Source organism: Sinohyriopsis cumingii, chromosome 7, assembly GCF_028554795.1.
Source record: "Sinohyriopsis cumingii isolate HCF-2022 chromosome 7, ASM2855479v2, whole genome shotgun sequence".
In the NCBI taxonomy this organism is placed as follows: domain Eukaryota; kingdom Metazoa; phylum Mollusca; class Bivalvia; order Unionida; family Unionidae; genus Sinohyriopsis; species Sinohyriopsis cumingii.
The window spans coordinates 4,277,476-4,349,564 of NC_142967.1; the positions used below are offsets into that span (position 1 = coordinate 4,277,476).

General features: G+C 36.8%; 1 protein-coding gene across 2 annotated transcripts; it reads left to right on the plus strand.

Annotated features, from left to right (window-relative positions):
• Positions 1-7,949: 7,949 nt before the first annotated feature.
• Positions 7,950-40,517, plus strand: LOC149794663 (coiled-coil domain-containing protein 172-like). 2 transcript variants are annotated; one of them, XR_016422052.1, is made up of 9 exons: positions 7,950-8,088; positions 14,800-14,885; positions 26,028-26,144; positions 26,987-27,152; positions 27,809-27,910; positions 29,305-30,396; positions 31,166-31,388; positions 36,867-36,947; positions 37,946-40,517. XR_016422052.1 is itself a non-coding variant. In XM_089963956.1 (6 exons), the coding sequence occupies exons 1-6, from the start codon at positions 7,998-8,000 to the stop codon at positions 29,433-29,435; spliced, it is 693 nt and encodes a 230-aa protein (XP_089820082.1). In that variant the 5' UTR covers positions 7,950-7,997; the 3' UTR covers positions 29,436-30,639. The 2 variants fall into 2 exon arrangements, 1 of the variants encoding a protein (XP_089820082.1); XM_089963956.1 differs by lacking the exons at positions 31,166-31,388; positions 36,867-36,947; positions 37,946-40,517 and having other exon boundaries at positions 29,305-30,639.
• Positions 40,518-72,089: the final 31,572 nt, after the last annotated feature.

Sequence of the window (72,089 nt, forward strand, 5' to 3'; positions counted from 1 at the left end):
ATCGTGTTCGAGTTGGCTTCGTCAACAACGGTATCATGGCGTTATTTGAGAGCGCCAGATATCTTATTGACGGGCGAGAAATTGAATCAATAGAACGCGAGGTTGATGTTGCAACGACGATAATTGGGTTGGCGAGATACTCGGATGATTATACAAGATCGGCGGGCCCATCTATGATGTTTTCGAAGGACACCACCAATAACGCTGACCATCTTCAGTACATCAACGTGCTGGTGGAAAGAGATACCGCAACTGACCCACAGGCTGAAGCAAATAACCCAGACCGCAGAGCAGGACCAGGCGCTAATTTCACTATTATAAAAAGCACCAACAATGATTTCAATCTAGGGTTTGCAACACGAGTAGGAATGTTGCAAGGACCACGCCGAAAGTTTTCATGCGCGATTCCACTCCATCACATATTTGGATTCTGCAGAAATGTTAGAAAAGTTGTCTATGGGGCTAAGCATACAATCGCGCTGACGAGAAGGGGTGATGATAACAATGCAATATGGCATGCTGCTGGCGTCGCTGCCGGTAAAGTCATTTTAACTAAAATGGCATTGTGGATGCCGGTGCTGACTCCATCAGTTACCACGGAAGCACGATTGTTAGCATTTATGGAACAGGGAGGGAAATCGTTGTTGAGTTGGCTAGCGGTAACAACTGATGCTAAAGAGGATAACGTCGCCGATACGTTTACATGGCACCTAGCATCAAAACAGGGTGTTTCAGCCCCGCGTCATATATTCATAGCGCTGCAGAATAGGGAACGATTGGGTAGTCAAGAACGCAGCCATATGATATTTGATCGATTAGGAGTCATGGAGGTTTCGCTGAGAATAAACGGACAACAGGAACCATCCGAGGATATACAGCTTAATTACGGTGATAACCATGTCGCACGTGTGTATCATCGATTGCTGTCATATATGGGTCGTGATCAAAACGTCGACACTGGTTTGCAAATATCACAACTTGATTTTAAAAACCTGTATCCGATTTATTACTTTTCGTTGGAACATCTTGATTTAACGAGACAATCCGTCGTTGATATACACTTCCGAGCTCGTATAGCCCCGGGTGGTGTTAATTATAGAGCGGTTGCTGTCATTCTCAGCGATAAATCAATGCTGCTAGAAGGTGTTGGTGGACGAATGAGAATCGTTGATGCGCCAGTGGAAAACATGTAATTGAAAGCACAAAACGCGTTTACAATAAAATGTCGTATAGTGTCGTCAATGTAGAGTTGACTGATGGTCAAGTCAAGAAATTACGATCAAAGTCGGCTAAACAATGCGGGATCACAATAACGCTGAAGCCGTCACAGATGGCGGGTGGTAATCATAAGATATCGTTGACGGCGCGTCAAATAAAACATTTCAATGATGCGATGAAGAATAAAAAGGGTGTTCAAATAGATTTTTCAGCCGCAGCAATTAAAAACATGGAAAAGACCGGTGGGATATTTCCGCTGTTAGCTGCGATTCCGGCATTGATTGCCGCGGCCGCACCAGCAGTGGCTAAGGCGGCGGCGTTAGGAGCCGTTGGTACCGCGGCGGGGATGGCATTGAAGAAGGCAACCGGGAAAGGCTACAAAAAAAAACGACCCGTGGCCGGAAAGGGTCTAAGACTACCGGGAACCCCGTATTCATGGTACTCGGGAAAGGGTCTAAGACTACCGGGAACCGTTTATTAACGCAGGAGTCAATGACTCCTGAGTCAATGACTCCTATGTCTAATTTTGATTTAATAGACGCCGCGAACGCGCTAGCGATAAAAAACTTCAGAGGTGTTTTTATGAGGGATCAATTACCGGCGGCACCAAGGAATATTGAAACAGGCATAATTAACCTCGATGGGTCCTCCGGAGCGGGAACTCATTGGGTTGCATACGCGATTGATCCGCGTGCGATCGTCTATTTTGATTCATACGGGTTAGCCCCGCCGAAAGAGTTCATGCGGTATATCCGGGCGTGTTCAGCCCGGGCGTGTTCGGCCCGGGTTTTTTATTCCACGCTGCCAACACAGCAGTTAAGTGACCCACCGATATGTGGCCGCGAGGTATTGAACGTACTTGCGGCGATTTCATCATCGCGAAAACCACCTCATGTGGTTGTAAACGAATACACTAGTGGGGTCGTAGAAGCTCAACGGATTTTAGAGAATAACATTTACAATAATAATGATTGATATCTGGGGACGACCGGTTTCGGCGCTGAAAAAGCCCACGGAAACGGCCGCCACCGATGACATAAAAAAACTAATTGAGGATGAAATCGCTGATATGTTGAATCTAACAAGTGTTGACCCGGGCGAAATAGTTGTATTTCAAGACCGCCAGGGTAAATTGAAATCCGGTAATGTGTCACTGAATGATGTTTTAACACGACAGCGTGATGCCGGCGAGGGCACTATCGCGTTGTATACCGTCGACGGACGACTCAAACCGGGTGAAAATATATTGGATGTGATGGATAGGGTAATATTAGCCCAGAACGGTTTTATAAGGTTGAATGAATTGGTGATCAAACTCGACACGCAGGTGAAAAAATCTGTCACCGATATACAACTCACTACTGCTAGTTTTTTTGGGACCCCGACGGTAACCGAACCAAATCTTGCAACAATAAAAAATACTATTTCGGAGTTTACAACGCTGTCGGGCCAATTTTACACGTTACGAAAAAATGTTAACAGGATCGATGACAACTTTGATAAATTCCTTGGCAAAAAAAATACCAAACCGGATGAGATTACAATAACTATAAATGATATCACTGCGTATGGACAGAGAATAGAAACAATCAAAACTGATGTTGCAACGAACAAAAGGAGTGTAGACGTGCATGAACGGGAAATAGGAATAATCGGCGCTAATGTTGCAACGATCATAAATAATGTAGACTCGCATGGACGGAAAATAGAAACAATCAAAACTGATGTTACAACGATCATAAATAATATGAGCGCGCATACACAGGAAATAGGAACAATCAAAACTGATATTGAAGCGAACAAAAAGGGTGTAGACGCGCATACACAGGAAATAGGAATAATCAAAACTGATATTGAAGCGAACAAAAAAAATGTAGACGCGTATTGGCGGGGAATAGGATTAATCAAAACTGATGTTGCAGCGAACAAAAAAGGTATAGACGTGCATACATATGAAATAGAAACAATCAAACTTGATGTTGCAGCGAACAAAAAAAGTATGACCGAGAATACACGGGAAATAGAAATAATCAAAACTAATGTTGCAGCGAACAAGAATAATATAGACGCGAGTTGGCGGGGAGTAGGAATAGTTATAACTGATGTTGAAGCGATTAAAGACAGACTACCGAGAATGGCAGAGCAACTCGAAAAAATAAAAACCCCTCATGAGAACATCATTAACACAGTATACACAATTCGGCATGGATCATTCGATTGGACTCCTACACAGAATACAGTAAATATCACCGCAACTGTTAAGGGCATTTATCGACTGACACTGGTTTCAATGATGCAGTTTAATATATTATCGTCGAGTTCATCCGGGTTTAACAATACAATATCAACAATTATAGACAAGGACGCAACTGAACCGTTTACAATTTATGCCGTTGATGGAAATTTAACCAGGGCAAACATTACATGGTATGTGGAATTTGTAGCGAATCTAAGTAATTAAAAACACTAGCTCTTTTAAAATAAAAATGACCACCAAGAAAATTGAATCAGAGGTATCACCTACGTCACATCAATATCGATTCGATACCGCAAAAGAATTTTCCGCGAACTTGAAAACACTTTCCGAACAATACCGTGCAAAAATAAAAAAATACCGCCGAAAAATAACCGCCATCGACACGGTCGTGTACTCGGTGTCGGGTATAGTGGCCGGTACCGGCGTCGTTTTATCCACGGTGACCACGATAGCCCCGATCGCTGTTCCAATCGCCGTCTCCGCGATGACAACAATTGCTGGAGTCGCCAACGCAATCACTAGGAAGATATCATCGTGTTTTCAGAAAAAACTCAACGAGTATACAGTAAAACATCAAATAGTATCCGACGCGTACTCGAAATTATCCGGGTTGATCTCGTTGTCAATTGATAATTTGTTCGTATCCGATGTTGAATTCTCCACGATGGTCCAGTTATATAGCTCCGCGATGTCAAAAATCGAGGATTTTCAACTGGAAGCCGAAACCACCTGGTTGTTAAAATTAGACACTAAAAACAACGAATAATAATAATGTCGCTGAACCCCGAAGGGTCTCAATTACTTCAGCGGATCGCGGAGAATACCACTCCGGTACAAACAAATATGATATCGATAACATCAACGAAACCCGAATTCAGTGTAAACTTTCCATCACCGGTTCCAGTAAAGGAAATAGCGCTGGCAAAATTGCGAGTATATCACAGTTGGCCTAATATCCGAGCGGACGCATTTAACGGACAACAACCTAATAACTCGCTGGTTTTTGCACGGACAAATAAACCCGATGGGACCCCAGACTGGGAGGAGGTTACAATACCAACTGGGTCATACCAAATAGAGCAAATCAATAAAGAATTTCAACGCAGGATAAAATCGATCACAGGAAAGGAATCAAAAATCGCTATTACGGTTCATGAACCGACGTTATCGTCGACGATTGAAATAAGCACACCGGGGTATATGGTTGATATTTATAACAGTTCAATAAGAACCATACTAGGTTGGCCTAAGAACCCACCTCATGAAAAACCCGCGGACAAGCAATCGTATCATGAGATTAATCCCAGTTATCGAGATGTTTTGTTTATTATGAAAAACGCGTCACCCCCCGACTGGTTTACATTTCAAGACAGGAATACCATGTATTGGTATTTTAGGGACGAGAAAACTCCTGGATCGGTCTCGACGGCCGAAATTAATTTAAATGATATCGATAGGTTTTTTATCGAGATTAATCGTATTTACCAATCACAACTAGAACAGCTACGGGAAACAAAAGCACAAAAACACGTTGAGGTGTTAAATCAACTTATATCAGACATGGAATATATCAATGAACGAATCGTCGGGGTAATATCCGCTAGCAGAACTAATGATAAACAAAAATTCCTAACCGAGTATAATATCGCAGAAGCCGATTTACCCGATTTTAAGTTTCCAAGATACAACGCGCCAGAACTAAGAAAGTCTCTTAATGATTTTATCAGTCCATCAACTTATATCCTCAGACACGATAACGGGGATGATGGTAGGCATATTGCTCCATACAACGTAAATATCGCATCGGTGATAGCAATCAATCTAGTGTGTGATGTTATCGAAGGGAGTTACCAGGTAGATACCAATCAATCAAATCAAGCTCAACAGGGATATATCCTTTATTCATTTTCACCAACAGCCCCTCCGGGATTTTTAATCGTTGAGAATCCGATTAATCCGGTCTATATGCGATGCCATGATCGGTTTTTAACGAGAATTAATTTTAAACTCACCGATCAGTCAAATAACCTAATTGATCTGCAGGAGGAGGAGTTAGTGATCACTCTGTTTGTAAGATCATTGTAAATAACCACTTAGCAGCAGAGGGGGCGATGACATCGACGCGGTCGTCGATGTGCTTACCGGACGCTGATGACGCTGGGGATCGGCGCGCAGAAGGTGTTAATTAAACCAAATGACGACGCGACGATCCCCCAACGACGTCGTCGTTTTTTTTTTACCAGCGCTGACTACACCGGATCCGCTGAGTGCAGAAAGTAATAATTAAGCAAAATAACGATTGGACAAAATGTCCGATTCGCCCCCTCTGCTGCTGGGCTTCCTTCATATAGAATACGGACATTGACATCATGAAAGATAAAATCTCCGCTGGAAACCAAAGCAGCTTTACCTACGTTTTATTATACTATATTTAGGATATTTGAAATTATGTGTAATGTATAAATCAACAAATCATGCCCTTCTTAACGCTACCTGCCACAGCACGAGTTGATGCCAAAATAAACATCAGTATAGCTACTTTTACAATTACCATCTGATACTAACCACCAGTAAATGAAAAGACTATTCCTTGAATCCTTATTATGAAATAAGGAATAGTCCTTTCATATACTGGTGGTTAGTACCAGATGGTTTTTGTCAAAAATAGTTATACTGATGTTTATTTTGGAATCAACGTGTGCTGTGACCGGCAGTGGTAAGAAGGTCGTGGTTGTCAAAAATAGTTATACTGATGTTTGATTTGGCACGGATGCAAAAATTGATAGGGTACTTCACAGCTCGGGTGCATAAATCTTTTATGTAAGTGAAACAACATTAAAAGCACGAACAGTATGAAATTTGTTGATTTATACAGCACACAGAATTTCAACTATCCTAACTATAGTATGATAAAACATATGTGAAGCTGTTTTGGTTCCCAGCGGGAATTTTATCATTCATAATGTGAATGTCCGTATTATAGATATATGGAGATACACTGACGTCAACAAATGGGAAGGAAACCCAATATATATTAGTAAGGCATTTACAAAGAGAAATATACAAGTTGGTTCTTAGCAAGTATGCTAAAATTGAAACGGTAGGCTGATGTGAAGGAAGCCCAATACATTTTACTTAGGCACATACAAACACAAATGTAAAGTTAGTTGTTGATACGGGTGCTAGAATTTATACGGTACTTCATAGCACATGTACATATATCTGTGAAGGAACATGAAACAAAAGAACTTCATGATATTCGTTGATTTCTGTACATTTACAGACTAGACTATATTTATTATTGTGTTGTAGAGAAACACGAATCTAGAATCTGGTTTACCGTATGGATTCAGTAATTCGAGCAGTATTACATACCCCATTTTAGTAGGCACTATATGGCAGAGTAAACGCGCTTCGTGAAGTTCATAGATTGATCATGGACACAGAATTTGAAACAACTTAGGAGTGTTTTTGACTATTGCTAGATAATGCCTTTAATTGATTTGGTTCCTGGTGAGCATGTTATGACCGCTGATCGTATTCCACATAGTATAGATATAGGTATTGTTAAAAATAATTTTTTTTTTAAAAAAAAGTCGTGAATTTGTATAGGGCTATAGAGATCTTATACTTTGATATTTCTTTCTGAGATCTGTATGCGAGACTTACAATTTTTTTTTAAACATTCTGAAACCAGTGGGTATAGTTTGAGGTGTAGATGGTGTAAGGAAGCATGCAATACGAAAGGTAATTACGTCCATAGTACTAGGAGTGGTTTGTTCGATGTCAGAGTTTACCCATATTAATCGAGTATTCGAAAAGGTCCCTTAATTTTACCTGAATTTTTGTGCAAGCACGATACACTTCGTAAGGTGCAGTAGCTCGTGCGATTATCGAATTCCCATCGCGGGTGTATCTAAATGAGAGAGAGAGAGAGAGAGAGAGAGAGATTCGCTGTTGCTCTATGTGTGCGTGCGTGGCATGTATGTGTGTGTGTGTGTGTGAGAGAGAGAGAGAGAGAGTAGAAATAAGTTTGTACTTACTAATGGAATATTTAACATGAACAATGAGAGACCAAATTGAGGTTTAATATTTTGCTAACAAATGTTCTCTGTAAACGTACGAAAAGTATGTGATGATTTTGTCATGTTGCATTGAACTATCAAATATGAGAGAGGGGGGGGGGGGATTCATAAGCCTTCGCTTTAGCCGTGAGAAAATAAGAAAAATCGCTTTACGTTACAGTACTCCGTAAACAAACAAATATTGTTATTTCACTTTACTTGAAGAGACAATGGTAACATATTGATTATCTCTTTTGTTGTTGTTTGTTCTTTGTACAGTTGTTAATAAAGAGAAATTACTCTTGTATTGGTTCTCATCGTGGATGTTTGGCAGTGGTTCTAGCTGTGGACTTCCGGTTCTTCTTACGGATGTGCACTGCAAGACACTGTTGCGATTGGTAAACGCTTAACGAGAACTAACTTGTGGCGGTAAATTAGGATTGAGTCATCTGTGAAAAATGAGCCAGACAGAAACTTTGGACGATCTATTTGAACAAATTATTCAAACAGAAAAAAGAGCGCAAGAAAGGAAGAATTTTCTGCAAGAGAGTAAAATAGCAAGCCTATTATCATTTTGCCTGCATTACGTACATTCATGTACAGATTCACACGTAACAAATACGGCGAGCTTGTTACGTGACTGTCATCGCACACATACACACACCGATACAGTCCTCTTATAGCAATGTCCCACACCTTGAATTTTCCTGCTCATCCGACAAAATTAAGATCATATTCTGCGTCATTTCTCTTTGGAATCCATTAATACACCGATAAACAGTTTCAGCAGCTCCGCCATTTTGCTTAACAGATGGATTTTGTATTTCGAGGGTTAAGGTATCCCCATCTCGGGCTGTGCATAGTTAACCATATAATGTATGGGTTGTTGTGAGAAGAGACACACATAATACATTTGGAGGAGAAATCATTAATGGCTACTGCGCGTGCACTGCAGGTATGCTAGGGTCTTGTAACCATATAGTTGGATTGCTGTTCGGTTGGAGCATGCTGTAAAGATGGGTGCAATAAAACCTTCATCCACAAACATAGCATGTGAATGGAACGTTCCACCAACAAAAACAACTGTAAAATCTTTAAAGGTGTCAGATGCAGTATGGAAGAAAAAAAACGATATAATACAGTTGAATCTGTAACAGATAAAAAGGAAAACTTAAAAAAGATTAGAAGCTTTACTCCTCTGTCAAAGAAGTAGTATCTAGATGTTCAAGACTCAGGTCTGGTCAGATCACAGATACATTCATTCCTTAGGAAAGAAGTGCCAGATTGTTGTTTCTCACTACTAATGGAAAAAAGAAGGCACAAAACTGAGAAAACTGAGAAAATTGTGAGTTTCTTATCATTGCTAGACGTTGCTAAAGATATCAGAACTGAAGATAAATTCAGAGAAATGTTGTTTGAGAAAATAAGACTGACTGATGAACAAATAACTGAACTCAACAATGCTACAACTGAACAGTGTCAATATGTTTGGAAACGACAGCGCCAAGGTTGTCTCACAGCAAGTCTATTTCAGAGAATTTGTAATAGGATCCAGACTCTGAAAAGTGACATAAATGCTGATGCAAAATCACTCATACATACGGTGATGGGATATAAACAAGTTTTCCCAACCAAGATCATGAAACACAGCATTTCGGTGGAGCCATTTGCCAAGAAAGTGTACATACAAAGAATGCGTCACAAACATCAGCATTTTGAATGTGACAATTCTGGTTTGTTCATTTTCAAGGATAAACCTTGTATATCTGCAAGTGCAGACCTTGCTGTTTCCTATAGTTGTTGTGGGTCTGGTTTATGTGAGATAAAATGCCCAGAGTCAGTTAAAGACCTGATACCATCACATGAGAATGTACCATACATTCAGGTGGACAACAATGGGCGATATAATTTAAAGTGGTCTCACCCTTATTTTTATCAGGTGCAAGGCCAGATGGGAGTAATGAAAAGAGAGTATTGTGATTTATTTATTTTCACTTTTCATGGTAACATTACCGTTTGGGTAAAATTTGAAGAACAATTTTAGTTAACTATCTTGCAAGATTTTACATGGTTTTGGAACAAATTCATTGTTCAAGAACTTATTTATCCCATCAGTAGCATCTGAAGAAAACAACATGCTGGTAGCATACATGCAAAGTCAGCATGCAACTGCAAGTGTTAGCCCACTTAAAGCAGTAGGTGGGGTTCGAGTGGTCTAAAGCACTCTCTTTTACAGATCACTGCCATCTCACCTCTGTCTGCAGGGGTTCGAGTCAAGGATTCAGCCAATGTGGGTATGTGAGAAAGCTCACCAGTAGCTTCTCGTGGGTCGGTGGTTCTTCCCAGGGTTTTACCAGGTTCTTCCTTTACCAATAATATTGGCTGCTATACATAGCCTATCATGTGCTGAAAAATGGCTTTAAACCCCACAACAACAATAACAACCTAAAGCAGTAGATTTAAAAGTGCTATTAACGGAGTCAGCTAAAGTAACAGTATCCAAAACTGTTAGTAAGCACAGGGCTGGATACTTAGAAAAAAACATTTTCCTATGTGGAGTCTGTACAGAAGAATGTTTAGATGAACCATCCAACTACAAAGAGGAATCTGTGAGATGTGACAAGTGTGGTATCTGGGTACATTTGAGATCTGCCAGAATAAACGCAGATAATCTGCCAAAAGAGAATGATTAGTTGCTCTGTATAAAATGCCAGTAAACAAGTTGTTAACTTGTGATCTTGCAGTTACATGTAGTTCTAAATGAAAACAAACAACTTCATGATATATGAAAGTAATTTTTAATTTGGTTTTAAATACTAGTAAGAAAAACCATTTATAAACAAATTAGTAAAAAAAAATGGCTTCAGAAATGAAATATTGTTATTGACTGAAAAAGGCTTTGGCATAGTGTTTCACACAGGCCATTTTAGGACATTGTTGTGCCATACTGTTATATTTCCATGCCACATCATTTTTAACCCCCATTTTTATTATTATTGGTCAATGACCTTTTTTGTATTTCACTATCACAGATAGTGTTTGTGTATTAATGAAGTCCAAATGCATGTCATTGACATTAAAATATGTATGAAGTAGTTTTATGCCTGTATATGTGTGATATATCTGTGCAACAGATTTGTAATTCAAACCTTGCAAATATGTAATTATGCATTATTAGGCATTGTTTATATTTTTTTCATTGCCTAATCAAATACATGACGACTTCTACAGTTAAAGCTTTGTATGCTATTTAAAAATGCATTAAAGATAAAAACTAGGGTACATTTATTGTGGTGAAATCTTTATCCTAAAAGAACATATTAAACTTAATAAATGAATAATAAAATTGTTATAAGTATTATTATTATTATTATTATAAACTGAAAGTTACTTTGCGATAAAAAAGGATGCCCTTTCAAAATGCTCAAGTTCGTAAGTCGTGTGTAAACTAAGGTGTTAGTACAAGCCATGTTTGATGTCTAAACATAGCCGCAGACTAGAGTTGATCGCTTACGCGAGGTTACCGTGACCAGAGAAAAGATCCGGCATCTTAAATTGGTACAGGAATTAGATTGAGCGACTTCCCACCTAGGTGTTACAGCTTTGTCCTAGATCAGAGGACCCATGAGGGAACGGGGCATGTTCTAAATCCATCCCCACATGGACAAACAGCGAGAAGGACATTGTCTGCTAAGTTTGATTGGATTGAATGAAAGCGACATCCAATCAGAATTGAGAAGGAGAGTATGATAACAATTTTGATCCGAATTATAACTTCTAAAGTTCTAGCAAGCAAAAATTTAGTCTCACCTAGGAAGATTGATGAGCAATATAGGGTTACTCCGAGAGAGCCACTCATATTTTGGCAGTAAAACTTGGGAGATTCAAAGGAAAGACAAAGCTTCGTAAAGGTCAATAAGTTATTTGCTCGATTTTGCCAAATATTATGGCATTGTAATTTTAATTATGTGTAGCATGTATACTTAATTGATAGGATCGTTAAGTACGTAGAATTACCTTTGTAGTGTTGAGTTTACATGCGTATTTGAGAAATGAGTTTGAGCATTATGTTGAGAATTATGTGGCTTGTTAGCTTGTGATCAGAATTAATTTTGTCATTCGCTAATAGGTTACTTAGTAGTAAACTAGTGCATTTATTCATGTGATACATTAGATTTTACACGTGTTTGAATTGTGAATTTGGAAAATGATTGAAGTGTGTAAAATTATTTAATATGGATATATCAGAGCATGGATATTTGAATATTTGTGTGCTTTGTATGAGTTATAAAGTAAATAAATGCGTCTGATTGTTGTGATATTGTTTAGTATAATGGGATTAGGAATATGTACTGATGTGACGCAATTTATTGATGTATGTATGAGAAGTAATTGCTACCGTGCTTTTATTACAATGTTGTTCTACCATACAAGAACCCGTCATGTCACAAATAGCACCAATTTTGAATTATCAGTAGGAAATTTGGTGTTCCTGCAAACCAAAAGGACATTGAAGCTGTATATACGTCATTTTATAGATATATCATTGGTATTACAAATTCCAAATGTTTTAATCTATAATGAGTTAGGTAGAATGCCGATGCAAGAAGTAAGATATGGAAGAATTCTTGAGTACTGGTTAAAATTATTGAAGATGACTAGATACACAAAACAAAGCAAAAACCTACAATGGACATGGGGCGAACACTGTTTTCATATGGAATGAAAAAAGTTTGGATTAATCAAGGTGTGGGAGCTGAGAAACTATTTTCCTTTATGTTCAACATTATTGTAAAGTTATTTTACAACAAGAACAAACTTGAGAGTTACATTCAGTGGATGACATGATCAAAAACTATCTGAGTTGTCAATATTGTATAGATTCTTTGAACTCTTCACACAGTGTTCGCATGATATGCATGTTCCGATATGGAACCCTTCTCATAATGGCAAATATGGGTAGGTTTAAGATGTCCCCTATGTTTAAAGACTGCTCTTTTTGCTTAGATACAGAAGACAAAGTTCCACTTAGCTGTTAAATGTCCATGTGCAGGGTCGTAGAGAGCACCTGGGTCTCTCTTAGTTGTTCAAAAAAAATTTTTCTTTTATAAAATTAAAAAGTGTTGTTCGACCCGGCCAGCTTATGGGCTCGGGCCCTGGAGATATATGCCCAGTTGCTATTACCTGCTTGTAGGCTCTGTCTATGTGTGATAACCTGAAAAAGGTTTATGTACCTTCATACGTCCATTGTAATGCAAATCACATCAAGTTTTAGAACTTTATCTAGAGAATCAATAATAATAGTAATATCCTGTACTTTAAAATATTTATCAAGTTAGTCGAATAAAGGAAATCTCAGTATTCTGTTGCAAGAGAACGTCGATGCATTTAGTCTCCAAAGAAGTCGATGGAGGTTTTAACTGATCACTTGGTCTTTATATTTCTCTTTCAGGAGCGTCTCTTCTCAGATACGTTTATTCTTGAGTCATCTTCAAATATTCATCGTGTTGCATTTGACTAGGATGATCGATTAGACAACCTAATGATGTTCTTTTGTAAGGGTTGTGAGACTCTTTCAGCAAAAGATGAAACTATGTGTTATTTCTGGCCATCATGACCTCATTTTCTTCATCTTCTCCACCTAATGTCTGTGACTGCTGTTTTGGATAGTATACACCATCTTCATCTCCATGGCTTCATGTTCCAGTTTAATAGTATATGATCACTTCTCTCAGACGGTTGATTTCTAAAGCATTATCAAGATCTGCATAGAAAATCACACTGTGTTCATGAGGGGTAGTGTGTTACAGTGAAAACGTCATTCGTGGATGCCTTGGTCTGAAATTAAATCTCTTTTCCTCTTCTTGTTGAACAAATATACGTTATTGTTCCTTACATAGTGATAAGTCTCTCGTACTTATTTCCATTTCTTTTAAAATCAAGATAGACTGGTTATGATAGAGGAGATGAAGGTGATACAGGCACATATTCTTGTGAAAAAGATAAGAAATAGCACATAGACAAACTGGAGTCATTCTCTTGTAGAAAAAGTCTCCCTACAGCAGTAGTGATCATGCTATCACTCAGAGTGTAAGAAGTACCCATTGCAGGCGCATCCCTACACATTGTCTTCATTTCAGCCATGTTATACTGTACTTTTGCACTGGTAAATCATAGGAACGCTTATGGGGTGAAGATTCATATTCTCTGTGCTCCCTTTGAGTTATGGACAATTCCAGTCAGGATCACATCACTGAATGAAAGTATGTCCGAGAGAAGAGAAATGTTCAGCCACTGTGTTCCAGTCCCCTTTTCGGTTTGCAAATCGATCTGTGGAGATTCATTTTAAACATCTGCTTTTCTCTGAGATATTGAGTGCTTCATACCCTGAAAGTGACAAGATATATCACACTTTCAGTGTTGTGTGTTATGGTATGGCTGCAAACCCGTCTTCTTAAATCAAGAAGACTCCAAACAGCTAATTGTCTGTACACAGGTAATAAGGAATTTACAAGCTGCCAAAATCACATTTACCTGCCATTAAGTCTTTTTTTTCTTCAAACCTATGATCTTAACTAGCATTCTGCCAGAAAAATAAAAACATCAGACGTAACAAAGCCCTGTAAATCTATTGAGAAGCTTTTTTTAAAAAGCTATCAATTTGTACCAGCTCAGTAATGTAATACTGAATTAGAACTTGTACAAGATTTTAGAAATTACCAGTTTAATGTAATATTAGATCTGGGATGAAAAATGCAATTAGGTGATTTTAGATGGCACAAAGATCTCAACTATGTATGTCGTCAGCTGTAGTCCTTTGTGCCAGCAACTTAAAATGTAGCAACATTCAACCCTGTTTAACCTTGCTTGTTTTACTTATTATTTCATTGTATCATTATGTAGCTACCTATGGCAAACGCCATGTAAAATCTGTCTAGTAATTATGTTTTGGGGTTTTGTTCTGTTTTGTTTTTGTAGTTGTCTTTTGTGGCTTTGTGCCCATGTAGATTCTGAAAGAGCTTGTGCTGGTTGCACACATTCATGCACTCTTGTATGTTAGATTTGCTGTCATATATTTACCTGACAAAAATGACCTTTTTTTGTCTAGCACTTTAGAAAGGCTATTATTTGCCGTGTGATTTGTCATTGTGTTTGTCTTTCTCTCTCTCCCCTGTTTATATATTCTCTCATTCTCTAATTTTTTATAGCCAGCATAAGATCCAACAGCATTACAGTTCATATGCTTTTCCCATTTTTCAGTACGATACAAACTTCAGTTGGAGCAAAAAGGTTTGACTGAAAAGTACGAAGAAGGGAGGAGCTTGCGAGGACAAACAGATGAACTAGTATGTGTTTCATCTTCTTGTCAGAATTGAATGTGTACTTACATTTTTTGTTTTCTTGTCTTTATTATTTTGTGCCAGAGGGGTGAGGCTTTAGGGTGGTGGGGAGGGTAGTCCAGTAGTGCCAGCAATAGGGTTTATATGGTGTAAGCTAAGTTGTAATATGTTGAGCTCTCCTGCCTTCCTTGCACTCTGCCTAAATGAAAATGGTTCCGATCTGACATCCAATATGACCATCTTGAAAATGTTGACCAAAAACTTACTTAGGATAAATGAAACTATTTTTAATTGCCACCATATGGCCATTCTTGAGCTGAGGTACAGTTAAACATACCTAAATGAATAGAATGCCCCTCAGACATCCAATATGGCCTTAACGATGGCCATCTTGAAAATCTTATCACTACTCATTCCTGGACTGATGATGGTATCGACATAAGATTGTCACTAACAGATTTCTAATGACATACTGGTAGCATTAAATAGTCTGGTTGGATTGGCCGAGCAGTAAATGTTTCACTGAGGATACATCAGTAGAGCAGCAACGATACAAGCAACCATTGCAATTACGGAGGGGTTCGGGTGGAGTATTGTAAGGGGTTTAGGCCCAGTGTGGGCCCGAAATATTATACAAACTACTTTTTAATTGGGGGGGCTCATAATCAAATTTTTCATGGGGGGAGAGCGGGGCTGAACTTCTGTCTACACTGATGACCATTCTTGATCTTCATCTTTCTCCCTATTTGTTGCAGTGTAAAAGAATGCATAATTTTTTTGTATGCACATGGTGATGATTGCAGTGCAGAAACAGATTTGTGCTAGATGAGTACTGGATTAAGTTTTGGCTTTCAATGCTTATGAGCGGCTACCCACTTTCTTCTAGATCTATTTGCATGACTTGACCAATATTTTCATTATAAATTTTTAATGTGGACAATCGGTCCCTTCATGGTGTTTTTTCCTTCAAATTATTATTGTTATTTGGGACATCTATCACCAAGTTATATAAATCTCAGATTTTGTTGAGTATAGACTCTTCAAAGAGTTGAAAACCATGTGTTTTGGGGCTTTTCTGCCCATTTATGTGGATAAGTGGGGTGGGGGTGGAGGGCACTGACTCAACATATGGTAATCATTGAAGGCATTCAGCCTTGCTGTACAGAAAGGTCTTTACTGAAACGGTTTCTCCATGATCTGAAAATCCATTATTTGAACATGTATACATATGGATGGTTATTTTGATACAAGCTGATGAAAGGGTCATACTAGACCCAGGCAATAGCCGTAAAGTGATTAATGCTGATGTGGTTGGTCATAAGTGATCTGATCTGATCTGACAGCGATCTTGACTGCTATGACAGCCATCTTGAAAATCTAGTTTTCGCTACTCATTCTGAGCTAATGCTCATATCGACATTGTATTTTATGCAAAGACTTCTTATTTTGCTTTGTTGGTCTTAGAAAACTCTTATGGTTTGAAATTGCTGCAAAATGAAAATGGTACTAATCTGACTTTAAATATTGGATGCTATAGCTGTTATCTTCAAGATTGTGTTATTGCTCTGTCTGAATGGATTACTTTATGGACATGGTGTTTTCAAATTTCTGGTATCTGATGATACATATTTCACCTTAATTAAACACATGTTGATATACTTCCAACATGACTGCCATGTTGAAAATCTTGCCATTGCTAATTCTTCAGAAGGTATTGACATCAGGTTTTCACTACAAGACTTCCTATGATATGTAGTTTGTTTTAAATAAAATGATTCTAATCAAACCTCCAATGTGGTGGACAGAAAATATCTCTCCTTAACATACATTTGTACTGATATAGGGTTTTTGCAGCAAGACCTCTTATGACATGTAGATGGTCTTCAATAAAAATAGTTTTGGTCAAATCTACAATATGGTCAACATGGTAACCATCTTTAAAATATCGTTATGTTTGCTTCTTCTGAACAGGTGGGCAAATAGACAAGAGTTTTCACTAAAAGACATTTTAGGATGGCTTGCTATTTTTTTGCTTAATTTATGATGATCGACTTCTAAGTTGATGGCTATAGCAGTGATCATAGGGGCCCTGAGTATCCGAGTGGTCTAAAGCGCTTTAGTTGATGGCTATAGCAGTGATCATAGGGGCCCCGAGTAGCCGAGTGGTCTAAAGCGCTTTAGTTGATGGTTATAGCAGTGATCATAGGGGCCCCGAGTAGCCGAGTGGTCTAAAGCGCTTTAGTTGATGGCTATAGCAGTGCAGTGATCATGAAAATCTTGTTTTCATTACTCCTCTATTCGTATCACTAAAATGCTTCTCGTGATGTGCATTTCGTTTGGTTGAAAATAATACCAATGTGGTCTCCCAAAATCTAAAACAAAACTTGCAGCACTACTTCTCAACAAAAGGCCATACAGTTTTGCTAGCCAAGGTTTAAATATGATAACCCTATCTACACCTTTGATGATCAAATAGATATATTGGTGCATTGTCCTAGCGACATCTATTGGATTTTATCAGTTTCCTTCCCTTAGTATATAATGCCAATTGACCAATAGCATGATGCATTGTACATTGTCTGAAAAATGGTTGAGACATTTGACCTAAAAAGGATACTTTGTAAGTTTAACATCGAAAGTATGACTATGTGCCAGAGGGAAGCCATTGCAGGTTTGTTTGAGTGAAAGGTATTTGTGCAAACACAGACCAGCAGTGGAAAATTGCTTATTTATGAGTCCATTCAAGTTGAGTGCTCCCCATTTCTTGATCATGTTAGAACAGTGTTCAGATTTGAGCATTTTAATTTTGGTTGGGTGAGGTGACCTTCTGCTGCATGCAATGAAATTCACAGACATGAAGCAGAGAAATATCTGCTCGATACGCCAAGGTGTAAATAGGGTTATCACATCGGAACCGTGGGTAGTGATGATGATAGCCATACCGACATTACTTTTTTAAAAAATTCTTCTCTCTTGCAATATAGTTGTTTCTTTATTGAAATGATTATTATGCAGCTTACAAAATGGCTGCCCTGATGGCCATCCGGAAAACAATTATATTATTACATCTCCCAAACAGGCGATCATATGGACATATTAGTATAGTGTTTTAGCAATAAATCCTGTCATTAACACACTTAGCAATATGTAGCTTGTTTTGAATGCAAATGGTGGTCATCTAACCTTTAACGTGCAAGTATGGTGACCATCTCAATTTTTTTTATCACTACTCCTCTCACACGAATGGTGGCATAGACATGGTGTTTATTCTAAACACTTCTTGCAAGATTTAATTAGTTTGGAATGAAAATGGCTTATATCTAACTACCAATTTATGCACCTTTTTGTGAAGCAGATTTTGAAAACTGGATCTAACTGGATCTAACTGACATGTGGTCAAGTCCAAGGTCATAGCTTGCTTTTTGCACTTGAATGAGAGTATGAACAAAGTAACTTGTAATAAGAGTATGATCATATTGATGGTGACTTGTAATGAGAGTATGAACACGGTGACTTGTAATGAGAGTATGAACACAATGACTTTTAATGAGAGTATGAACACGATGACTTGTAATAAGAGTATGAACACGGTGACTTGTAATGAGAGTATGAACACGGTGACTTGTAATGAGAGTATGAACACAATGACTTTTAATGAGAGTATGAACACGATGACTTGTAATGAGAGTATGAACACGGTGACTTGTAATGAGAGTATGAACACAATGACTTTTAATGAGAGTATGAACACAATGACTTGTAATGAGAGTATGAAAATGGTGACTTGTAATGAATAACAGAAACATTTAATGAGAGTATCAATACAGTGACTATTGATGAGAGTAAGACTACAGTGACTTGTAATGAGAGTATGAACACAATGACTTGTAATGAGAATATAAACACCGTGACTTGTAATGAATGTCCACAGGGACATGTAATGAGGGTATGAACACAGTAACTTGTAATGAGAGTATGACCACAATGATTTGTAATGAGAGTATGACCACAGTTACTTGTAATGAGTGTGTGAACACAATGACTTGTAATGAGAGTATGAACATGGTGACTTGAAATGAAAGTATGAAAATGGTGACTTGTAATGAATAACAGAAACATTTAATGAGAGTATCAATACAGTGACTATTGATGAGAGTAAGACTACAGTGACTTGTAATGAGAGCATGAACACAATGACTTGCCGGCGTAGAACAGGAAGAAGAATTCCAGTTATCTCCCTTATTTTGCCACAACCATTTAAAAAAAAATTGACCGTTAATTTAGATAACCTAATTCAAATCCCAATTAATTCGTCAACCTTTGTGTCAACTATCCAAGAAATCCCTCTGCGCATTGCATTATTCAATGCCCAGTCAGTAGGACCACCAGAAAAGTGTACAGAAATAGTTAATTTTATCAACGACCAAAATGTTGACATATTTTTCGTGACAGAAACATGGCTAAAAACATCAGGCGATGAGCTCACGTGTGCGGATCTAACACCCACTGGTTACTCCATCAAGTCGTTCCCCTGTAATTCTCGTGGAGGTGGAATTGTTGTCATCACAAAAAACTCCATGATAAAACATCTTAACTACCATATTTACCGTATATGTTGGGACACCGTATTTGTTGGGACACCATAAATTAATTTTAAAAGTAATTTTTTTGTGCACTGTATGTTCTGGGACACATCGTTTTTTTCAAGTCGTAAGTTGTGGGACACCATTTAAATCATTCGAAAATTACATATCGGAAATTATACTCCAACTTAAATTTTATTTTAAAAAATATAAAACTATATACTTGACATAAAACTCTTCGATCCACTGCAGCAGCATCTCATCAACACAACCCTTCTCCTAAACACGTACGATCTATTATTTTGGTACATAAATATATGTTTAGCTTTCTCATACCATGAAAAAATGTTAGAGACAACACATCACCTGAAGCGGAAACTGCAAGGACAAAAGTCAGATGTTTTCAAATCTGCACTAGTCTTGCTAATTCTCACACTTTTGACGCCCATCTTGTAGTCAGTCCATCCAGGAATGCGATCAAAGTACACATGAGTTTTATCCATGTTAATGATCATATTGTCGGCGAAATGATCTATTCATCACATGATTTTATTTTGCTCCAAATCTTCTGGATGATGCTGAGTCATCGACATTCGCGCACGAAGCATTATATTGTAAACTTTAAAAACTGTTCCATTGTTTCATTTTATTTTAAAAAATGTCGTGAATACTGGTGAAAAGAAACCAAGTTAGCTTTCCAAGAAAATAATCTTTGTATTGATATCCTTTAAAAACAATTCGGTTCTGAGTCCAAAGTCGGCTTCCGACGTCGGCTTGCTTTATGATAAAAATAACCTTTGTCTTTGATGTCCTGTCAGTAAGTTCAAAGAAGAAGTTTACTGTTGGCTGCCAGCTCTGTTTATTTACCACCAGGGCTTCTATGTGCTTGGCATTTTTTGTAGTAATTATTACAAAGGTGCACTGATGTCTGCAAATAAATAGTAATGATACTTTTGTAATTCGCGCCGGCGAAAAGATTTTCACTTGCACTCAAGTGAATGTGTTTTTAAGCAATGTTTTTTTTTTGTTTTTTTTTGCGAGATGCTGTCATACAGTAGACCTGGATAAAATTATTCTTGGCTATTTTGAACCTAACACCGTACCATGCGTGAATGGCAGTTGTCTTCAATATATCGGTTGATTATTTCCTTCTCGTTTGCGAATTCATCGACATCTATGCACAAAGCACTATATTGCGTCAAAATTTGTTCCATTGTTTCAAGTTATTTTCAAAATTCCCATGAATATAATTGAAAAGGAACCCAAGTTTGCTTCCATATCTCGGCCGTCTTTGTATATTAAACAAACAAAACAAAAATATTAAAAAATCGGCTCACTTCACAAAATCCAGTCAGCTTCCGATGTCAGCTTGCTTTGCAATAAAATAACCTTTGTACTGATATCCTTTACCACAAAAAAAAAAGTTATCAAAGTCGGCGTCTGAGATCGGCTTGCTTTGTAATAAAAATCACCTTTTGTCTTTGATGTCCTGTCGGTAGGTTCAAAGAAGGAGTTAACTGACTGCTGCCAGTCGTGTTTATTCACCACCAGGGCTTCTATGTTCTATGTGTTTGGCATCTGTGGTTACAATTAGTACAAAGTATCATTGACGTCTGCGGGTAAATAGTAAGGATAATTTTGTAACCCAAGCTGGTGAAAAGATTGTCAATTACACTTAAGTGAATGTGTTTTCAAATGATAATTTTTATTTGCGACATACTGTCATACAGTAGACCTGGATATAATTCAGTCTTGATCATTTTGCATCCAACACTGTATCATGCATGAATGGCATCTTCAAGATATTAGTTGACTATTTCCCTCTTGTCTGCGATTTTGTTGGCTCCAGTTTTCAGTCAGATAACATGTTCAAACTTTGGAGCACAACCACACACAATTGCTTCTCAATGTTCATGTGAACAACGTGGTGTGTGGTATCGGACATAATTGATACACGCTACAGTATGGAATCCTACGCTTACGGATTTCGTGGAAATATTTCATTCTTAAATGCTCATGTTGAAGAAAGGAATAAATGATAACAACACAAGGTTAGTTTCTTTCTTTTTATTATCAATTCAACGTTTTATTTATCTATTTTATTGCAACGTGCAGTGGGGTGGGGGGAAGCACAAATGCAATACAATTTTATTTCGTTTCTTAAGTCTTGGGACATATGACCAAAGTGAAAAAAATGTTTCACCCTAAGTTCTGGGACAGGAAAAAAAATAATTATTTTATTGTGTCCCAACATATGCGGTAAATACGGTATACCACAACATTCAATTTCGACCACACATCGTTTGAACTAGTCCAAACCACACTCACACTGGAGCAAAGATCAGTCCATTTTTTCTGCCTATACCGCCCTCCTCCTAGTAGAAAAAACAAGCTGGCTGACTCTCTCTTTTTGGAGCAGTTTCCGAATCTCCTGGACTTTGGAAATTCAATAGGTGGCAACCTGATTATTCTTGGAGATTTCATCTTTCACTTTGACTGTCCCAGAAACTCAAATACATCAAAACTCATAGATTCCATTAATGTTTTCAACCTCAAACGGTCAGTTAACCAATCCACCCATAAACATGGTCACATTTTAGACTGGATTCTTCATAGACCTGCTGATAACATTCTATGGTCCTCCCTGGTATCCCATGACCTTGCATCAGATCACCTCTGCATTATATGCCATCTTGACATATCAGTCCCTAACCCTCCACTTTTATCTGCTACTAAGAGAAACCTCCGTATGATAAATAGAACCAAACTAATGCACGACATCCAAGCTAACCTAACAACTTGCTTACCTCCTACCGCAGAACAACTTGATAACTGTCTGCGTTCATTACTTGACAAACATGCCCCATCTACCAAGTGCAGAGTATCAATTCAAAAGTGTTCTCCATGGTATAGCAGTGTTAGGGACCAGCTTCGCACTGCTAAAAGAGACCGCCGTAAAGCTGAGAGGCTCTGGCTTTCCACCAGACTCACTATTCATAAGCAAATCTATGAAGTCGCTAAGAAGAATGTCACAAATATAGTCCATGCAGCGAAATCAGCCCACTACACTACTAAGATCATGGAACGTTCCAGCTGCAAAGAGCTCTTCGAGATTACTAACAAGCTAATGTCAAGGAATAAATCAACACCACTTCCAACTACCTTCTCTCCAGTCGACCTTCCGGACATATTTGCAAATTTCTTCCGTGACAAAGTACAAACCATTAGAGATAATCTTGACACCACAATTTCAATTGACTCGTCGTCACCATACAGTTGGGATACAGAATTTGAGCGCCAACCATTAGCAGCATTTGAACCTGTCTCTATGGATTTTGCACGTACAGTCCTGATGAAGAGTGCACCAAAGTCATGTGAACTTGATCCAATTCCAACATCACAGCTGCTTAAGTGCTTAAATCCAGTATTGCCTTCACTAACTGAAGTTATTAATACCTCTCTCTCATCTGGGGAATTCCCATCATTTTTCAAAACTGCCATTGTAAAGCCTCTGCTGAAGAAACCAATACTAGACCATAACGATTTAAAGAACTTCCACCCAGTTTCTAATCTCCCATTCATTTCAAAAATCTTAGAAAAGGTTGTTCTATCCCAGCTTGTATCTCATCTAAATTCAAACAGTCTTTTTAGCAATGTACAATCTGCATATCACCTTGCCACAGTACTGAAACTACTCTTCTAAAAGTAGTTAATGGCATTCTCTCTGCGTTGGATAGCGGAATGATTACAGTCCTCACCCTCCTTGATTTGTCTGCAGCATTTGACACAATAGACCATGATATATAACTTCACCATTTCCAGCATGTATTTGGCATTCATGATACAGCCATACTGTGGTTCAAGTCCTACTTGGTCAACAGGACACAAATTGTATCTGCAAATGGAATACACTCCAGCCCAGTTGATCTATGTTGTGGTGTTCCACAGGGGTGTGTTCTTGGACCTGTTCTCTTCATTATGTACACTCAGTCGCTCTCAAGTGTCATAGATCATCATCCAGTGTCTCACCAATTGTACGCTGATGACACCCAAATATACAAATCTAGCCACCCAACTGAACTTCATGCTACCATCCAAGGTGTAGAGAGGTGCATTTCTGATGTGAAATCATGGATGACTTGTAACAAGCTGCAGATGAATGATGATAAAACTGAGGCCATTCTGATCACAACACAAAGACTTTCTCATTCACATCCTGTACCTCAAACAATAAATATCAGCAATGCCAACATTAAATTCACACAATCAGTACGAAACCTAGGTGTTGCTCTGGACAGTACTCTCACATTGCACCAACATGTCATGAACATATGCAAGGCTGCATATCTTGAGCTGAGACGCATCAGCTCAATTCGCAAATATCTTTCAGTTGATGCCACTAAAACACTTGTGTGTTCATTAGTACTTTCAAGACTGGACTATTGTAACTCAATTATGTCTGGTTCATCTCAATATCTACTCCAGAAACTTCAAAAAGTTCAAAACACAGCTGCTCGGATCATACTTAGAGTACCACAATCAGAGCACACCTCCCCGCTGCTCTGTACCCTACACTGGCTATCCATTCGATCCAGAATCAAACACAATTTGTTCTCTGTGCTACATTTCACTGTCGGACTCTAGTCCAACATACCTATCTGACCTCACCCATGTGTACACACCAGCAAGATACTTACGCTCCTCTTCTGACAATCGTATACTCATTATTCCCACAATGAAAACAGAGTCATATGGGGCAGTGTTCTTTTGCATACCAGGGCCCAGCAACGTGGAATGAATTGCCCACTGAACTTAGACACAAAGACACAGTGATCACATTCAAGAGGGCTCTCAAAACTCACTTATTTCGACTGCAAGAACAAACTTAAAGACCTAATAATGTTTCCTACCTGAAATATTCTCAGCATGTTTTTTATTTTTTAATGTTTTTCTAATTTCATATTGTTTGTTTTTGTAATAATATTATTATGTTTCTTATCTTATAGGTGTTGTCTAATGTTGTAAAGTGCTTAGAGCTTCTAAAGATTAGGCGCTATACAAAGTCCTCATTATTATTATTATTATTATTTAATGAGAATATAAACACCGTGACTTGTAATGAATGTCCACAGGGACATGTAATGAGGGTATGAACACAGTAACTTGTAATGAGAGTATGACCACAGTAACTTGTAATGAGAGTATCAGCACAGGGACTTGTAATGAGAGTATGAACACAATGACTTGTAATGAGAATATGAATACAGTGACTTGTAATAAATGAACACATGGACATGTAATGGGTGTATGAAAGTATCTTGTATTGAGAGTATGACCACAGTGACTTGTAATGAGAGTATAAACACAGTGACATGTAATAAGAGTATGAATACAATGACTTGTAATGAGTGTGACCACTTGTGTTATCCTGTAAATAGTTGTAATGAGAATGCAAACAAAATGACTTGTAATGCGAATATAAACACAATTACTTGTAATGAGAATATGAACACTATGGCTTGTAATGAGAGTATGAACACAGTGACTTGTAATGAGAGTATGGAATCAGCAACTTGTAATGAGAATATGAACACTATGGCTTGTAATGAGAGTATGAACACAGTGACTTGTAATGAGGGTATGGAATCAGCAACTTGTAATGAGAGTATGAACACAGTGACTTGTAATGAGAGTATGAACACAGTGACTTGTAATGAGGGTATGGAATCAGCAACTTGTAATGAAAGTATGAACACAGTGACTTGTAATGAGAGTATGACCATAGTGACCTGTAATTAGAGTATGAACACATGAACTTGTAATGAGAGTATGAACACTGTGACATGTACATAAGTTAATTTTGGCAAGACCTTTAATTTAATTCCATTCCAAAGAACCAGCTGATAGTTGGCACTCTGACATTGATTTTAAGGTCAAAGGTTTTGAGTTCTTGATTTTAAGGTCAAAGGTTTTGCATTTTGTTGTGAGTTTTTGGCATGATGACAAAAACAATTTTGAATGAATTTTCATCAGTCCTTCCTTTACATATATATATTGATTAAAAAGGTAAGTGTTAGGGGGTGTGTGTGTGTGTGTGTGTGTGCTTCTCACCTTTGATCATTTTTGTGTATTTTCTGCAATTTATGTTTTCTTGCATTATTCATTTACAGGATGACACAATCAAGTACAGTTGTTGGTTTACAGTGCCTATCATATCTTCGTTTTTGGGTGAATCAATCAGAAAATATATTCTCTCCCTCATATTGTAATCTAGATTTTTCTTCTCTAAGTTTTTATTTAATTCAATTGTGTGTTTTATATTTGCTAAGTTATTCAATTTTGAAAATCTTTCAATGTGAGGATTATCTTTTCCATTGTACTGGTGAAAGATTATAAAGTCATTAATCGATGTCGCACTTGGTAACACCCATCTTCAAAATACCAGGTCAACATGGAGTTGGGCAATGCCGTGGGCAACCAGAATTTATACCACAAAAAGTTGCCGTCATGCAGTGAGAACAAATTATAAAGATACCTGCATATAAAACAAAATTTTGCATTTCAGGTTCAGAAATTAATTGAAGAAGAAACGAAGCTTAAATGGTTTTCCAATAAGGAGAAAATTTTGGAAGAGCAACATGATGAACTTGCCAAGGAAAAAGAATCACTACAGCAACAACTGGTGAGAAATGTTTAGTGTTTTATGCATGATTTTTCTTGTTTTACATTTGTATGGTTGACCAGTAAGCCCTTTCTAAGCCTATTATTAGTACTTCACGCCATGCGATACAAAACACAAATCAAACACCCAATACAAAGAATTATTCCTATCTCAAATTACTCAACAGGTATATCCAAAATTATCCAGTGCATTCCCATTGATAAGAACCTGAGTAGGAGACATTTTACGAAACTATACAGTCATAAAGTCTAATGAATAATTTACATTATGACGTTCAGATCCTAGAGACTGGCTAATTACTCGGGTTGAGAAATATTTTACCAACGTTGACCCTGCTTTTGAACAAATATACAATAAAATTTAAGAAAGCTATAAACGAATAAGTAAATACAAATTGCACATGTAATAGGTGTATGTATGTATGTATGCATGCATGTATGGATGTATATATGTATGTATGTATGTATGTACGGATGTATATGTATGTATGTATGGATGTATATGTATGTATGTACGGATGTATATATGTATGTATGCATGTATGTATGTATGCATGTATTTATGTATGTATGTACGGATGTATATATGTTTGTGTGTGTATGTATGTATGTTCGATCATCCATTAATCCACCTACCTATGTGATTGCTAACTTGCTCACTGTATATCAATCTTTATGTCAGTCTGTCCTCAGATATGTTAGATTTTAATTGCTGAAAATAATTTACAAGATTTTAATATATAAAAATTGTTTAACTTTTATTAAGATCTTAATAAGCGTCTTTTCTCCTTTAGAACAAACCCATAAAAAATACACATTATATTGATCGAATATATTTCTTAGCACAATGAGGAGGAAAAAGCAATGAGAGAGATGATGAGCGTCTGCAATGACCTGTCCGAATTTATAGCTAACTATGGATTGATTAGCAATGGAAGCCATTTTCGTGAAGAGCTGGCAAGAAAGCACCTGGATGAACTCAAGAAACAAGAGGATACACTTTCAGATGGTACAAATGCAGATATGGTTATTTTACAAATATTCAGTATATATAGGCTTTGATACAAACACACTCCCAAGTTTCTGATTCTTTTGTTTTATTGAGAGGGTGGGTTCAACAAAGCAATATTTCATTTAATTTTTTTTGGCATTGATTGTTTTGTAGTATCTTGGGATTTTCATTTCATTAATCAAATACTCTTTCGGTGATCAGATTTGTGAAATATTAGATACATGTCATCGATTGTGTATTGATAGGTCTTCGTTACAGTACTATAAAGAAAATAACAATGATTATATATATATATATATATATATATATATATATATATATATATATATATATATATATATATATATATATATGCTTGAACATTTATTTGTGTATAGAGCTTCGCCAATTTCTGTTTAATATCTAACTGGTGTCATGTGATCAGTAAGGACACCAATGGAAATAAGTGAATGAGCATTGATATATTTTACCTTATTTCATCTCTTGCCTACAGACTTTTAAACTCATTGAATGTAATGATAATATTGAGTAGAGTTGATAGAGAATCGAGTTTTACTGTTTATTTTGTGCATAAAAATTATGTATTCCATCTGAATACATAATATGAAGTAAATGACATAAAGGGTCTTGAAGAGTTTTTTTTTTTTCCATAGAGGTACAGAAGTATATTACCTGCAAGACACATGTGGATAAACTGAGTGAAGAAAAGTTGGCACTGACCAAGAAATTACATACCCTAACAGCTGAAATCAATGGTAAAACTTGTAATGAAGTTTCATCTCCATACTTTATTGTCCAAGTGCTATTTTTTTCTTCATGTCAACTGTATACTATGCATCGAGCATCATACTAATAATGTTAATAATGTAGGTGAACCAGGTGATGATGTTTTGGAGATGTATGTATTGCAACTGCAGCTGTGTATTTTATGCACATTCAGGTCATATATTTTCACTGGTTCATGAATATGATTGGGAGAATAAACAATTTGAGATAATGCCAAAAATGACATGAAAATTTATTTCCAGCCATTGCTAATTTTCAGTAGTATTTATATATGTTAAAGTGAAGTGAAACAAAAGTTATGTTATTTTGTTGTTGTTGTTGTAGGGTTTAACGCCATTTTTCAGCACAAGAGAGGCTATACATGGTGGCCAGTATAATTGGTAGAGGAAGAACCCTGGAAAACCCCAGGAAGAACCACCGACCCACGAGAAGCTACTGGCAGGCTTTCTCACGTACCAATGTTAACTGAGGCTGAGACTCAAACTCACGCAGACAGAGGTGAGATGGCAGTGATCCGTAATGGTGAGCGCTTTGTCCACTCGGGGCCCCTATTTTGATGTAATTACTTTGCTCTTTTCGCCCCATTAGACATACATAGTTGTTGATCTAATACAGCTTATGTGGAGGGCTTGGGTACTATTTTATACATTTGTATCTGCTCAGTGTAGTTGTTCAAAATACATTTTTGACAATTACTTGATGCTAATCCAAAGAATAAACAGAAGGAAAAAAGAAGAAAAATAGTGAATGTTATTAGAAACCGTACTATTTATAGTAAAAATGTATCAATATATGCTCATTGTTTGAAATTGCACATCACTGTTTTATGTCTTTATTCAGTTCCTGAATGACTCTTATTTATTTCACTGGTGTAGTTGTATTTGGTGACCCACAAGCATGGAAGGTTCCAGTCAAAGAAAAATTTAGATGACTGACTAATATTATGAAGATTCATTATCGCAAACCTACATAAATAGAGAGTTTGTATAATGAATCAGGAGGCGACTCTGAAAATGTGAAGGCAGATTCATAAATTAAGAAGCTTTTACAAAGTCGTTCAATATAATGACACCATACATTTTTTAAACGATTTGTAACCAGCTTTTGTTACTTACAATTTTACATCAGGTACAGCCTAAGAAATAATTTCAAGTACATTATTCCTCTCTGCTGTGTCCAAATTTCAGGCAATTTATATTTCTGTCAAAAACCAAAGTATGGAATGACTTACCTCAAGCTGTATGTATGTATGTACGTATGTTTTTTTATCAATTTTATTTGTTTCAGTTACTACAATCATTATTAGTTTCTTCCTCAAATTGCAATAAAAATTCTATTTTGTCTTGTGCAATATTCTGCACAGAAGGATTATCTGAGTTAGAGCGTGAAAGAGAAGCTACAAGAACTGCAGAAAAGCAGAGGGATACAGTGGCCAATATACAGTCTGATAAACCATTTGCCAGGCAAGTGATCTCTCTCTCTCTCATTGTTTGATTCAACGATGTTCACAAACTTCAAATGACTGATGGGAGTGGAGATGTATGTAATGTATGTATGATGAGATAGAGAGAATGAGAAAACTCGAAGGAATTCATAGACTTGGGGTATGCAGCTACTTACCCTGGCATGTGTGAAAATTCATATTGTTGTTAACTTTTGACTTGATAAAAGTGTTTGTTATATATCTAGACTTAACTTTTTATTCAACTCAGCGATTGTTGTTCACCGGTGACTTTGTGTGTTTTTAAGTGATTCCACATTACCCTTAGCTGGCAGATGTTGCAGAGGGCAACTTAGGAGCTTTTATCTAATGAAGTCTTAGCTGAATGTTTTCTGTGTTATCAGCCATTAAAATCATGAATTAAGTGGCTAACTCATGTGCAGTGAGAACTAATGGCCATCCACTGCATCCTCATATCGACATTATCATGCCACTGGATTCGGACAGGCTTGGAAGAGCGAGTGATGATGGCTCTGTACAACTTTCCCTCACTTAAGTCCAACTCATGCACAAGTTATGACATTATTCCCCCAAACTATCAGATGCCTTCAGGTTCTGTGGTGGTGGACGAGTACCAAAGCAACAGGTGTGGCAACCCTCTAGCTATAGACCTGCACACAACTCAGGACATATGATCGTGTTTCCATGGACAGAAGCAGCAGTGGAAGTTGGTAACCCACTGGAGGACTTTTAAGGATCCTGTTGTGCACCTCTATAACAAGAGGAAAGGGTCTTTAAAAGGTGTCCTGAACATTGCCTACTTCTCATTAATCCTGGTCAGCATTCCACGACTGATGGAGATCTCACCTTAATGGGCGAAAATCTACCTCTAAAAAAAAGGGTTACATAACTCACTATCTATGGACACTAATGGGCAGTATATCAGCAGAGGGACCAGAGAGAAGAACAGTTGGTAGAGAACTGGCCAGATTCAACATCCAGATAGTAGCTGGGGTGAGTATGCACGATTTGCCGAAGAACGAGTGATAGAAATAAAGTAATGCGACATGATGCTGGTGCTGGCTTTGCCATGAAATCATAGCTAATCAGCTAGTTCACAAATCTCCAGTAATAATAATAATAATAAATCAATATTATCAGCGTAAACTTAAATTTTCATTTTTGTTTTGTTTTTTTCTACAACTACTACTTATTATTGAACATTGGAATTTTGGGTATCGTATTTGCAAAATGATTTTGAAATAATAAATATGTTACTGTGCTGAAAAATGCCCTTATTTACTGAAATAGATCAGACATTGGAATCAACCAAATGAATGAATGAATCCATGAATATAGCCTGCCCAGATAGGTAATATTTGTTGGAGTTTTCTTTTTATGACATTTATAAAAAGAAGAAAACACCACTGGATTCAAAATATTTTTCCCTTTGTGTTACAATAGTTAGAAATAAAGGTGTTGTGCTGTCAAGTAAACATAACTTAAACTGCGAGAGTTTCTTTGTTCGTTTCTTTTACCTGGTTTTCTGGTGCAGCTACCTGTTGGATTCAGAGGCAGTAACCACACCCCAACACAAGGTAACTAGTATCAAAAATTAACAGACAACATAAATAAACTTTCAGCTTGTGAACATGGATTGTTTGGTCCGTAACTTTTTGTTTGTAATGACTAAAGATATTGATTCCATGATCTTTCTGCTTCAAAGCAGGCAGCGGTGATTGTTTAGACATAAAGTCTATGCTTATATCATAATTCTTCATAGATTACAGTCGGAGCTTACAGAGGCAAAATCGAAACGTTTAGAGGAAAGATGCAACGAACTTCAGGAAGAGATGCATCAACTGCAGCAGCAGATATGGAAAAGACAGGTCAGTTCTTGGCCGTCCCAAGTTACTGGTCACCAAAACTTGCAACATCAACATGCCAGCAAAATTGATAGTTCTAAAGAAGGCACTGGTAGTGACAAGAAGCAGCCATTAGAAAAGGTAAATAATAGTTGTCCATTTTTTCTTTGCTTGCTCATATTTCAAATTTTCGTATAACATGAGCTCGACAGGTCAACGAGGTGAGAATAGAGTAGTGGAGTGTGGCACTTGGGGCACACAAATGGCATCGTGGGCATAAGGAATGTTCAACATTACGGTTGCCATTTTGAAATGTGGCATTTGGGGGATAAACATGACTATGGCCACAAGGAAATGTAATGTTAAAATGTCCATAGATTTAACATGTTGTTTCCTATTGTACCATTGTTTTTGTTTGTTTTGTTTTCGGCACAGAAATGGCAATTTGAGCACAAGGAAAATTTAACATTGCACTTCCATTATTTCTGTGCTCATAATTTGCTTAAATAATAACACAGTAGGCACAAGGGAAATGCAGTGTTGAATATGTCTACATGTTTAACATGGTAGTTATATATGAGCACAAGGGGAATGGAAGTGTGAAAACACTTGACATGTAGTGAACAACACTCAGACCTACTGATCGATATTTACACCTACTAACCAATACACCATCTAACTTACTAGTACCTACCTCTACTGACTATATCACAAACACTTAATGACCATCACCCACACTTGCTCACCAGCATGCATTGTAAAAGGGGATGTACAATAGAGGATAGAGTGAAGTGTAACACCTATAGTCAACAAAATGACACACCTACATCCAAACAACCCCAAAGTAGACTGAAAGGAGAGATATGGATAGGAGTACTCACACATAAGCAAACATACTGTAACTTCTGAAAAGTGTATGAATGTTCACATACGTGCACAAAAGCATACTGATATACTGTCACACGATAGACAGAAAAGAGGTGATTGGTTCAAGTTTAAACTGTGGAAGTCAAAACACATGCACAATATACATATGTGCACAGATAAGCATATATTATGGCAATGATTGAGTAGTATCTTTGATTTTGAGAGATCTTGGAAAGGGCCATTGTTTTTCTGGGTCATTGATCTTATTGATATCCAGGACAACTGCATGCTCTGGCAAGCTGTGCAACACAGAAACGTCTGATCGTTGTTTTTCAGTCATCAGAGAGTCTAACATTGGGATATTCTGTTCCATCTCCCAATCTTTTGTCTGAGGGATCAGGCTGGGATATTCTGTTCCTTCTCTCAATCTTTTGTCTGAGGGATCAGGGGTTGTTCTGATTGCAGCTCCAGTTCCAGCATCAGTTAATAGTCTTGCAATCCTTCCCTCTGCCTTAGTCGTTGCTGTATTCTCTCTTCCACCTTTCGCTGAGGTGCTCTTGCTCTCACCCCCGCTTCTTTTGCTCCCTTTCTGTCTTCTTTTCTGCCCAAGCCTTCTTAATGATATCTGTTTCCTCATCAATCACTTCTCATATGAACTGGTTCCTCCACTTTCTGTAACTGCATTATATTGTGGGGTTTTAATGCCATTTTTCAGCACATGATTGCCGACTTGTACTAGCTTATTCATTCATGGCTTATTTATTGAGTCTACAATGGATGGCAGTACTGGTGAATGCACTGCTTTATATGCTATAAACACAGAAGTAAAGACAAACGTCCCTTTGATTCAGTATGTGGACATGAAAGTCTTGGGACGAGCAAAATAGGAGACTAAGTGGTTTTAGTTTTTGTCATATTGATGTCTTTTCCCACTTTGGGTCAGATATGCACGTAGAGTATTGCTTCTTCAGTAGTTGTTTTGTACTCGTTAGCATGAGCCATCAAATGCAACATGGATCAGCTTGGATTAAGTAACATACATCCACGTCATTCAACAAAAAACTTGTATTGCAAGCACATTTCAAAGTGCAAATGATCTATCATTTCTAAAATATGCCCTTGATTTTCTTTTGGCAGTTTCTAATTCATAAATTGTGGTTTGCATCATAATCGATGATCAATGCTCTGCTGGTCACATGTAAGGTTTGCAAACCACACAAGCATCTTGGCTTCTTTTCTGTAAATCCGGAGATCCTCTAGGTAAGCTTGGTACGGGCAAGTGTCCACGCTGCTGCTGATTGGTTTGTTAGTCAACTATACAAATCAGCTTCGCTGTATGAAGAATGCATGAATTTGATTATGGTAGTGTCCGTTTTGATGGCTTTGACATTCAGGTGCAAGTAACTCTTATTCAGATTGATTTAATCTTCTGTTTGACATTTAATTTCAAACTCGATGGGAACTAAAGTGGTCAGAGACAGCAAGGGATGAAATTCTACGCACTGAGGGCACGACGAAGAGAGCAAATTCTGTCTTAAAAACATCACAAGAATTTCTATGCATAATTGTTTTTAGTAATCAGAAACATTAAAATCTCTATTGGTCCTTCTCTTCTTATTCTATTTCTGGTGGTGTCTGTGAGGTTGTTGAGAATGAATAAGTGATGTTGACAGGATTTATGTGTATCTTGGCAGCCAAGTAAAATTTTTTTGGCTGGATCAACACATTTGTTCTGCCTTCAGTTGCTTTTGTTTGCAGCTTTGTTGTTCAATGAATGGGTTGTTGAGAAATTATTTTTCTTGCCTCCAGGCAGTAAGTTTTGAATCAAACAACCCTCGGATGACCAAAGATTTCCATGCAGGTACCAATGTGAGAAAAAAATTAACATATACCTTATGTTCTTGTTGTCAAGTTACTCTTCAGTATACAGCCATCACAATTCAGCTGAGTGTCATTTTCGAAAATATATTTTTAAGGTGACTTTTCCTCTAGAGATTATAAAATTTTGTCCAAGATCTACTTTTATACCAATATACACACTGAAAATATGATCTTCAGACAGGAATATGATGAGGACACAAACATTATCCATGAAATTGATACATGCTGGTGTTTCCTTCTTCTTCCAAAGAAGCTTTGTCAGAATCGACTCTGAAAGGATTTACTGTCAGCAACAGAGGGCTTTGCTTTCCACTACATTGTACTCAACAACATTGGAGCACACAAGCATAAAAAACTGAGTTCTTCATTCGTTTCATTGGGGTATCGAAAATACTTGAAGAATCTGTTGTTTCTGATGATATCTTTGGTTGGAGTGATGGCTGTGTTTCCACCTAGAGTAGCAAACAATGTTGAGGAAAAGTTATTGAGAGCATTTTTCCATTGGAAAAATCCATTTGTTAAACAGTGAAAAAGTGGATTGTACTCGATTAGTTCACATTTTGTTGAATCGTTGCTAAATTGATTGCTGCAAATAGTTGAAAAAATCAATGCGATGTCGAGCACAAGATCCTGCAGGAATTCTCATGTCATAGATATTCAGTGAAGATTGTCTGGCACAATTTTTTTGTTTATTCATTTTGTTTTTTAGCTTCCAGGATCACATTGTCCAAGTGTTACTGTTGGGTATTACTACAACGAAAATGGTTTGATCCACAGCAATATTCAAAACTTGTGTGGATTTAATAATATCTACCAAAACATCTTGACCAGATATGATAACATGAGGAGGATGTTGATGTGTAAAATATGTCCACACACATTCTTTAAAGGTTCTTTGAAAATGTTCCACAAAACTTATTTGTATTTAGGAATTTCACTGATGAAAATATTTTTTTCAGTTAATTTTGAAAGGCTTGTTTGAGAAATTCTGTGCCATCTCAGAGGATACTGTCCACTTTCTTTTGAGACATTGTTTAAAGCTCACACTATCTGTGAACTTGTTTTGGATGTCAATGGAATCATCCCAGCTGATTCTGAAAAGCATAAATGACACAAAAAGTATTTGTAACCTCGACTGTTTGAAGCTGATTGTGAGACAGCTGCTAATTCAACTTGTCATTGATGATTGATTCCTGCTACTTTGATTTGACTTCTTGGAACTTTCCGTCGAATGGGTTTTGTGTAACATGTTGAATGATCTTGTAACTGGCACCATTCATCTTTTATTACATAGCTTACTGAGTTTAATTTTGGGTGCACAATTCAAGTTTTGACTTCCTCAGTCAGCTGCATGGTTAGAATTCTGGTGAATGCTGACTAAAAGTACATCCTTGTTGTTGCTTATCAATAAGTCACCAATTGTTCGATGTTGTTAAGTTCGTATGGTATTTTGAATTGTGATGCTCGGCATCCGGCGAGTAATATGAGTAAGGAAGAAAATCATGACAGAAGTCATCAGCTTCTTTTTTTTTCTAGCTGTCTACTTGACTTCTTTCTTTTCTAGTTCTGGTGGAGGCATCCTATTTTAGCGAAAGCCTTCGTTTCTTCTCGCCTCAGAGTAGCTGCCACACTTTGGGGAAATGGTATTTGAAGCTACTCTGACTCATCTGTTCTTATTTCCGTCTACGTGGCTGGGACCATTTTTGTCTTTGAAGCTGTTTTCCTTTCTTCGGTTTTCATGACATTATTGAAATCTCTCAGAGAAGCTTTAGCAATTTTGTCTACAACTTTTCTCTTCAAACAGTCGAAGACCTTGCAATGATTATCCATGATGTAGTGAGTTTTCTGTTTTCTGTTTCTTACAAACCTGTTCGATCCATGGACAATTGTAACTCTGTGAAATTAGGATTAGTGGGTATGTGAGGTGTTCATTATTGATTCTCCTTCATTTTTTTTGGTAACATATAGGCCGATTGCTACTCTTTATAACACTAAATTATACATTGTAATGGATGATTGAACAAAAGTGATTTGTGTTCAATCACACATTTGATCAGAACCACTTGGTCCAGCAATAAGCATGTTACTGGAATGACGAAGATACACTACCTCCCTAATGTGCTATCTCACCTTTCCTTTGTGAACAAAGGATGCAGCCATAACCTTAGAATATTTTTGAAAATTCCGAGACTGTCACCATGAACACAAGACATTTTATACATGTTTAATATTGGTTCATAAATTTTTTCAACTGCTTTGTTTCTTTTCTTAAATTTTAGTCACACGTGTCTTTGTGGTCATTTCGTCATGTTTTGAAGTGCAGAATCCATGACTTTAACAATCATGCATATCCTACCATCATAAATCTGTTGCTGTAGCCAGTTACCTACACACTTCTTGGTAAGTATAAAGTGTCACAGATGAAATGGAATTAGTATTTGTCATTAATTGCAGTACTTTTAACAAAATTTCTCATTAATAGACAGATTTAATCAAGGCTTCTTTAATCACATCAATTTCGTACCTTTAACAATTTTTCTGTCATATCACAATGATATCTGCAGCGTGACAGTTTATAGTGATGTTTAGCACTGGGGCATCATGCTGCAGACATGTAGCATGATGTCCCACCCAGTCACATTATCCTGACACCAGGCCTACCAGTCCTAACACCAACCTCTTAGTGCTGAGCACCAAGCAAGGCAGCTGCTAGTATCATTTATAGAAGTCTTTGGTATTCTTCTGTTAATAAACATGTTTTTTTCTTGTGAACACACACACACCACCTGTATTTATAATTAGGTTTACTTCAAAGGATATGTGTGTGTGGGTGTGTGTATGAATTTTTTATGTTTAATTGTTTAATTTCAGGTATCTGAGCAGGGACATATGGTGAATCGGAAGAAAATTGCAAATTTTGCCATTATTGCACAAGCTGATAACAACAATTCTGTAAGCACAAGCTAATGCATTGGGGGAAGAAAAAAAACATTTTCAGCCCCTTTTGTTGTTGGATTCTTAAAGCACAAAACTCAGACATGGGTATACAAACTTAATTCTGTATAGTGCTTGTGGTTAATCTGTCAGTGACATTCAATATGTGACATAAAGAATCATTATTAAGAATTTTTTTAAAGAATCTGTTGATCTGACTTCCTTTTTCGAGTGAAGCTAGTTAAATGTAACAATTTCATGATGTTTAACCCTAAGATCGAGGTTCGAGGACAGTTATTTCAAATGAATTATAGATATTCTATTAAATATAGAAATAAAAGGTAATTACAAGATAATGCTCATTCACTACAGAGGAAACCACGTTATGAGTTAGTCCGTGCTTCAAGCATATGTAACCAATATCCTGCGGTCCAAATTTGGCACATGACCCGGTTTTATCCCCTAATTTTATCATAGGGTTTGGCTTTAGAAAACACTTATACGGCCCACTCACTGTATGAAGTGCACGTCTGCCATACACAGTCATGTTGAAAACTATTTCCTGTTACTAGAGGGGGTAACAATGAGAATTTGTAATAACCACAGTACTAGAGGGGGTAACAATGAGAATTTATAATAACCACAGTACTAGAGGGGATAACAATGAGAATTTGTAATAACTACGATTGATTGAGGCATAACATGAGGTATTTAGAAACTTTTGTCAATTTAATCTCTGTCATTAAATTAAAATTCTAAGCCTCCACTCCATAATCCATCCCCACGAATATCATGCATTACGACAAATATGGTATTAGGGTCTAGTGGAAACCCTTTCTCCAGTTAAAATAGTATACTTTTAGTGAAAACCACCTGCTTCTCATAGTTGAAATCCAGTTACAACAGTTCTGGATCCACTCTTGATATTCATGTATGCATCTCCCCTACCTTTATTTGACTTGTTTATGTAATATTTTTTATTCAGTTGATGATATTACTGTCAAATATTCTTTCAGGAAACAGTAGAGGATAGATTGCTCAGAAACATCTTCTATGAGAGTTTGGACGAGGATGATGACAAATTCGATATTAGTCTTTAATGCCACATTCAGGAGAAAGTAGACTTGCCATTATATTTACAAATCAATGCTGTCTTTGAACAACTGTTCTTAGGTCACAAGAGTACAGGACTTGGCCCTAACCGAGTCCCAGATTTTGAAGATTCTGTCGAAAATCTTAAAATCTTAAATTGATGAGTATTTCTCAGTTTCACATATTTAGTCTCATTTTGTAGGAAATTGATGTTTGTTGGAAATATGAGCACACACACACGCACACACACATTTTCCCTATTTTAATAATGGCTTTGTACTATTTCATTTTCATTTCTCTTGTACATGGGAGAAACCATTTAAATTAGCTGTAAGCTTTAGGCAGTGATATATTTTCCTAATAGCACACGTACAAAATAAGTTACAGTAGATGAGAATAGCACGGAGGTATACCAATTTTCTCTCCATCGTATTTGTTGCAAATGCACATCTTTTCCTTATAGTTGTTCCTCTTTCAGAAGTGCTTAATGACTGGATTGGAACAATAATTGATTCCAAAGAAAAACATTTGTAAAGGATTCAAATTGGTGATATGTGCATGCCAAAAGTGTCATAGTCTATGAAGGTCTCTTTGATCACTCCAGAATATTTTGCTGGGTGAAAAAGCGAGCGATTTGATTGGAATCGGTGTCTTTCATCTGCAGTAAGTCAGATTGTGGAACAATAGATATTGTTCAGCCAGTTGCATTTGCCAAGGATCGAGGTGGATTAAACAAGAAATACATTACAAATCTGATTGAGAGCATTTAGTACTTCAATACACCATTCATGAGTGTGAATGTTTGTAATTAGGCGATCTACTCAATTTTGATTTCATGCATTCATATTTTTGTTTTTTGTGTTTTGATTTCAAGAATTCTATTTTAGATATCTTAGAGATGATTCTGTTTGCAAACAATTTCTCAATTCCTCAATATATTTTCTTTAAAATCTACAATAAAGGTGAATGTGTTTTTAAAAAAATCAACTGTTCATCAAGTGTAGATACTATATTTAGAAGGGACTAAACAATTGCAGACAATGTTTACCAAGGAATGTAAATATAAAGATAATTAGAGAATTGGACTGAGCCATTTTTTGTTATTTGTTTTCTCTTTCATTTCTTCTGGCATTGCTTAACTTGTAATTAGTAATAGCCTATTGGAGTTTACATGGAGACCTCATATATAATCTCTTGCAGCTCCTGAAATAAACTCCCAAGATTCGCATTGAGTGGTAGAAATATCATCTAATTAGTCTCCAGGCTGAAGCTCTTCAAACGCAGTTTTTCTGTTTCTGATCTTGCCATGTGCCAAAGTATCAACTTTTAAATTTCATCATGAGCAGTCATGTTGCAAACAGTCTAGCAACTGTGGTGTAGCTGTTGTACAAGTTGTACTGTTGGTGGGGATTTTAGGGCTAAAGTTAATTATATATTTCTTTATTGTAATTTTTGCAACATATATTTTTTGCTAAGTTGTCAGATCCTAGTGATCTGGCACTTGAAGCTAGTTCTTAAAGTTAGTTCATAAAAATTATCCACAAATATTGTATTGGAAGCATGATATTGCACATTTTTTTTACTGATGATTGTTATGAGTCTATAACCTTAAAATAAGTAACAGAAAAGAGCGAAAACCAACCAGTTTTGTAAACTTCCACAAATAATATATTTCCCTCAAATGTAAAGTGAAAATTTAAAAAGAACTTATAGCATTGAGAATTAAATCCCAAATAGTTATAAACGTTCAATCACAATTCCAAATGTATAAAGATCCAAATGAAATCCGGTGGTGTTTCAAATAAATTCTGATATTGAATGTGTCATTGTGCCGATAGTCTCAAATATGACAATGGCCTGTAAGGTGGCCTTGTGTTAACATATTTTTTTATGCATCACAATAAAATATAATCCAAATCTCCTTGACTGAATTTCTATAATTACAAATTAATGATTTAGTCCAAGAAATATTAGTCAGCACTTTGTAATTCCTTTGATTAGTTTAAATAACTAAATCAGCCCAAAATAAGAGCTCAATACGGCAATAAGACTGATACCACTTTGAATGTTAAGACAGGAATTAGTAATTTTTCAAGTGAAAACATTGATAAAAAAAAATTGAAGACACAGTAATAATACTATGGTATAGATCAGTCTTCTTTTTAAAACATTTAACTTTGTCAACACCTTTAGTAACTTCCAAGTGAAAAACTAATATCATACATTCAAATAGAAGTAATCATGTTTACTTCCACTAATAATGATCTTATTATTTGATAATAGAGGAATATTACCTGTACATTAAGTGGTTTCCAAAATAGTACCGTAGACTTGTAACTTGATTTTGGACTAGGGTCATTTTCAAAATACAGATATACTTAGCGTATAATCATTGAGAAAAGCCAACAAACAATACCAATTAAATATACATAACACCTCCCCTCATAAAGAAAAAAAAGATTTATACAATAAGGCTTTCTTGTGCATATTAGTTAAATATACATACAATTGAAATTACATAGATGCGTTATGAATGACACAAAATATACATGAAGCAATATAATATTTCTATATGTGTAATTGTATCTGCAATAAAATTATATTCTCCCTTCATCACCTGCTGTTAATATTGTATTCCTGCAACACCAAACTTCACCTTAATACTTTCTGATTTTTGTTTTTTGTTTTACTAATAAAAATAAGGGGGTTATTATCACTGAATACAATAATCGGAGAAGGAGATAATATATAAAAAGTATTGCAAAGCCAAACATTCCTCTTTAATTGTGGATTAATTTCTTTGGTGCTTATTTAAGTTTTTAGAAAAATAGCACACTGCATGATCTACAGCATTTTTGTCTTCTCGAATCAGTACTCCACGAACCTCAACATTACTTGCATCAACATACCTTTTAAATGATTGACTAAAATTTGGAGCGGAAAGTACTGGTGTACTCTTAAGTATGGTTTTTAACATATAAAAAGCCTCAGGACATTTTTCAGACCAATAAAACTTGGTTCTCTTACTCAGCAAATAAGTCAGTGGTTCAGCAATTATGGAGAAATTTGAGCTAAATTTCCGATAATATCTGACGTACCCAAAATTCGCATCCGCTGCTTTTATAGACAGGCACAGGGAATTCAGAGATAGTGTTGACCTCAACTTCTATAGGTTTAATTTGACCGAAATATGATATGTAACTTAAGCACAGCAAAATTCACTTTTGCATAAATTAATTGTCAAATTTGCATCACTGAGTCTATCAAAGAACTTATGAATGGTTTCCAAGTGATCATGCAAGAGGTCAAACTTTGTGACTTATTTTGCATTTCCAATTATGTCAGTGCAGTCATCTATTCTTGGCAACGGAAATGGATCTGTTTTGGTCGCTCAGTTTACTTTTCTATAGTCGGTACACATGGGAAAATATTGGGTTCAGCACAGGAATACATGGTGAGCTCCAATCACTTTTACTTGGTTCTATGTAATCATTTTCCAGCAAATACTGAATTTGTTTTTTCAAACACTCCAGTTTGAGAGCATTTATCATATATGGAAGCTGTTTCACTGGTATAGACTACAATTTATACATCATGATAGGTTTTTTTTTTTATGTTGGAACAGCTGGAAATAAGTGCTCATATTTAAATAATAGCTGTTTTATTTTATTCTTTTTATGTCACTGCAAATGTGAAGGTTTCTGGTCCCGATTATTCAATATTTCTCAATTCTTAAAATTGGTTAAACCAGTCTCCAGTACAATTGCATTCCATCATTTTAATCCTTGCAATGTGGGACATGTATAAGTAAATTGACTAAATGGTTTACAGAATTATATCTATCAACATACTCATTTAACATTTTAACATGCAGGAGTATTAATGATGTAATTTAAGTCACTTAGTTTCTTTCTAACTTTATAAGGACCATAATACGTAGCCTGAAGAGGACTTTGAGGTATGGACAAGGGATCCAGAACTTTATCTCAGGCCTAAACAAAAACATACACAAAGAGAGAACACAGATCATCAATAATTCTGAGCAGTATCTTGCATTTTTAGTTCAAAAAGGCCGTTGGTGTTGTTAACCAAAAACATATGGTTAATGCATACCAGACCTCTTCACCTTTATTTTCTAAGGCATCTTCGCACTGCTGGTTGATGCACAAGTAGTATATTTAGAAACCCCTGCCTTTCCGAGTTCATTCTTCTTTGACTTCCACATAGCTGGTCTGTGATCATGGCAATTGCGCATCATGACATCACATACATGGGCTACTCAATACCAAACAGCATGCTTGAAATGAACCTTGGAATCCACTTGACATTTAGTTTGGAGGATGAATTTCAGGAGACAAAATACATCAGTGTATTTTCCTTGTATCCTTTGGTGTGTAAATATGATCTACCAGTCACCCGGAAATGTTTACAGAACACATCAACATGAAATACATTAGTCAAAACAATTATTATTTTTTTCAAATATAAAGTGTTATGCCTGACGAACCTGCACCATCATGTGTGACCTCATTATTGTCAAGGAAAACTGATGTTCCCTCCATGTCGTACATGTACTGAAATGTGTAATTAATAACAACCTTGTCATCACAATGACAGAAAATTGATGCGAGTCCAGTTGTTTCATGCTCTCAATCCTGGATACCCCACTGTTAAAAGTGTTTGAAATTTGGCACTTTCCTACCACATAATATATTCAGACTACATGAACCAATTGCTATAACTGAAGCAAGAAGCTTGCGGCTTTCCTTCTTGACGTTAGACTGCAGGATACAAAGACAAATTCAAAGAACAGTATAGACGAAGAAGGCATCACTTTCGAACTTGTGGAGAAGAACAAAGGAAGACAATGACGATCATTTACCAATGTCATGTTGAACTGTGTGTAGTGAAACAATATATTCTCAGACTACATCAATGAACTCCTAAAACTGAACCAAGAAGCTAGTGGCTTTCCTTCTTGGTGTAAGACTGCAGAATACAAATATAAATTCAAAGAACGGTACAGAGCTCAAGCGTCACTTTAGAACTTGTGGAAAACAACAAAGATGATGACGATCGTTTAATAAAGTCATGTTGAACTGTTTAGGGAAAATTCGTACAATGTCCTATGGTGCCCAAGACGGAATACTTACAGCTCCATGTTGCTACTTTCAACTTGTGGAGGAAAAAGGAAAACTTGTGAAGATTTGACCTTGGTGAATTAGGAAGAAGTGGCAGAGTTTGCACACACACACACACACACACAAGACAGTCTTAAACGATAAAATCTACTTGGAATAAGCCAGTTTGAACCTGGATGGACTGGTCTAAACTGGCTTGAATTGAATGGAACCAAAATGAACCGGCTTGAACCAATTAAAACCTGTCCAATACAGACTTAAGCAATACAATCTACTATGAATAAACCGGTTTCAACACGTTTTGAACCAGGATAAACTGGTTTGAAGTGGGTAGGACCAGTTCTAGCCAGATTGAACTGGTTTGAAGCGCTTAAAACTGGTCAAAACCTGTCCAGTACAGTCTAAAACGAAAATATCTACTTGGAATAAACCGGTTAGAAACCAGGATAGACTGGTATGAAATGGTTTGAAACAGATTGAACTGCTTAAAACCGGTCAAAGCCTGTCCAGAACAGACTTAAACCATAAAATCTATTTTGAGGAATGGGACCACTTTGAACCAGATTCAACCAGTTTGAACTACTTAAAAGCGGTCAAAACCTGTCCGATGCAGCCTTAAACCATAAAATCGGCTTATAATAAGTGAGCTCGAACCGTTACGGATCACTGCCATCTCACCTCTGCCTGCGTGAGTTCGAGTCTCGGGCTCGGCTAGTGTTGGTACGTGAGAAAGCCTGCCTGTAGCTTCTCGTGGGTCGATGGTTCTTCCTGGGGTTTTCTAGGGTTCTTCCTCCACCAATTATACTGGCCGCCATGTATAGCCTATCTTGTGCTGAAAATTGGCGTTAAACCCTACAACAACAACAAAAACGAACCGGTTTTGAACCAGAATAATTTGGTTTGATCTGGATTGAAACGGAAGGAACCGGTTTGAAAATGAACTAGTTTGAACCTCGTAAAACGGGTCAAAACTTTCCAACGCAGCCTTAAACCATAAAATCAGCTTGCATTTACCGGTTTGAACTGGTTTTGAACCAGGATAAACTGGTCTGAAGTGGTTTGAAACGAATGTAACCAGTTTGAACCGATTAAAACCTGTCAAAATATGTCCAGTACAGTCTAAAGCAATAAAATCTGCTTGGACCAAACTGGTTTGAACCAGTTTTGATCCATGATAGACTGGTCTGAGCTGGTTTGCAACAGATGAAACCGGATTGAACCGCTTATATCCGGTCTAAACCTGTCTAATACAGACAATCCATAAAATATACTTGGAATGAACTGGTTTTGAACTAGGATAAACTGTTTTGAAATGGATGGGACCAGTTTTAGCCAGAAAGAACTAGTTTGATATGCTTAAAACCTACATGGAATAAACCAGTTTGAACCGGATTTGACCCTGGATAAACTGGTTTGAGCTGCCTTAAAACGGATGGAATCGGTTCGTACTGCTTAAATCCGGTCAAAACTTGTCAATTATAGACCTAAACCATAAACTCTACTTGGAATACACTGGTTTGGACTAGGATCAACTGTTTTGAAATGAATGGAACCGGCTCGAAGCGGATTGAACAGGTATGAACCGCGTAAAACCCATAAAGACTTGAATATTGTCTTAAACCATAAAAACTACTTAGAATCAACTTATTTTGAACCAGAATAAATTAGTTTGAAACAGATGGAACATGTTTAAGCTGGATTGAAAGGCTTAAAACCGATCAAAACGTTTCCAAAACAGCCTTAAACCAAAAAATAAACTTGGAAGAACAGTTTGAATCGGTTCTGAACCAGGATGAACTGGTTTGAAACGGATTAAACTGGTTTGAACCGGTTGAAACCGGTCAGAACATGTCCAATACAGCCTTAAACCATAAAATCTACTTTGAATAAACCTATTTTGAACCAGGATAAACTGGTTTGAAACGGATGTAACCGGCTTGAACCGCTTTAAACCGGTCAAAACCTGTCCAATAGTCTTAAACCATAAAGTATACTTGGAATATATCAGTTTTGAACAAAAATGGAATGGCTTGAGCAGGTTTGGAACTGGTATGAACAGGATCGAAACACTTAAAACCAGTGAAAACCCATCCAATACAAACTTAAACAATAAAATCTACTTAAAATAACCCAATTTGAAACGGTTTGAGCCATGATAAATGATTTGAAGCGGATGTAACCTGTTTGAACCGCTTAAAACCAGTCAAACCTGTCCAATGGAACCTTCAGCCATAAAACCTACTTGGAATGAATCGGTTTTGAACAATGACAGACTGGTTTGAAACGAATTAAGGCAGTTTGAAGTGCTTGAAACCTGTCCAATACAACCTTAAACCATAAAATCTACTTGGAATAAACTGATTTGAATCGGTTTGAACCTAATTAATCCAGTTCGATCCGATTTAAAGCAAAGTCTGCTCAATACAGCCAACCGGTTTGAACCGCTCAAAAAACAGTGAACTGGTTGGAAGTGGACTGTACCGGTTCGAACCATATTGATCCGATTTGAACCACTTAAAACCGGTCAAAACCTATCCAATACAGCTTGAAACCATAAAATCTCCTTGGAATAAACCTGTTTGAACCGGTTATCAGCGAGAACAAACTGATTTAAAACGGTTTGAATCGCCTTAAACCGATACAAACATGACGGAAAGAAAGCCGTAAACCATAAAATATACTTGCAATAAACCGGTTTGAAGCAGGATAAACTAGATAGAAATAGATGGAACTTGTTTGAACCAGATTGATCCGCTTTAAGCTTTCAGAACCTGTCCAATACAGCCTTAAACCACAAAATCTACCTGAAATAAACCGGTTTTCAACAATACAGATTTGAACGGGTTTTAAATGTATGGAACTGGTTTGTACTGGATTGAACCGCGTAGAACCGGTCAAAACGTGTCTAATACAGCCTTAACCTATAAAATCTACTTGTATAAAACGGGTTTGAACAGCTTTTCAGCCATGATGAACTGGTTTTCAACCAGGATAAAATTGTTTCAACTAGTATGAAACGATAGAACTGTTCTGAACCGGATCGAACCGTTTTGACCCGCACAAAACGGCTCAGGACCTGACCGATGCAGATGTAAACCATACTTGGAATACTCCAGTTTGAATGGGTTTTAAACCAGAATAAACTGCTTTGAAACGGAACGAACCGCTTTAAACCGGTCAAAATCTGTCAAATTCTGCCTTAAACTATTAAACGGTTTTGTACCCGGATGAATTGGTCTGTCACGAAAGGAACCCGTTTGAACCGCTTAGAACCGGTCAAAACGTGTCCAATACAGCTTTAAGCTACACAATCTACTGAGAATGAACCGGTTTGAACCACATAAACTGGATCGAACATGTTTGAAACGGAAAGACTCCGTTTGAACCGCGTAAAACCGGTCAAAACCTGTCCAAATCAGATTTAAACCATAAAATCTACTTGGAATAAACCCGCTTGAACCAGGAAAAACTGGATCACACTGGTTTGAAATGGATGGACCGGACTGAATCGGTTTGAACCGCATTAAAGCGGTCAAATCATGTCCAATCCAGCCTAAAGCATAAAATCCACTTGGAATAAACCAGTTTTGAACCAGAACAAACTGATTTGAAACGGATGGAACCTCTTGGACCCAGAATGAAGGTGTTTTAAACTCTTTAAACCAGTCAAAACCTTTCAATACAGACATGAACCATAAAATCTACTTGCAATAAACTGGTTTAAACCAGTTTTCAGCCAAGACAAATTGGTTTGAACTGGATGGAACCAGTATGAACCGCTTAAAACATAAAAGCCTGTACAATACAGCCTAAAACTACAAAATCTACTTGGATTAAACCGGTTTGAATCGATTTCGAACCAAGATAAACTGGTTTGAACTGTTTATAAATGGATGGAACCAATTTTAGCCAGATCAAATCGGTTTGAACTGCTGAAAACCTGTCCAATACAGATGAAAACCATAGAATCTAATTTAAATAAATTGGTTTTGAACCAGGTTAATCTGGTTAGAACTGGTTTGAAACAGATGAAACTAGTCTGAACCTGATTAATCCAGTATGATCCATTTAAAACAAGTGAAAACCTGCCGAATAAAGCTTTAAAAGAAAACTACTTGGAATCTACCAGTTTAAACCGATTTTAAACCAAGATAAACTTGCTTGAACTGGGTCGAAACGGTTGGAAAAGAGTTAAAACCGGTCAAACTGGTTTGAACCGCTTAAAACTTGTCAAAACCTCTCGAATACATCCTTAAAACATAAAATCGTCTTGAAATAAACCGATTTGAACGGATTTAAAACCAGGTTGATTGTTTGAAACGGATGGAACCGGTTTGAACTGCCTAAAGCCTGAACCAGTTTTGAACAAGGATGAACTGGAATGCACGAGTTTGAAATGGATTTAACCAGTTTGATCTGGTTAAAACTGGTCGAATCCTACCCAATACAGTCTTAACCATAAAATCTACTTGGAATAAACCAGAGCGAACCGAATTTGAACCCGGATAAACTGGTTTGAAACGGACGGAACCGGAACCAGCATAATTCGTATTAAACTGCTTTAAACCTGTGAATACTTGTCAGATACAGACTTCAAACATAAAAACTACTAGGAACAAACCGGTGAAAACTTTACCAATAAAGCCTTAAACTATAAAATATACTTTGATTAAATCGGTTTCGAACCGCTTTCAACAGGTGAAAACCTGTTAAATACAGAGTTAGACCATACAATATACCTGGAATAAACAGGTTTGAACCGTATTCAACCAGTATAAAGTGGTTTGAACTGGTTTGAAAAGGAATGAACCGCTTAAATCTGGTCAAAACCAGTCCAATACAGCCTTAAACCAAAAAATCTGCTTGGATTAAACTGGTTTGGAACGGTTTTGAACAAGGATAATCTGGTTTGAAGGATGGAACCAGTTTGAACTGCTTAAACTGGTGAGAACCTGTCTAATACAGAATTAAACCATATAATCTACTTGGAATAAACCGATGTGAAATGGTTTTGAACCAGGTTAAACTGTTTTGAAACTGATGTAACCAGCATAAACCGGTCAAACCCTGTCCAATACAGTCTTAAACCATAACGTCTACTTGGAATATACGGTTTGAACTTATTTTGATTGAGAATGAAATGATTGGACTGGTTTGAAACGGATGGAACTGGTTTGAGCCGGATTGAACTAGTCTGAAACGTTTAAAACCGATGAAAACCTGTCTAATACAAACTTAAACTATAAAATCTACTTGTAATAAACCGGTTTTGAACCAGGATAAATTTGTTTGAAACAGACTGAACAAGAATGAACCTCTTACGACCAGTCAAAACCTTTCTAATACAGCCTTAAGCATTAAAATCTACTGGAATGAACCAGTTATGAACCAGATAAGCTGGCTTGAACACGTTTGAATCGAAGAAACCAGTGTTTGAACCGCTTAAAACCGGTCAAAACATGTCCAATATATCTTTAAACAATAAAATCTACTTGGAATAAACCGATTTGAAACGGTTTTGAAGGACATCTGGTTTGAAATGGATGGATCTGTTTTGAACCGGTTTGAACAGCTTAAAGCAGATGAAAACCTTTCCAATACGGACTTAAACCATAAAATCTATTTTCAAAAACCGGTTTGAACCGGATTTCACCTAGGATAACCTGGTTTGAACCGGATTTCACCTACGATAACCTGGTTTGAATTGGTCTGAAGCGGAACTGTTTTTAACCGCTTAACACTGGTCAAAACTGTCCAATGGAACCTTCAGCCATAAAATGTACTTAGAATTAACTGATTTAAACCGGTTTCGAACAATGATAGACTGCTGTGAATTAGTTTGAAACGAATGAAGCCGGTTTGAAGAGCTTAAAACCCGTACAATATAGCCATAACCCAGAAAATCTAATTGGAATAAAACGGTTTGAATCGGCTCGAACTAGGTCAAACTGGATTGAATTGGTTTGAAATTAAAGTTGTTCTTGTCAGAGTAATGGGATTAAGACAAACGCAAGAGCAGTATATATCAATTTCCTTCGGCATTGCAAAAGTGTGGAAAATAGTCTTTAGCCATTTCCATCATTCCAAACGTTTTAGGCACTCTACGCATATCCAAGTAACTCATGGAATCTTTATAATATTTTTTTCCCACTTTCATGTATATAATTGTGCCTCTGTTATTGGCGATTGTGGAAATTCGCACATTTGTTCAAAAACACATATTTAAAATGAACCTTCCGTCGTATCCTGAGAAACTTTTGGCAATGACTAGCATATTGTTGACACACACCATAATGTTTACCTCTCTTCGTTCAAGATGTCTTCGGAGGGTATGAAGCCTAAACAACTAAGTCAGAACGAGCACGGGAGTTAATTTCAGGTATCGAATCATTTATGGCTCGTTGTGTTACAAGGCGTCGTCTGTATACGCCATCACTCCGCAAAGAATATGTTCTTGATATATATATATATATATATATATATATATATATATATATATATATATATATATATATATATAAATCCTTAGATACTAATAATATTATCTAAATGATTTTCATAATTATAGACTTGAACGTATTTCTCTCTTTGACATAACGCAATCTTCGATACAAACGATTGGAAGGCACATCTTCAAGTTCCTGTATTACAGGAACTCCATGTACGGTTTCTTTCGAAATGGCTACATCTTCTAAAATGATTCCTACTTTTCTACTTCTCTTTACTGTTTTTCACTGTTCAATTTCATAATACTTGCTCATTGTCATTTCCATGCAGGTATATACATTTATTTGCATAAGCTCGTGAGATTATGCTGGCGCGAATAAGCAAATTTATCTTTGGTTGTTGTAATCTGGACGATACTTTGGTTGGAATTTGATCCACCGATAAAACATTTTTTTGCTCTTTCCACACACTAAAGGAGAATGGAAGCTCCGATAGTCATAACAAGCTCATCTTGGGATTGTTGGACGTGCTGTATTGCAGAAGGTTTGATTTCCCAGATGTAATAAATTCCAAACAGACAGTTTCAAACTTCTCACTGTCGATTCATGTCTTCTAACTTAGACTGGAATATGTCGATAATGAAGATATCTGCTTTCTCTGCTGGGAATTTTTATATTTTACTGCGCAAGATTTAGCAGTCATCCTAACATTTCTGGAAGTCACTTTGTGGGTAGCTTGAATATGAAAATGATCTTCAAGGGTTATTAACGAATTTCTTTCTTCGCCGATCTTTACTGACTTGGTCTGGTGAGGATGAGGCAGTGGGTGTTGGAAAACGATCCTTAATTTATTTTTTAAATATGCTAGAGTAAACCTTGTAAACACTTTATTCACATAAGGTGACACCTAACATTCATTGAATTTTGCTGTTGTTGTTGTGGGGTTTAACGCCATTTTTCAGCACGATAGGCTATACATGGCGGCCAGTATTAATGGTGGAGGAAGAACCCGGAAAACCCCGGAAAGAACCACCGACCCACGAGAAGCTACTGGCAAGCTTTCTCACATGCCCACATTGGCTGAATCTTAGACTCGAACCGCCGCAGACAGAGGTGAGATGGCGGTGATCCGTAACGAAGAGCGCTTTAGACCACTCGGCCACTCGGGGCCCCTCATTGAATTTTGCAATAATTATTAAATTGGACAATCAACATATAACGTCTCTTTATGCCAACGTGAGGCTAAAATAGATTACAATTTTGGAAAAGAAAACCTCATTGGTAATTTGCATCTTGACACTGAGATTACAAGATTTAATTAACCTACGTATATACAAAACGATTCATCGACATTATTATTTTTAGGTTTTTTTTAATCATTAATTACAATTTTGAAAGATTTCATATACGCTGAGATATTAAAATTTTTAATTATATTAATTCCAGCCTAATAAACAACAGTACATCGGCATTATAGTGATTATTTAGTTTCCACTAAAGTTTTCTCTAAATGTTCTTTTCCATGCAAGTCAATTTTCTAAAATGTACATACATTTTCAAGACTATTGAAGGATAAATTATATCTTAGTATATCCATTATACAAGTAGACACAATGTTGAGCACTAAAATTCAGTTTAAATTCTTTAAATTCTATCAGCTTAAAAAAATCCTGACATTTATTCATGTCAAATCATCATGATGTAATTTGATGTCAAGTCATCTCTCTCTCTTTCTCTCTCTCTCTCTCTCAATCGTTTATATATTTCATCCTAAAAAAAAATAGACTGTCTCAGTAACGAGAGTACGATGGTAGTCATCAAACAACTCCAATTATGGACAAAGAGAAATAACCCTAGCACTAGCGGAACTGTCACGAAAGAGTCTTGCAAGAGCTTTGACCCCTAGGGAAATATATTTATATGCGAAGCTATCTCGAAGCGAAATACAGTCTATGATTTGTGGTTTCCTTTTGATAAAACTGGCTATGAATATTGATTCATTGTTTGATGGGCAGAATTAAATAACACGTTTAATAGAAAAAATATATAATCTTCAAATTTTAAAAGTATATGGTATAAGAATGACCGTTAGCAGCAGAGAGGGTGAACAGACCACTTAAGGGAGTGGTCACCCTTGTGTTTGACCAAAAAAAAATAGTGACCACTCACAGAGGTCAATACCACGTCTACGATTATTGTTTGTCCCAAACAGAATTGTAGACGAACCCTCTCTGCTGCTATCAATCTTGGGAATCATCATCTGAATCATGGGAATCTTCATCTGAATCATGGGAATCTTTTGTTTTGTTCTTCAAGTAATATTCAAGTTCTGATGGTGGTTTTTCTACTTTTGGATTTATGTTCTTTCTTTTTCTGTAATAGTTCATCAAACTTCTGTATCGATCTCCACCGCAATTTTTGCAAATCTGATATAATCCTCTAACGCCGTTGTTACATCCAACACAACTTCGCTGACCAGCATGAAGATTTTTCTTTATAAGATAATTATGTTTCTTGCAATATTCTCCACGGCATTTTTTATTACATTTGTTAGTGGTTCCTTGACGCAGCCACGCACAGTTGTTCATTATATTAATGATATCTGTTTAATTTAATTTAATTTTATCATCACCCCCCTGTTACCCAAATATTTTATCAAGACCCACACGATATCTTGTTCTTGGATCATGTAAATTTATTGTTATAAATCCATGTGGAGTAGCTTGCGCTCGTGAGAAGAAATTTTTGAATTTAATTATATCCATGTCACCGCTGCACCAAGTTTGATGAATATTTCGCAACGTGTGTGTGTCTACGCCATTAAACACAACTAAAATGTTGCAGTTGTCTCTGATCACCTTCGGAATTTGTGTATATCGTTGAGTAACATAGATCACGTCTGTATTTTTATGTCTCTCTCGGGAAAAAATCCTAGCTGGATTTGATTGTTTATCTAGCATCACATCGTCGTATACAACTAAATTATTAATAAATCCGTCTATGGAATCTACGGATGGTGCTTCATTAATATCGGTTATAAACTCTACAACATCATTATCTTCATCCAGTAATCGCGCGTTTTCATTGAAATCTTTAAGTACATCATAACATCGTTGATCATCAGCGGATGGTGCTACTAAATACAATTTATCCCATTTCAACCATCTCATTATCAGATTAAGTAATAATTGCGTCTTACCCGATCCAGATGGTTCTATGATAATCATTCTGATGGAGTTCGGTAGCGCAGGATGATGCTTAACTGGCTCTCGTTTTCTTGTTGCTGAGAAATCAATTATATCCATATATGTTATAACATGAATCTATATTGTTTACGCTGTAAAGTTAAAACTCCAACCACTGACTTAGCTACGGTTATAACAAAAAATAAAAAAATAGCGTACGGTGGAAAATGTTCTGTATGCGGTAGAAAGAAATTTTCGTTTTTACCTAATAAGCGCGGTGGTGATAATGCTAATTTGATGTCAAAGTTTCCAGGTGCTCCATGGGCTAAATACAGTGGAGAAAAACATCTACCGGGATATAATTATTGCGGTCCTGGTACTCGACTCGATATCAGGCTCGATAATCAGGATCAACCAAAACCAGGCGAGGAACCAATAAACGCTATTGATCGAGCTTGTCATGCTCATGATGTAGCTTATAAAAGTCAAAATCTACAACATAGGCATATTGCAGATGTGAAATTAATTCATGCATTAAATTCTGTAAAAAAATAAAAATATTAGAGAATCATTAGCTAATTGGTTAGTAAGATCCTCGATGAAAGGTAAATTAGCGCTTGGGGCTGGTAATTAATAATGGAATTAATTTATTATTCACCAAGAGGATACTGGAGAGGCAAAGCAGCAATTGGTAAACTCGCTGATGCAGCAGCGGTTAAACATTCTACTGCTAAAGCGTGGTTATCCAAACAAGCAATATGGCAAATTTATCTACCACGTCCTAAACGAATTCAGTACGCGTATTTCGATGTCAGTGTTCCTAATGAAGTTCATCAAGCTGATATTCTGTTTCTACCGCATGATACTGTGCGTAGAAAAACGTACAAATACGCGCTAACCGTAGTTGATGTTGCAAGTAGATATAAAGAAGCAGAGCCGCTATCAGCGAAAACATCATCTGAAGTAGCTGATGCGTTTGAACGAATTTATCAACGAGGACTCGGACCACAAGGTGGTCTGCAATGGCCACAGCTACTACAGGTTGATCCTGGTAAGGAATTTCTTGGTCCAGTATCATCGCTGATGAAACGACATAATACCAAAATACGACGAGGTCATACTGCAATTCATCGTGATCAAGCAATTGTTGAGCGATTTAATCGAACACTTGCTGAGCGGTTATTTGGATATCAATACGCGAGGGAATTTATTTCAGGATAAAAGATCTCGCGAATGGGTTGCAAGATTACCAAGCGTGATAGCTGCATTAAATAATGAGATCACACGAACAACCAACATGAAACCCATTAATGCAATTACAAAAAAAAATATACCAACACAACGAAAAGATGTTGGAAAACAAAAAATATTAGGTGATGTTACAGTCAGATATTTATATGAGCCTGGTGAACTTGAAGGTGGTAAAGCGAGAGCGACTGATCCTATTTGGAGTGTTACCACACACAAAATATCTACCGTGACAAGATCCACTGGGAGAAACGCAGGCGTTTCCAGACCTGCAATCTACAGATTAGATTCAGCTGCTCCTCAGCGTGGATTTACACGTGAACAACTACAAATAATTTCCGCGGATACACAACTACCACCGCGATCACTTCAGTGATTTCGATCACTTAACTAGCACCCAAGGGTGCCAGCACCCAAGGCGCTAGCGCCTCTACGTCGATTACACTCAAGACAGGTTAACATGGTATTTTCTCGTGTATGACCGCGACTATTATCTTTTCTATCTACGGTGAATTGTCTTGAATCATTACTCGAATATCGCCATAACATTATACAATTACAACTTGCGCAATGATTATTCTGCTGCTGTTTTAACTCAATAATAAATTCAACATCAAGATCAAAGTCGTGTTTATTTTTTTTATCAGATTGTTTGTATCCGATTAATTTTTTTCTTATTATATCATCATCGATGATGTTAAATTTATCAACGATTTCAGGAATTATAATTCTACGTAATTGAGATATATTTCTGACCCTCGATACCGCTAAATAAACTAAATTTGACCACTCGATGCGATCGTCTACAATCCAGACTCGTGTATCAGAAATAGTTAATCCCTGAGACGAGTGGATTGTTATAGCGTATCCCAACACCCATGGAGATTTGTCAGCGTGTATTGCATCTTCGACCACACCGATATCAACGGCGACAATATCATTTAATACGAGATTTTGCTTCTCAGTCTGTCCTGGAATATCAACATTAATATTCTGTTTTCGTGTACCTGATGGTCTATAACACAACGGTACGGGTAATTCTGAGTGTTTTTCTTTATGTAGTTGAAATAACTGCTGTTGTAAAGCGTCTCTGATTATTTTTCTACTTGCTACGATCAAATCGGTGGGTCTCCATAATTTCAAAAAATCACTCATTGATGTCTCTGAGATCACTCCACGTATTATTTCACACTGAATTTTGTTTGATTGTAATCTGATTAATTTTTTAAACTCCCTCAAATTTGCATCAAGAGCTCTATGATCATCATCTATTTCTTCGTAATAATCAACGAAATTTTTTAACCAATCATGTGGAGATGGTCCAACAAAAGGCTGCGGTTGACCATGATCGCCACACATTATTATAGCGGTATTTTTCGTCAACAACCAATCAAGAAACGTTTTTAATGTATCCAATGACACCGTACATATCTCGTCCCAAATAATGATTTTAGGTATATATTTTTCTCCCATCCGTTCAGGAGTCCATGTATCTCCGCGCCACCGAAAGAAACTATGATACGTACACGATTGTACTTGCCGCTGTTTCATCTCACGTGCAAGTCTGTGTGTGGGTGTCAGCACGATTATATCTGAATTTCTAAAAACATTAATCGTTCGAGTTGTTTTGCCGCATCCACCAGGTCCATTGAGATATATTGTCTTATATCTGGTTATTGGATCACTCAACGATGGTGCTTTCGACATTTCTGATATTTTATTACCCTTACGATAAAAATCTCTCATTGGAACATCTGCTGATTCTGCATAATTGTGTAATAGTTCCTTTTTTATTCTCCACGAACCCCATCGTTCATCATTACTTGTAAATTTCATAACAGATTCTAAATATTTACTTGAAATATAAAACGAATCTGTTGCGACTCTGACTGCGGTCTCAGGAAATCTATTAATCATCGATAATAAATTTATAGAAACATAAGCCAACATGGAAGATCTTAGATGAGTATATTGCGGGGATACGTCATTTATGTAACTAACGATCGTACCTAATTTTGTTCCGTCGGATAAATAAACACTTTCTCGATTTACAAATATATTTTTCGTTGTTGTATCAGCGATTATAAAATCGTACTCGGCATCATCTAAAATTAATCGTGCGTGATGTCTTTTATAATCATATGCACCACCTTGAGTAAATTTACCTATAATTTTTCTACCGAGATCTTTTGCGGTTTTGAGTTTATTAGGAATATCATCTTCGGAAACATCAGGACATTTTTCCTTAAACTCGCTAATAACTTCAGAATCTGACATGGGCAACCAAACTTTGGTCTGTGCATGATATGATATAATTGCCTCACTGACCACCAACGATGTCAGTATCATACAATCTAGCATATATCGTAACAAAACTATAGGTGCCCAACGTTTTTCACAAAAATGTCTACCAAACCAAACATAACAAATCTTGTGAAGATTTTCGTTAAACTCGAATGATTCAATACAGGCGAATCCAGTCAGATCAAAATCAGGTAATGGTCCATTAATTGCCACTCGCGTCATCTCGTTTGTTGGGTGACCAAATCTTTCAAAGTACACAGAACAATCTCCGTATCCCAGAAAACTTCCTGGATAAGATGCAACCATATCAACCGAAATAACATCATTGTAATTGTATTTGGTATTCCATAATCCGCCATGTCCATATTCGACGCAACTTGCGCGTATGTCCTCGAGTAAATCAAATCGTGTTGGTTTCCATGAATTTCTTTCTCTAGCGAAATGAGCCGCAACAGATGGAACGGTAAAACAATTAGTTAGTAATTTGTCAGTATTTTCCGCGTGCTTGCACTCTAAAAACGTCGCGAGATTTTTCATCTCGTCATGGAGGGATTCTGTTCGATATATTTCACCGTTTGGTTTGACAAACTGATCAAATTCACCTTCTTCATTACTTTTAAATAACCATACCGATACAGAATCGGTTTTACTTCTTTCTTTAATAAAATCAAACATACCTCCCCCCATATCTGTGGGGTAAAATCTAACAGTTCGATCACGTGGAAATATTGTTACTGCGTTAGTCCATGCGTGCGCGTTATGATCAATAATATTTATTGGAGCTCCTTTCGATTTATATTTCGATTGGTACAGTACTTCTCCCGTTATTGTCGCTACGGTTATTGGAAATTTTAATATTTTTCCTAACTCAGCAACATCTTTTATTGTAGCACCGGTATCCTTAACTGAATCAGCCCACGAGTTTATTTTTTCACGCCTTAAATCAGTTAATCCATTTCCACGCATCGCGTTTGTAAAGTGTTCTATTACTCGTTCGGCTACACAATTTAACCTTGAAAATTTCATCGGCGCTAGTTTATCAACGTTGGGTTTTTTATTTATCTCATAGATTCCATAAATAACCGCTGTTACAGGATATGCTCGCTCATAATACGGTTTGTCAATACCCGTCAGTAGACCCGGTCTGGAATTTTTACTTAATATGACAGTTTTATTATTGCCAAGGACAGGATCATATTTGTCACGGATAATCCAACTACCTGTTTCTGTTAATACAATAAATTTTACTCTGAAGAAATATTTTTGATTGCCCTCGTATTCAGCGATGTAGTTAATGATAGTTGCCGCTCGCTTGTCGTTCATTGTGGCGTCCGTGACTTTGTCAGCATTCTTGACTCCGTCAAGGCGTATGATCTTGAACGTTGACCATGTATGAGATGCACCATCCGTGTAAAATTCTTTCTTGGCGTCGTGAATTTTCGAGATCAAACTTTTTTTCGGATCAACCAAATCTCGCACTGGCAAGTCAGAAGATAATCTGTCAAGGTTGAATTTATATTTAACAGGCCTAGTTTGGGATAATCTCTCAAACTCGTTCATATAATTAAAACAAATATTTAAAATAAAAAATATTATATATACAATGTCTCAATGCAGATGGTTGATGATCGGCTCAGTAAATCGATGTAACAAATCCTGCAGAAAGGAATTTTGTTGGATGCACTTACAAAACATACGACGAGGAAGTCTAGGACCAATACCATGTCTGCGGTGTGGTATTGGAGTGCGAGGAAAAACAGAATTATGTGGAAAGTGCGGCGGAAAACGGTTCAGAGAACTTAAAAGATATTATGACAAAAAAAATAATAGCGGTGAAAACGCTATAAAATCCGTGGAGGATTATATATCAAGATTTCAGACAAACAATGATTTAAACAAATAATATTATTATAATGGAGCAAAATAAATTTGTCCCACATCCTGTCATAACAAACTATGAATCAAATATTAATGGTATCATCAGACACTGCAAGTTGAAGAGACAAGTTGGTTATATTAATAATTTTGGTTATCTTAGATTTACAGTTGGGAAGAAACATTATCTGTGTCATAGATTTACGTATGAATGTCATAATGGGATGATCAATGGCGGTCTTGTTATTGATCATATTGATGGAAATCCTCAAAACAATAATTTATCCAACCTTCGTGTTGTCACACAAAGCGTGAACTCTGCATGTGGTAATACAGGAAGATGTAAAACAATCGGAAAGAGGGCGGTAATTTCCACAAACATAGAAACTGGTGAAGAAATAATATTGCGTTCAATATCTTCTGCTGCGAAATATTTTGATATTCACCCGCATTCAGTACAAAAAGTAGCAGAAAATATATATAAAACCGCTTTCTCGAAAAAATATAAGCAGAAAATCATCTTTCAGTATCAATAATTATCATCACCACATTGAATTAATTTTTTTAATTTATGTCACAGTATGTCCTCCATACACTACTGAATTTTTGATTATATAAGGGGGAGATTACTTTGTAATATATAGTTTTCTTCGTAGATTTTTGATTTTTTATGATCGTAATTAGTCAGTTTAACTAATTACATCGTAATTAATTACTCGTAGAAGTATTATTTATGGTTTTTAAATATTTCCCATCATACAACATTACGAGAAATCATGATAATGTTATTGATCCGCAAGGAAGCTGTAATACAGGTACAGAACAGAAACCGTTGTCATGGTAATCGATCTGCAGGTGTGTTCATGCCACTGTTATTATTGATTCGCAGTCTGCTTAGGAAAAACGCTGTTTTATATTCAGAAACTGTTGTTATAAATACAGAAACTGTTATTATTCAGAAACCGCTGTTTTATATTCAGAAACTGTTGTTATAAATACAGAAACTGTTATTATTCAGAAACTGTTATTATTCAGAAACCGCTGTTTTATATTCAGAAACTGTTATTATTCAGAAACCGCTGTTTTAGTGTAAATATTGGTTCCTTAGCTATATAGCTTAACTATATATTAACTTCCGAAACATATGTTCGTAACAAGGTTTGATAGCTCAATCAGTATGGTATTGGACTGTGATGCTCGCGGTCCAGGATCGAATCCCCATGGCTGACAATTTGTCGGTGGTGCGCGCATAACTGCGATTTTTATAATAATGGGGGAACCGCAAAACCCCCCGCTCAGCAAAATTCAACCACAATATTGACTTGTGGTTGATACATATTTTCGTATCACCCACTGGATTAATTATTGTGGGTGGGATTTTTGCTGAGCGTATATGTTTGTACTGTCCTTAGTTAAGTTATATGTTTGTGTCGTCCAATGCATAATCTGAGCTCGCTAATACACTCGATAGGGGCTCTTCATTCATAATCTGAGCTCGCTAATACACTCGATAGGGGCTCTTCATTCATTGTATATATCCATTTCATTGTATATATGTTATGTGTATATCCTCTAAACTTGGTAGATTGCGGTGGCAAGCTACGAGTTTAATGAGGATTGTGCCGTCCTTAGTTAGTTATATGTTATGTGTATATCCTCTAAACTTGGTAGATTGCGGTGGCAAGCTACGAGTTTAATGAGGATTGTGCCGTGCTCCCTCTTGGGCCTTCTAGACCGTTGTTTGGCGGGTTAGGGGCTCTCGTAGAGGGAATATGCTGTCCTTGAAACATCCCGACGAACTCGCTAAACACTCGATAGGGGTTCTAGGGATATTTTTTTTTTATTTTAAAGATTTATATATTATATAATGAACCATGAAAATATCAATGATGTAATTGTTGCTATTAAAAAATTGAAAAAAGATGGAATTAATATATCTGATGAACTTAATCCTGAAAAAATAGTTTCTGACTTTGAGATTTTACAAGAACGTAAAACCCAGGGGACACACACACTATCATCTGAATACAAGCTCATGAAACGGATTCAGGCGGCAATGTTTCGGTCGCTAGCTACCGTAGAAGATGATCATGTGAAGGAGTTCGTTCCTCTCTCTGCCGCCGTAGAAAAAATTAAATCGTTATTATCCCACGAGTATGAGGCAAAGAAAACGATTAGTACTCGCATAAGACTATTAAGAAAAATTATGTCAGAGAGTAACCCCGTCCAAAGTAGTAATTTTGAAGATGACTGAGATCTTTGATCAGAAATATTATTTCTGAATTTGATGGGTTAGTTGGTACTTAGATTTATGCAATTTATAACTCTGATTGGCTAGTTGGTACTCAGATTTATTTATTCATAATTTTGATGGGCTACTTGGTACTCAGATTTATTATTTATTTACTGAATCAATTTGTTTTTTTTACTGAAATTTAACAAAATTGTACAAATTTCTTAATTTTGACTACCATTTACCCCATCAAAAACATAAAATTGTACAAATTTCTCAATTTTGACTACCATTTACCCCATCAAAAGCATAAAATTGTACAAATTTCTTAATTTTGACTACCATTTACCCCATCAAAAACATAAAATTGTACAAATTTCTTAATTTTACAAATTATTTATTTACTGAATTAATTTATTTCTGAATTAATTTTTTTTTTTTTTACTAAAATCAAGAAAAATGCACGAATTACTTGATTCTGACGGGGTAGTTGGTAGTCAAAATCAAAGAAAAATGTACGAATTACTTGATTTCTGACGGGGTAGTTGGTAGTCAAAATCAGGAAAATTGAGCAATTTCGTTGTATTTTAGTAAAAAAAAATAAAAATCTCAGTAAAAATAATATTCTTAATAAATAAAATTAATTTATAATAAATAAAATTTACTAGAAACAATTTGACAAAGTTAGAATTTTCTTATTTCTGACGGGGTAGTTGGTAGTCAAAATCAAGTAATTCGTACATTTTTATGTTTCTCACGGGGTAGTTGGTAGTCAAAATTAAGGAATTCGTACATTTTTATGTTTCTGACGGGGTAGTTGGTAGTCAAAATCAAGTAATTCGTACAATTTCAGTAAAAAAATAATAAAAATCAGGAAAATTAATAAATCTTATTTTTTTTTTGTGATAGAAATTTTAATTTTTACTTTCATCGACCAGCTTTTTTAGCTGCCTAGGCCGATTAATTTGTACCAAACACAAATTTGTGCCAGTAATAATAAAATATTTTTTTATTTATTTTTTTTAAGTTGATCGAATTTGAGTCTGATCTCTGTTACAAATGTTCTTCTAACTGTTAAGAAATTCTCGTGTGTAAAAAACCCTCCATTACATAAAGATCTACGATAAAAGTCTTACGACTTTACATACAGATTTATCACAAGTTCTTCTCCACGTATGTCAATTAAGCGATTAAGGTGGTCTGTGAGTTTAAAATTGATTCGTGTTAACATATTATTGTGACACCGCAAATACACAGGATTAGTTGGTTCTTGCACGATTAAACTTCCAGGGGGAACTTGTGGTGTGAACGTGTACAGGATGTATCCTTGTTGAGCCTGATTTGATCTTCCGAGATCTATTTGATAGCTGCCATCGATTACGTCACAAACCAGATTGACCGCGACCGTCGGTGTTATATTAACGATTCCCGGAGATACGTGTCTTCCGCCGCCATGTGGATCATTATCATATCTAAGAACAGTTGATGGTGGAATTAATTTTCTCCATGCATCGAGTATTTTAGGAAAAAACTCATCAATGACATCATTGACAGATTTTCTTAACTCGGTTACACTATACCCGGGAAATTTAAAATTTGGTACATCGGCTTCTGTTAATTTATATCTTTCTAACCATTTATCTGTACCAAATTTTTTAAATGATTCTAAACTAAGTATCGCTTGAACTATTCGGTTATTAATATATTCCATATCTGATATAAGCTGATTTAATATTTCCACACGCGTGATGATTTTTTCACGCGATGACGCTGATATGTCAAACATATGTTCGTTAAAATATTGATTTAGTTGATCTAGTTGTTTTTTACATTCTTGATTGATTTCCTGAAAATATTCAATAATCTCACTTTGATAAAAACCTGAAGTATTTATTTCCCCCGGATTTCTAAAAGTCCATGCCTCATCATAACTGAGAAAGATAAAACTGCTAAACATTGATTTATTTTTTTTATAATACGTAGTTTTTCCCCGTATGATGGATTAATTTCATGATATGATTGCCTATCCGTGACATAATCAGACTTTTTCGGTTCTGGTGGTATCGGTGTTATCGGTGGTGATATTTCAGGCCATCCTAGCACGGATCTTATCGTGGATTGATAAATATCAACGGCATAATCAGGCGAGTTTATTTCAATCGTCGAGGACAGGGTCGGTTCATGAACATTAATTGATATTTTTGCTTCTTTTCCCGTTATTGATTTTATTCTACGCGCAAATTCCTCACTGATCTCTTCAATCTCGTAACTGCCAGTTGGTATTCCAACAACAACCCAGTCAGGTGTTCCATCGGGTTTGTTGTTGTTAGCAAATACAAGCGAATTATTTGCTGGTGTACCATTAAATGATTTTGATCTGATATTTGGCCAGCTGTAATATACTCGTAATTGCGCTAGTGCTATTTCTTTTACTGGAATTGCAGTAGGAAAATTAACACTAAATTCAGGATTAATTGAACTTACCGAGATCATCGTTATCTTTGGCGGAGTTGTGTTGGTCACGATCTGCTGGAGTAATTCTGTCATTATTGATACTTGTATCTTTAATACCGATACCTTCGTCGTATATTTTAGTTATCATTGAAAATTCGAAATCAGATATAATTCCATCACTGAGACTCGCTGATAACAACGAGGATAATTTCGAGTATGCCACCGTCGCTGTATGTAATTTTATTGTGTAATCGGATAATTTTTCGTTCGTGCAAGTACATATTTTTTTTGCGATGATATTAAGCACACCTGCAATAGTTGTTGCTGCTGAAATACAAATAGTTACAGCTACTGGTGCCATCGTTGTCAACGCTGATAATATTACACCGGTTCCAGCAACAACAGCGGATACTGAATAAACAATCACGTCGACGATAACCAATCGTCGTCGATATTTTTTTACTTTTACTGTATATTGATCGACTTGATCTTTTAGCGCAGCCTGCCATTCACGTGCTTGATTGTACCTGTATTGTGCACCGTCCATATATATTTTTATGCAGTAACCAATTGAGGTGTTTCAGCTACAAATTCCAAACACCACCAGAAGGATGTTGCGGTTAATTTCTTATCAGCTGCTTCCAGAATAAATATTTCTTCGGTTCCGTTATTTAATATAACAGATACAACCCCGGAAAACCTGTCGGTGGAATGACGCCATGGAAACGTTGTAAATATTTCAAATTTTGCAGCACTAAACACAGACAGCCTGTACACGCCAGTGACTGTTGCGGTATATTTGATAGTATTATTTTGCTGCGACCATGTTGCAAATCCCGATGATACCGTGCATACGATGTTTGTGATATGCCCGGGAGTTATTCCAGCTGGAATTTTAATCAAATTGGTTTTATTGATAATCTCAGGAATTTCCGCTACGATGTCTTGCTGTGTTTGTTTGATCGTGTCTAGGTTAGTTTTGATATCAACGAGTTTCATGTCAATGGCGCGTGGAGTACCAAAGAATTTATCTATGGCATCATCGGTTTTTTGAAAATTTCTTCGAAATCTTCCAAAAGCGCCTGCGTGAACGTCATACTCAGCCCGTAACGTGGATAATTTACCGTCTACGGTGCCATAGTTGACGTCGACGTATTTTTTTGTTGCTGCGTCTTCGTCAGATGTTGAATCTCTTAAAACTGCTATTTTATTTCCGTTCATGCTGAGTTCACCCGTCATTGTGTCACCGGTGCTTTTCACACAATTAGCAACGCTTTTTGTAATTTCATTTCTAATTGCTGAAAACGATATACTTGAATCTCTGATTTTGCCGTTGTCAGTAAACACGGGAATATTATCCGTAACTGCACCAAGTACTCGCCGAACTATATCATCCCATTTGATATTGCTGGTTTTTAGTTTACCATGTTGATCCTGAAAAATAACAACTTCATCTGGGTCAACTCCTGCCAGGTTCATGATATCAGCGAGGTCATCCTTAGTCGCATACTTCGACAGATCAACGTCGCCGGGCTTTTTCTTAACGCGTGAAGAAGATCTTCCGTAAATATCAACCATTATATAAGAATCTAAGATCTGTTTAAAACGCTTTACGCGCAACATATCGGTTGCTTGTATAATCGTGCACGACTTTATGTGGCGGCCTGGATGATTTTGATATAGCGTCGAGTACATTAATTACTTCACGGCCGCATATTGGCGGATCTGTCATTGTTTGTGTGGGTAGCGTTGAATACCAAACTCTACAACCAGAGGTTGTTGCGTGAAGTGGTGCGACATACTTGATAAATTCAACGGGTGGAGCTAACCCGTACGAATCAAAATAAATGATTCCACGTGGATCAACCGCGTATGATACCCAATGAGTACCAGGCCCGGAACGTTCGTCGAGATTAATAATACCTGTTTCGAGTTTGTTTGGTTGTTTCGGTAATTGATCTCGCATAAAAACACCTCTAAAGGCTTTTATTTTTAATTTTTTAGCGGCATTAAGTAATCAAAATTTGATGCTGGAACGTCTAACGAAGTGATCCTGGAAGCCTTAGGCCTCTCCCCCAACGAGATCCCGGTAATCTTAAGCCGCGTCCCTTTTTTTTGTATCCTTGCCCTGTTGCTTTCTTTAGTGCCATTCCAGCAGCTGTTCCAACAGCACCTAACGCGGCTGCTTTTGCTACGGCTGGAGCAGCTGCAGCTATTAATGCCGGAATGGCCGCGAGAAGTGGAAATATACCACCGGTTTTAAACATGTCTTTGATGGCGCTCGGGGAAAGATGGAATTGAACTCCAGTTTTTGATTCTAGGGCCTTATTGAAATGTTTAATCTGATTATTTGTCAACGATAATTTGTTTGGACCACCACTAATCTGATCTCGTTTTAGTGATATTTTAGTTCCGCATTTGTTGGCGGTTTTTGATTGAAGCTTTTTTACCTGACCGGGAGTCAGAGTAACATTAACATGACCATACGACATTTTTATATAAAATATATTTTTTTAAATAATTAAAGATTTTCCACTGGTGCATCAACAACTCTCATTCGACCACTACCACCTTCAAGTAACATGGCTTTGTCGCTAAGTACGACCGCGATCGCTCTGTAAAAGGCACCACCACCTGGCGGGGTAGTAACATGAGCTCGAAAGTGTATATCAACAACAGATTGTTTGGATAAATCAAGATGTTCTAGTGAAAAATAATAAATCGGATATAGACCTGTAAAATCTAATTGTGATATTTGCAAACCGGTATCTATATTTTGATCACGTCCCATGAATGACATTAAACGATGATATGCGCGCGCTACATGATTTTGATCAAAATTTAACAATATATCCTCGGCTGGTTCTTGATGTCCATTTATCCGTAGGGAAACTTCATTAACTCCAAGGTTATCAAATATCATATGTGATTGTTCTTGATTATTCGTCCGGTCAATATTTTGCAGTGCAATAAAAATATGTCGCGGTGCAGAAACACCCTGTTGTGATGCTATATGCCATGTAAATAAACCATTAATATTGCTTTGAGCAGCATCTGTGGTTACTGTTAACCATGATAGCAATGATTTACCGCCTTGATCCATAAAAGATAGTAATTTTTGTTCCTCAGTAATAGATGGAGTCATTACTGGCATCCATAGTGAAAGTTTTGATATATTTACTTTACCATTAGCAACACCAGCACCTCGCCAGATTGCATCATTATCATCACCTTTTCTTACGAGCACAATTGTGTGTTTAGCTCCAAAGATGACTTTTCTAACATTTCTGCAAAATCCAAAGATGTGAGATAATGGAATTGCACACGAAAAATTTCTATTATCTCCCGACAGCGCTGCTCGGCGTGTTGCAAATCCCAGGTTGTAAGTCGCATTAACGCTTCCTATAATAACAAAATCAGCACCTGGTCTGTCTGCGTGCTCAAAATCAACTGGTTGTGGATTAACCGCAGTATTTTGTGGTGTTCGTATTTTGGTATACTGAACATGATCAGCGTTGTTGGTAATATCCTTAGCAAACATCATTGTTGGACCAGCCGATCTTGTAAAGTCGTCAGAATATCTCGCTAGACCAATTATTGTTGTGGCAACATCAACATCCTTCTGAACTGATTCAATATTTTTTCCATCAATCATGTATGTGGCGCTATCAAACAACGCCATAATCCCGTTGTTGACAAAACCAACACGTAAATTAGCAGCATATGGCGTATTAGCTACAACATTCGTTACAAGTCTACCTTCTACTTCAATAAATGCCTCAGCGGGCAAGAAATATCTACTTGTATCATGAACCTGTAATTCGATTCTCCCCCGCTGATTTGGTTGTCTTGCGTCATAGGAATGAAACTGATAATCACGTACAGATTCGTACTTAAGGACAGGTGCCTCCATATCAAATGCTGGGTCTGATTCGCGCCTGAACATTTTTATTATAGTTACCATTTTTCAAATGATGATCATCGTCGACGAAGACCGCTTCCTGCTATTAAATTTGCTGTTATATTTTTTTTCTGCTTCTTCAGATATCGCCGCTAGTTTTTGATTTGCAGCCTGATTTATTATTTTACTTACGTCTGCGGGCATCACCTCAGTACCTGCCAGTTTCACCGGTGATTGTTGTTTTCGTCGCAATAATCGTGCTAATCTTTCTTTGATCGCCGAGAACGCCTTACCAGCAACATTGACAATTGCACCAGGAGCTTTATCACGAACAATATCAATAGCTTTCATCGATAATTGTTTTGCAACAGGTGCTACTTTTGGAGCTATCCTCGTGAATAATCCCCGAATGACATCACCAAGTCCATCTCCGTAAGTAGCTCTATAGATTGGTAATCGTGAGTTTACCGCTCTGACCTGTACAGGTTTGCGATGATTATTATGTATTATCATCTTATTTTTATTTACCATTTATCTAACAACTAGTCATCAACGAGCTCATCAATAAGTTCTCGGTAAACGCCGATATTCATGATACCACCTTGAAAGAGTCGCCGACAAATATCAGCTGCTTCATTAATTATTTCTGGTGAATTATTTCCGGCACGTTTTCCTCCTATGAGAACTTCTAACCGTGACACGTCATTGATGATATTATCAGGACATAAACCAGATCCTGTTTTAGGTTCATCTTGGGGTGTTTTAAATACTGGTGGTTGCATTACCGGAGTAAGTACTTCAGTGGTGACCGGGGAGTCACTTCCTCGAAATCCAGGTGGTGTATCTATCGGTGTAAATGTTATATCCGGTGCAGAAATTTTACGTAAAGGTGAAGGAATTTTCTTCTGGGAGGGTGATTTTCCAAGTAGCTCTTCAGCCCTTTTAATTTCCGACTTCAACCTTTGCTGCGGCGAAGAAGATTGCTGTTGTTCTATTTGTTGCAGAGGTGGAGGAAGCTGATACTGGGATAACCCTCCTTGTCCTAGTTGTTTCGGTTCCCCCCTGCGAAGTCTATTTACTTCTTCATTAAGTCTTTTGAACTCTAAACCTTTAGCTTGTTTTTTGTTGTAATATACGCGATATATCCATTTAATAAAATTATCATCATTTGTTGTTTTATGAAGAGGAGCTGTTAAAAAATTAGATTTATCAGATATATTATCTACTATCATCTCAGGTAATTTCTCTCTTTCAGTATCTCTAATAATATTAACAACTCCTTCGTTAAATCTTGCAATTAATTTTAAGCTCTCTCCTGCTGATTTGGATTTAGATGCAAGTTTTTTTCTCACATCGGCGACTTCAGTACGAAGTTCTCCAATACTTTCAAGTATTTCCTCATCACCAGGTGGAGGTTGAGCTGCAGCTATTTCCCTGGCTATGCCAGGTGGAAGATCTCGTAAAATCTTCTTTGCCTGTTTAGTTCTTCTTGCTATTTTTTCTGATACCGGAAGAAGATCTTCTTTGATGACAGTTGTAACTTTCTCAGTAGCTGCAGTGACGGGTTTAAATAGTTTTTTAGTTTCTTCTTCATACTCAACTTGTGCTTCTTGCTGCGCTTGTAGATTTTTTCTAAATGAGTCTCTGACAGGAAGAAATTTTTTAATTGCTTCTAATCGTTCTCGAGCTGTTCTTGCAGTATGAGATTCTGGATATACCATTATTTTTAATATAACAATTTTTTAATTAATAGCAGCAGAGAGGGTCCTGTCTACAATTCTGTTTGGGACAAACAATAATCGTAGACGTGGTATTGACCTCTGTGAGTGGTCACTATTTTTTTTTGGTCAAACACAAGGGTGACCACTCCCTTAAGTGGTCTGTTCACCCTCTCTGCTGCTCCGTTGATGAGTTATGAGTATCATTGCTCTAATATATTTTCTTCTGTATTTCCTTTATTTAAGAAAATTTAGGCACAGTCCATGAAACCAGTTAGCGGTGTGCCAACATTCTCTCCACTATGTGTGTTACCAATGAAAATAACTTTACCTTCCACCTGTGACTCTGTCAGTAGTACGTAATATCAGTGGAGTGCATGCAGTATCAATAGACCGCAGTGAAAATAGTGTCATTGTTAATCATAGCAGTATTAGGGGCACAACTCTATCATAACTCTTTAATATATGTAGTGACTATTCTGAATTATCTCTCTTTGACCGTGTCTTAAACGCGTGCCATTTTTTTTTTTTTTTTTTTTACTTAGCAACAGCACATGCTAACACATTTTGAGATTAATATTCCTTACAATTACAACCATGACATAGATTTAACTTGATTTAATCAAGTCATCATAATAATATACCTAATGGAGGCAATTTGGAATTAACATACATGCGGTGAAGGAATGATATCCAACATTGAAAAGTGAATTGCCAGACAATAGAAGGGATGAAGGAGAATGTCGTTCGAAGCCATGTTGAGAGAAGGGGAAAAACACAAAACAAAAATGAAGAAGACTATATTTCATGAGAAGAAAACAAGTGTAACTATTTGATGGAAATGAGTTGTGTTCTTCAGCTGAATGTGTGTAAAGCTATTATTGATGGTTATTTGACCACGATCATCAAAATATTTGCTTACATCGTTCAAATTCAACCTTTCATTGTGTCAGTATACTATAGGCTACACATGGCAGAGAGCATATTTGTGTAGCGGTAAAACAATGGCAACCCTAGAAAGAACCACCGACACACTGGCCTCCCCTTTCTTCCACTAATCCAACCCACCCCCAATATTTGCAAAAATAAAGTAAATACAACGTACTTTCTCATACGCTATAATTGTGAGGTTTGAAGAGTATTTATTTTTCCTATTCAAGTTCTATTTCCTTTTCCATCGTTATCTTTTTTGTTCGTCAAACAGTGAATCAATGATCATACCAAGTTTTACCAAAAAGAAACCACAATTCATATTTTGAATTAGACTATTTTGTTTTGAGATCGCCTCTCATATAAGGATATATCGCCACTAGACAAAACGTCTTCAAAGTTCTTTCATGGCATCTCCGCTTCAGCCTGGTTTATTCCTCTTCGTCCATAAATGGTGTCGTTTGATGATTATAACCAGTGAGTCCATTCTTTAATAATTTTATCTTGTACATGCTCTATCTATCTATCTGTCTATCTATCTATCTATAAACTTGTATTAGCATCTTTGTTTTGCTAGTTATTTATCATGTCTACAACTGTAACCTTCGTATTCTTCAGGTACAACTTTATTGCATTTTCTTCTTATCAATACCATACAATAATGTCTAACTGATAAGAAAATTCATTGCAGTTTCCGACTTATAAAGGACGCAACTCTGTCGTGCCAATCTCTGCAGTACCGTCGCCCTCATTATATGGTTTTAACAGCATTTGCAACACATAGTTTGCTGTATCATAACTAGGAAATGGAACTAAGTGCCTTTTCCAAGGCCTAATTGATGCAGGTGACTGGGCTAGGGTGGGTTTTATAACATCCACGGCCCCTGGATTTCGAGTCAAACGCTCTAACAACTGAGCTACCACGGGTCCTGATATTGCTCGATTAATCTCTGCTGGCACACACAACAAAAATGATGCTGGAAGAGCTTCATGTCAGGGCGCCGTCCTAAAATGAAATGCATTCAGTGCAATTTATAAAATTCAATTCTTTGAGTGGGGTGAAAATTAGTTGGTATTCATAGTCTTTTTTAACGTTTCCAGTAAGTTTTCCGAATCAGTGTTACTTGTTACAAATATACAGTAATATCTTCTAAGTTAAAATACAATTCTTTCTCGTTTATATGTGTCTCAAACAACAAACAGTGTTGATATCTCCATACAGAAAAGTAGTAGTTGCATCGACGACTTTGCCAACGACATTACAGTTAATCAAAACATTGGTATAATTGAGCCTATGATGGACCCCCAAATACATTCTGATGAAATCCCGTTTCATGCGGCATTTATTACACAATGAAACTGCCCATTTTCTAACACCCACAAACACGTGTTATATCGATAGATACCAAACAACTAAATATAACACCCTCCCGTACTCGCAATTAACACAAGGTAAGTCTCGCTGATCGAAAAATGACCACTGAATAATTTTTGGTAGTTTCGTATCTATCTATCTATCTATCTATCTATCTATCTATCTGTCCATCTATCTATCTATCTATCAAGTTTTATTAGCATCTTTGATTTGCTAGTTGTTTATCATGCCTACTATTGTATCCTTCATATTCTTCAGGTACAAGTATATTTAATTTTCTTCTTAGCAATTCCATACAATAATGTCTAACTGATAAGAAAATGCAATGCAGTTTCTGATTATAAAGGACGCAACTCTGTCGTGCCAATCTCTGCAGCACAGTAGGCCTCATTGTATGGTTTTAACAGCATTTCCAACATATAGTTCGCTGTATCATAGCTAGGAAATGGAACTAAGTGCCTTTTCCAAGGCCTAATTGATGCAGGTGACTGGGCTAGGGTGGGTTTTATAACATCCACGGCCCCTGGATTTTGAGTCAAGCGCTCTAACAACTGAGTTACCACATGTCCTGACATTGCTCGATTAATCTCTGCTGGCACACACAACAAAAACGATGTTGGAAGAGCATCATGTCGGGGCCCCGTCCTAAAATGACTGAAGCATTCGGTGCAGTTTATAACATTCAATTTTTTGAATGGGGTGACAATAGTTTGTAATTCATAATCTTTTTTAATGTTTCCAGTCAGTTTTTCGAGTCAGTGTTACTTCTTACAGATCAAAAGTATTGACTTGCAAGTTAAAATACAACTCTTTCTCGTTTGTATGTGTCTCAAACAACAAATAGTGTTGATAACTCCATACAAAAAGTAGTTGTTGCATCGCCAACTTTGCCAACGACATTACAGTTACTCAAAACATGGGTATAGCTGAGCCTATGATGGACCCCCAAATACATTCTGATGAAATCCCGTTTCATGCGGCACTTATTACATAACGAAACTGACCATTTTTCTATCTAACACCCACAAGCACTTGTTATATCGGTAGTTAGCAGAAAACTACTAATAACACCCTCCCCTACTCGCAATTAACACAAGGTGACTCTCGCTGATCGAAATCTGACCAATCGGTGATCTTTGGTATTTTAGTATACCGTCAGCGCATTTATTCACCCATAACTCAAATCACTGTAAAGAAGTCGCTCCAACCCAAGCCCCCACCTCCGTCTTTGATTTAAATACCGTAATGATCTTTTTAT

Bases quoted from the DNA above. Each gene is read 5' to 3' on its own strand.
- LOC149794663 (XM_089963956.1), top strand. From the start codon at position 7,998: ATGAGCCAGACAGAAACTTTGGACGATCTATTTGAACAAATTATTCAA. The intron at 8,089-14,799 runs GTAAAATAGCAA...CCCATTTTTCAG, and splicing joins GAAGAATTTTCTGCAAGAGA to TACGATACAAACTTCAGTTG. The intron at 14,886-26,027 runs GTATGTGTTTCA...TTTGCATTTCAG, and splicing joins GAGGACAAACAGATGAACTA to GTTCAGAAATTAATTGAAGA.